The following is a 72089-nucleotide window of genomic DNA, read 5'->3' as shown; positions in this document are numbered from 1 at the left end:
GGTAAGCCCATAAAGGCCATAACCCACTATGAACAACCCAAGCCCATCACTTGGAGCCCAATACATAACCCAGCTGATGAAGTCCAGAACAGCTAGAATCCAACGTGACATAAAGAGCCAATGACATTCAGACATACGGCAGGTAAGGGACAAGCCACATCAGCAGACAAAGATCTACAAAGTTATTGCCACTGCACATCACCATTAATGCAGCCCATCACAGCATTTATTACGACAACACCTCTCCGTCGGAACAGCACCCCCTTATCCTGAACGAGGTAAGCTACAGCATAAACTTTCGGCCAAGATGGCAGGTCAGAAGGGACAGCGAAATGATGACCAAAGAATATAAGCAAATGTTGAAGACAAGAAGAAGGTTAAGTTTTCTATCTCCAATTCATATCCATACATTTCACTTATCTCTCTCTTTAACTTGCTCGTCGGAGGGTTCGCTGGGGGACTCCCCGTTCTCCATTGAACTCCTATGCAGGTTTTTAGGTGGGCTTGGCCATTCAGATAACGGTTGGAGAAGCGTGGACCAGTCCGATCCATTCCCTCTAGAACTCGTTGTATCATAATTGTGTTATCAATATCTATGCAAGAGAGCAAAATGAAAGGAAGAAAATAGATTTTCAGAATGTCCAAAATGCTGGAAAACTTCTAGTATTTATAGGCAAAAAAATGGCAGTTTGAATAGGTATAAAAATGAATGAATAGATCTGAATTTGAATGAATAGGAGCAGAACTATTTGAACAGATAATTGTTGGGTAGTTTCTATCTGTTGAAAACTGCTGGCAGTTTTAAATCTGTTATGGGAAGAATTGAATCTGTTCGGTGACAGTTTAATCTGTTGGCACAATTTTTGGACAAAAGATTTGAATTAATTTCATTTTGAAATTTAAATAATTTCCTACAAGAATTTGAGAAAAAATTCAAATAAATTTTGTCCACAAAATTTAAAATTAAAGTTAGAACCAACCCGACCCACAACCGACACGACTCGGTTCGGCCAGTGGGACGGCGGTGGTGCGCATGTGGTGGTTTGATCCAAGGTTTAATTGGTCCATAATTCCTCATTTCTACAAACTTGGGGTGCCTCTTGGGGACCAACCCAAGTGTTGCTACCTAGAACTTATATACACACATAAGTTCTCTTAAGTTTCTAATGTGGGACATGCCTTATAAGGAAACCCACATTTTATTCTTTTATTTGTCCATTCCATGAACCAGAAAATGACGTCAACTTCTCATTCACTTATAAATGGTTTTGACGAACCGTTTTCACCATGTGATTTGTCATACGGTAAGAAATACGTCATCTCTTGGAACCCACCCCAAGAGATGTTTAGGACCCACTCAAATTTGAGATCAAAGTTGGCCCAAAATAAACCTATAAAAACCAATTTTCCAACATAATTGACATTAAACATATACATACATACAAAATATATACATTTATACATATGTATATATAATATTACATGCATATATTATTATTTATAAATACATTATTTATAAATATAGATAAATACATATGTTTAATATTACATGTAGTTACTCACATCAAAAAGCTCAAGCAAAAATACGAAATGAATAGATATTCAAACATTTATTAAAATGCAAAAAAGGGATGAAAGAACTATACGCGCAAATATAAAACTTACCTTTTCTAAAATAAATGGTGCATTGGATTGCCCGATTATATGGAGTTTTATTTCCTTTCAAAAAGCTCCTTATACCGAACTGCTATATTGTTTAGGGTTTTCAAAGATCTTGGTTTTTTGATTTTATTTTATGAGATTGGGATTATTTGGTAAGGTTAAGAGAAAGGCAAATATATAAGATTGGTTAAGGGTTTCCATATTAATAAAATAGGGAGCTTTTTTGATAAATCCATTTTCTAAGAGTGTTATTCCATCCAACCCATATTCTTTTTGAGTATTCCATTAGGTCCAATTTGAGATAAGAAGACCAAAATACCCTTTTCATCTACTTATGTTCCATTTAGTTCACATTATTTTCTTATGTTTCAATAAGTTCTATGGGTGACATAATTACCAAAATACCCTTAATGTGAATGTTCACACCGTCAATATAAATGTTTATATCGTCAATGTGTAGGGGCCCAGCTCATGTCGATCCTCGTGGGTGCCCGAAAAAATTCGAGCCGGGCCGGGCCGGCCCACAAGCCAAAAAAAAGCCCAACCCAGCCCGTTGATAATATGAATATTCACATTGACAAGTTAACATGCACATTGGTAGGAGTGTAAAATCGGCCTGCGGCCCGTGGGCGGCCCGAAACCAGCCCGTCGCCCGAGGCGGGCCCGGGCCGGCCCATTCACAATATGAATATTCACATTGACATATTAACATTAACATTAACATTAACAAGAGTGTAAAATTGGCCCATGACCCGTGGGCAGCCCGAAACCCTGGCATGGGTCGGGGCGATCCCGGCCCGGCCCAGCCCGGCCCGTTGACAATGTGAATATTCACATTGACATGTTAGCATTTACATTGATAGGAGTGTAAAATTAGCCCGCGGCCTGTGGCCGACCCGAAACCTGCCTGCGGCTCGTGGGCTGCCCTGGGCGGGCCCGGTCCGACCCGTTGATAATGCAAATATTCACATTGACATGTTAACATTCACATTGATAAGAGTATAAAATTAGCCCGTGCCCCGTGGCTGCCCGAAACTAGCCCACGGCCTGTGGGGGCCCGGGGCGGGCCCGACCCGGCCTGTTGACAATGTGAATATTCACATTGACATATTAACATTCACATTGATAAGAGTGTAAAATTGACTCGCGTCCCATGGGCGGCTCGGGGCGAGCCTGGTCCGGCCCGTTGACAATGTGAATATTCACATTGACATATTAACATTCACATTGATAGGAATGTAAAATTGGCCCGTGGCCCATAGGCGGCCTGAAGCTCGCACGTTGCCCAGGGCGGTCCCCGCCCGGCTCGTTGACAATGTAAATATTCACATTAATATATTAACATTAACATTGATAAGAGTGTAAAATTAGCCCGTGACCCGTGGGCAGCCCGAAGATCCGCCTCGGGCCGACGCGGGCCCGGCCCATTGACAACGTGAATATTCACATTGACATGTTAACATTCACATTGATAAGAGTGTAACATTAGCCCGTGTCCCGTAGCTGCCCGAAACACGCCCACGGGCCGTGGGCGGCCCGAGGAGGGCTCGGCCCGGCCTGTTGACAATGCAAATATTCACATTGACATGCTAACATTCATATTAATAGGAGTGTAAAATTGACTCGTGTCCCATGGGCGGCCCGAAGCCCGTGGGCTGCCTGGGGTGGCTCGGGTTTGGGTCCGGGCCTACCCCGGGCCGCGGGCGAGCTTCGGGCAGCGAACAAGTTTTACACTCCTATCAATGTTAATGTTAACATGTCAATATGAATATTCACATTGTCACGGGTCGGGCCAAGCCCGCCTCGGGCTGTGATCGGGCAGCCCACGGGCTGCGGGCTAATTTTACACTCCTATCAATGTGAATGTTAACATGTCAATGCGAATATTCACATTGCCAACGGGGCGGGTCTGCCCTGGCCCGAGGTCGGTCTTCGGGCTGCCCACGGGTCACGGGTCAATTGTACACTCTTATCAATGTGAATGTTAACATGTCAATGTGAATATTCACATTATCAACAGGCCGGGCCGGGCCCGCCCCGGGCTGTGGACGGGTTTCGGGCAGCCACGGGGCGCGGGCTAATTTTACACTCCTATCAATGTGCATGTTAACATGTCAATGTGAATATTCACATTGTCACGGGTCGAGCCAAGCCCGCCTCGGGCTGCGGTCGGGCTTCGGGCCGCCCACGGGCTGCGGGCCAATTTTACACTCTTATCAATGTGAATGTTAACATGTCAATGTGAATATTCACATTGTCAACGGGCCGGGCCGGGCCCGTCCCAGGCAGCTGGCAGGCTTTTGGCCGTCCTTGGGCTGCGGGCCAATTTTATACTCTTATCAATGTGAATGTTAACATGTCAATGTGAATATTCACATTGTTAACGGGCTGGACTAGGCCCGCCCTGGGCCGCCCATGGACCGCGGGCGGGTTTCGCGCCGCCACGGGACGGGGGCCAATTTTATACTCCTATTAATGTGAATGTTAACATGTCAATGTGAATATTCACATTGTCAACGAGCCGGGCCGGGCTGAGTCGGGCCCGCCCTGGGCTGCTGTCTAGTTTTATATTCTTATCAATGTGAATGTTAACATATTAATGTGAACATTCACATTGTCAACAGGTCGGGCCGGGCCTGCCCACGGGCTGTGGGTGGGTTTCGGGCAGTTACGAGGCGCGGACTAATTTTACACTCCTATCAATATGAATATTAACATGTCAATGTGAATATTCACATTGTCAACGGGCCGGGCTGGGCCCGTCCCGGGCTGCGGGCGGGCTTTTGGCCGCCCATGGGCCGCGACCCAATTTTATACTCTTATCAATGTGAATGTTAACATGTTAATGTGAATATTCACATTATCAATGGGCCGAACCGGGCCCGCCTCGGGCCGCCCATGGGCCGCAGGCGGGTTTCACGCCGCCACGGGACGGGGACCAATTTTACGCTTCTATTAATGTGAATTTTAACATGTCAATGTGAATATTCACATTGTCAATGGGCCGGGCCCGCCCTGGCTCACGGGCGGGTTTCAGGCCGCCCACGGGCCAATTTACATTCCTACAAATGTGAATTTCAAAATATGAATTTTCACATCATTAAATTGCTAATCGTTGAAAAAATATTTATAAAGGTATCAAAATTAAATATAAGGGCATAAGTGTCCAAGAAAATAGTGTAAATCAAGAAAATGGACTTTATGGAATAAAACAATACATACGTGGGACTAAATGGGTTAAAAAATTCTTTCATGGACTTCTTGGGTTAAAACACTTCTAAATTGGACTTATCAATAAAAATCCCAATAAAATACATTTAAAAATTTGAATTCAAGGGATAATTAAAGGTTTTTTTATTTTTATTTCTTTTAAAGTTAGGTTAACCAATAGAAAGTTTTTATTTGTTTATTTAATAATACTTATATATATTTTTATTCAAATACATATTTTACACAATCAATGGGCTAGTCTATTGGCCAAAATCTTTACACATCACTAACAATCTCTCATGGGGCTTATTCTCAATATATTAATTTATATGTTGTATTTGGTATCATTGTAACTTACTAGGCTTCATTAATTAATAAAAAATATCAACAAAAGGGAAATTGTTAGAATTTTTTTTTTTTTTTGAAAAAACTATAAAAATGTAGGAGAATAAAAATAATTGCAATATAGATAGAACTTAAAAATATTAAATTACACTTTTGCCCTCAATAACTCTCTCCTCACTTCATCTTCTCTCTCTTTTTCCTCTTCCATCCCCTACCATTCCTAGTCGTTGCTGGTCCCACCTTTGTCTTTCCCATCCCTTCCCAATCCTTCCTTAACTTGCCACCATCAACCCTCATTCACCATCTATACCTCCTTCCGCTATAATTATAACAAAGATTAAAGTGATAAAGATGGAGAGAGATCACGAAGATCTAGGGCTCTAGAAAAGGGGTTGGGCTATCATGGTGGTTTGGGAGAGTTGAGAAGTCCTTGGGTACGGTGGGATAAGAGTAAATGATGAATGAAGAAGGTAGGTGGTAATGGCAGCAGCAATGGTGAGTAAGGAGACAGGGGGTGGTATAGAAAAATGGGTTTTGAGAAAGATGGGAAAGTGTAAGAAAGGGACTAGAGTAGGCAGATAAGGGCAATTATAGAGGTAAAGGTTGCTAGTAATGGTGGATGAGAGGTAAGCAACGATTGAGAGGTGGCTCAAAAATTGTAGGCAAGAGAAGAAAAGGAAAAGAGAGAAAATAGAGGAAAATAGATTGTCTAAGGGTAGAAATATAATAGGGATGAAAATATAACTTTAATCATATTTTTGTAATTAATTTATAAGTCATCATCTCGCAATTATTTTTAGTTTTCTACAATTTTTCAAAGCTTTCTACATGTTTCTATTTTCTGCAATTTATTTGAAAATTTTATGAAAACGTTCCTTGCTTTAAGAACAACATTAAATTGCTTCTTAAAGATCTTAAAAAAAAAACATAAATATGATTATTTATTTATTTATCAATTTTTTGCTAAAAGGAGTTTTTATTTGGTATATATTTTCAAAAATTATTTTTAAACAGATTTTCGATTGTCTTTATTGAAATTTTTAATAATGTAATCATTTTTTTTACTTTTTAAATATAATACATCTAAAAAATAATTAAATTTAATTAAAATATGGAAAAAAAAAATTAGAAAACACACGAAAACCTAAACAAAAATACACACAAATTTTTGTTTATTTTTAGTAATATTTTCTAATATTCTGACAAATTTATTTTACTTTTTAGTCCAACTTGTCTCCAGTTGGAGATGAAGACTAGACCCTCCTGTCTGCTCTGTGGGCTTACTTTTGGGTCCCACTTCGATATTCCGAATTGTTCACATTTTAAGGTTCATCGAGTACATTATCCTTATAAAAAATTAAGTCGATCAGATAACGACAACAAACATGTTTGAATCAATTTTGTATAAAAAAATCGAACGGTGAAAAAATAAACAATTCATATAAAAATGATTCGAACACGTAGTTGCAGTTATCCGATCGACTTGATTTTTTACAGGGATAATATACTCGACAAGCCTTAAAATGTGAACGGTTCAAATTATCGAAATAATGTCAAAAAGTAGAACCATGGACAGTGGCAGAGCCAGGAATTTAATATAGGGGGATACCCATTAATTGCAATCTCAAATTTTTTCTTCTCCAATCAATAACAATAACATAATAATAATTTTTCGAACTAATGTTAAACATTAAAAATTAATATCCATTACAAAAAGTTTTAAATTTTAAACTTTTACAACGAAACCCCGACGAGTTTTTATCTTTTGAAATCTTTCCATAATAGTATCATTATCAATGCCATCAAAAATATCTCTCTCAATGTAGACAATCAGGCTATCATTCATACATTCATCACCTATTGGGTTCCACAACCGATTCTTCACAATATTCATAGCTGAAAATACCTTCTCAACAGTAGCAGTTGCAACAGGTAAGATTAATGCTAAAGTCAAGAGTAAATACACCAATGGATATACTTTGTCTCTTCCAGTCTCTAATATTTTCTTAGCAAGATCGGTAATTCCATTCAACATTGAGAACTCACTACTGGATAGCATGTCGATAATATATGCATCAAGTTGATCATTAAGTACTATGAGCTCCATTGAAGAAAATGCTTTGGGATAAAATTTAGCAAGATGAATTAACTTTTTCCTGTCAAAGCTAGAGAACGAGTTAGATGGATTCAAACATGCCACACAAAGTAACAACTCAGTGTTCGACTCAGTGAAACGAGCATTTAGTTCTTGAATTTGCATATCCAAAACAGTGTAGAATAACTCAGCGCGATAGTAATGTAAGTTTGTAATTTCTTGAGCATTGCGCATTTTTCTCCCTCGAGCTACAAACATATCTTTCATTTGGGGAACATCAATTTCATGTTTTTTACAAAAAGAGAAAATATTATCAAGTAAAGATGTCCACCCACTCTCCCTCATCTTTTGGAGTCGTACTTTAGAAATTTAAACTAAATTCATGGCATTAACAATATCTTGATCTTTCCTTTGTAGTGCTTGTGATAACTCACTTGTAATAGCCAATATCGTTTTCATTAAATGAAGGTTGAATACAAACTCAAATGATTGAATTGAATCCAACAATATATTTGCTTCTGCTCGTTGTTCTGAATTTGAACCATCCTCCGAAATCATTTCAAGCACATCAATCACTGTTGAAAACATACTAGCTAAGCTGACTAAAGTACCATAGTGTGAACCCCAACGTATATCACCAGCATGTTTAAGATTAATTTCTTGATTTAAGCCTTGCCCACTAGATAGCTCTCCAGTATTAAGTGCCTCAGTAACTTTGCAGCTTGCTTCTCCCTAACAATATCTCGGCGTTTACATGATGCTCCAACAACATTCACCACATTAGAAACCAAAGTGAAAAGTAAAGCAATTTGATTATGATTCTTTGCCACGGCTACAAGTGCCAATTGCAATTAATGAGCAAAACAATGAACATAATATGTACAAGGATTCTCTTTCAGTATAGGTGTTTTAAAACCATTGAACTCACCTTGGATATTACTAGCCCCATCATATTATTAACCCTGCAATCTGAAAATACTCAATCTAAGTTTGGAGAATAAATTTTCCATAGCTTGTTTAAGCGAGAGAGCATTCGTATTAGCAACATGCTCAATACCCAAAAAACGTTCAATCACTTGGCCTTTTTTGTCAACATATCGTATTACAACTACCATTTGCTCCTTCATTGATATGTCACGGGCTTCATCAATCAAAATAGAAAAAAGTGCATCACCAAAATCTCTAATAATCACATTGATAGTTTCAAATGCAGCCACATTTACAATGTCTTTTTTAATATCAGGAGATGTCAACTTGAGATTTTGTGGAGCATTGCTCAATGCAACCATTTTGACATCTTCATTATGATCAGCAAGAAACTTGAGAAATTCAAGAAAATTCCCTTGGTTACTTGAATTTTCAAATTCATCATGCCCACGAAACGCAAGTCCTTGTCTTAGAAGAAATTGAACGCAATCAACTGATGAATTCAAATGGGTTCGATATTCAATTCGAGCTTAATCAGATTGTTTGAAAAAAATCATTTCAATATGTTGGTTTTGGTTTAACAAGTCTTGACAGTTACTCGAAGCTTGATTATGAGCACTATTGGGACCTCTAACATGAGTCTGAATTTTTTCTTTTTTCTTCTAATTTGAGAAACCCTCACCAACAAAAAAATCACCACCAGCTTGTGTAGACACTCTATTTTTGACCGTCCTCAAGACTTGGTTGTGCTTGCAGGTACATCCAGCCACAAGTTCGATTGCTCATCGAGTATTCAACTTTTGCGGTGGAACATCACAGGTTTGAGCTTTCCAAACCCTGTATCCTTTCTGCCCCATTCTTGGACCATATGTTGGTCCTTTCAGCATGCTTCTCATGGGGCACTGCCGGCCACTCTCTACCACTGCCGGCCATGCATTTATCACTGCCTGCCATTGATGAAGCCTGCCGGCCACCACTGATGGCCTGCAGAACACTTTGCCTTAGTAGATTTCACGCCAGATCTTTTGAGCCAGCTGGTTTTCACTCATCCCTCCTCCATAGGGATGAAGCCCCTTTCAAGCTTGTTTAACAAGATTTGCTTTGCATTCCTCTATATAAGGAGAGGCTCCTCCTCCCTTACAGAGGTTCAGCAATCTTTGAGAAGATATATCTCTCTCTCTATATTTCTCTCTCTCTTTCTATATATTGTGTTTGTTTGTGCCTTAAAGTGCATTTTCCTCTCACTTTTGCACTACAACACATAATGATACACCACCATCTTTGAGCTGAGGTTCTTGGGAGTGTTATTTGGGCTCTGAAAGTTGGTTTTTGGCCTCAGAGGTTGCTGGTTTCGAAGTTGTGCTTCAAGGGTGAGTATATTTCCCTTTTAAGCCTTTGTTTGTATCACATATTGGCCACCCTTGCATATTGTTTTAGGCCTTACTTTCGACTAGAAAAAGTTCTGTATTTAAGTGCTTTTCATGGTTGTTTAAGGCCTCTTTGGTGTTGAGGGTGTTCTACCATCTTGTGTTGTTTGGCCTTGTGTTGAACCATGTGTTAAGGTCTTTGAGTTAGTCTTTGTTTGGTCTTTTAGCCACTGAAATTCAGTGGATTTTTAGTGGGAGACTTGTGGTTTTTAGGCCTCAAATCAGAGGGGTGATCCCCTCTCTTCTTGTTTTGTTTGCTTGTATTATTTGCCTTTCAAATGAGCATGTATCTCTATACTCTTGAGGCATAGTGTGAGCTTGTTTTTGTGAGTTTTTAAGTCTGACATGACTCTGTTTTTGGCTGGTTTAGATGTCTCTTGCGTGGCTCATATACTTGTAGTGCAAATCTTGCTTACTAGCCTTGTATGCATGATGTTTTGGCTCATTATTCTAGCATATTTTGGCTATGCTCCAGCATGATTTTATTCATATTTTGGGCTGTTTTAGGACTGTTTTGGGCCACCATGGTCATATGACTCATGTTTTGCATGCTTGTAGTGCAAAGTTTTGACTAGCCTTAAGTTTTGAAGAATCTTGCATGCTTAACTTGAGGTATTTGCATGTTTTGACATCATCTAGAATGATATTTTAGAGCATAAAGTGTTTTTGCACTTCCATATTTTCCACTCTTTAAGTGCTCTTGAGAGTTATACCTTTTTGCCTTATTTGTGAGCCATTGCATGAGCTTCATTTTCTTGCCTTTCAAGCCATCATCTCAGTCCATTGTTTTGCTACTGTTTTGGCCTGCATAGGGTCTGTTCAGGGTTGGCTTGGCCATTTGAGCATTGTCTTGCTGTCACGACCCAAACCCGCCCCTATAGGTTTAGCACCGCAACCGGCCAGTAATCTGTGATTACCGAAGGCCTGCTTAACAGTCAAGACAGTAATACAGAGTACAGGGGTTGGCAGAAGCCAAAACAGTAAATAAAAGGTGTCCAATGAGCTGTGACATTCTGAATGCAAAAAGACTTTCCCGAACATATTCACATTCAAAACCAAAGCAGTTTATACATACATCATATACACAAACATTTAGGTTAGGGACCAAATCCCTACCATAACAGTACAGTGCAAGTCTTAACATTTATTACAGAACAGAGGCAAAAGGAGAAATCTAAAACACCCCAAAACAGCTTTGATTTGGCAGCACTTGGAACCTCGAAGTGAGGCACAATGGTTGGCTTTGACAAAACGAGAGCTTAGCTTGACGCTCCTTGCATCGGTCCGGTGCCTGGACACCTACATATATATAAACAGTGAGCTAAAGCCCAGTGAATAACAGTTATGTAAAGAGGTTAAGAATGAATGTCCTTTCAATTATTAAACAGTCATATCAGTCATTTAGAAACCATAGCAGTTATATGTGGTACATCCAATAGCAAAATAGTATAGTAGGTCTTAACAGACCGAACAGTCAGTTGATGGCCATCATAACAGTAACAGTAGTGGTTCCAAACTTAGGAACCGACAGAGATCTCTGTGACAGTAGCAGTAACAGTACAGTAACAGTAAGTTGCTAAAGATGCCACGAATACAATTTACAAATAGGACAAACATTCGTTCATCAAACAATAATGTTTCAGTAAACAGAACATTTGATTATTCAAAAAATATTCATAATTGAACATATCTTTACAATATTGTTACTCACAGAGCACTGGGCTACAGATAGGCTAGTGCGCGTCCTCGAATGCCAACCCTACAGTTACAGAACGAACACACACTAAGTTATACACTTGGGAATCAACAACTTAGTCCCTATCTTGGCTCGGTGTGGTTCTACATCAATAACCTCATTAAGATGCCTTAAACTAGACCTATGAATGCCTAAGATGAAATGAGGATGCAAAGATGTACTTTAAAACACTTTTCAAAATTTGCTGAAACAGGGGTCCACGCTCGAGCGTAGCTTTCTACGATCGAGCGGACATGCAGACAAAGTAGCTCCGCTCGAGCGTGACTTTCCCCGCTCGAGCAGACTGCAAACTCAGGCAAAAGTACTGGATGCATGCAATTCACGCTTGATGGGCACTCGACCCCCGCTGGAGCGTGAGACACAAGTCCTCGCTCGAGCATGCATTTCCTTGCTCGAGCAGACTGTAAACACATGAAAAGTACTAGATACACGCATTTCACGCTCGAGCGTTACTTTCCCCACTCGAGCGGGATGCATGTATTCAAATTGTACGCTCGAGCGTGAAGTCTTACGCTCGAGCGTGGGTCCAAAATCTGGAATTTCCAGATTGAACCTCCAAGCTCAAATTCAACATTTAAAGCATCAAATTTATTCTTTTGGGCCAATTTTCTGGAAAACACTTTAAAACTCATAATATGACATGTTTCAAAGATCAATTTGCAAAATCAAAGCCCAAAGGTAGTTCAATTAAACACAAATCCAAACAAAACTTCATGAACATAATGGATATATAACATGCAAGTGTTCACTTGAAATTAAAGCTTCAAATACTTGATCAAATGAGTCAATTCACTAAAAAACATGATGAATTCATGGACCATAGCTAGAATATAGACATGCATGTGAGGATTTCCATGAAATCAACTTCAAAACTCAACAATGTGTACATGCATGCATGATTTATCTACTCAAATCAACTCTTTAAACCAATTCTTGACTTAGATCACTAATGACTCATGAACCATGCAAGAACCAACTTGAATTCACAAACTAAAGGATAAATATCCTACCTTAGGTCCTCAATTTCGAGTCTAGAAGCTCAATTATGCAATCTACTCTTCAATTCTTCTAATTCTCCAAGCAATTCTTGTTGAACCAAAGCTCTCCTACTCTCCCTCTCTTGCTCACGGTTTTGGTCTCAAGAAGGATGATGAAATGATGTATGGAATGTACTAATGAAGTCCCAAACAAGTGTATAGGAAATGGCCACTCAATGGCAAAATTGTAATAAACTTGAACTAATGTAATTTAGCTTTATTTAATCTAATTTAATCACACCAAATCAAATTTAAATTAAATCTACCATAATAACACATAAATTCTAATTAACATAAAACACCAATCAATTTCAGATTCGGCCGCCGATAAGGCCTTCAATTCGCAATTCGAAATTAAAACACAAACAGATCATTTAGTAGTCAAACAGATAGAAATGCATTTACAGACAATACACTCATGCAATCAGATTAGGATTTTCTCCTAATCAATTACTTATCATATTCAGTCACAGTTTAGCAGTAATCAGAGGTGAGGGTTGTCACACTTGCATGCCTCTAGTGTAATACACTTTACTAGCTTTGATACTTAGGCCTTTCAACATGCATTACATGGGTTGTTTGTATGATTTCAAGTCATTTTGCATGTCATATCAGTGCTGGAACATATGCCATTGCATTCCATGTTTCATTCTTTCAATGCCTTTGGAGAGTTGTGTTTTGTGCCTTAAGCTTGGGCTAATATGCATGCATGTTTGTATAATCCTTTGAGCTTCTATCTTAGCATGTTTTGCCACTATTTTGGGCATGATGTAACTCTGTTTTGAGCTGGTTTAGATGTTTGAGCATTGTGATGCATGCTTATAGTATTATCCTCTTCACTAGCATTGGTATTCTTGGCCCCTTAATATGTTGTGCATGAGTGTTTGCACGTTAGAAGCTTGAATTTCATGTCAAGATCAGCATATTGTTTGCATGTCATGTTGCTTGCTTTGCATTGTGTTCAATCGAGTGTCGTATTGAACACGAGGAAGATCGGTTCATTTCATACTTGAAGTCATGAAATGAGCCAATCTCTCTTGGTCTCCATTCCCTTTGATTTCTCATGATAAGGAGATGGTCTGAGTGTCTTATTTGTCATGCATTTATTGAATTTGCACATGTTGGATCTTTGGCCATCATGCATCGATATGCGTGATTGATGGTCTTGGATTCAATTATGCCTCTCCTTGGATGTTTTGAGGCGATATGGAGTGGCATAGTGCATACATACCCTTGGGAGACCCTCCATTTTCTCTATTTTGTGCTTTGTTGCAGCTTGGTGTCACAGCACACCGGTGGCTGGCACCCTCCTATTGTTGGCCAGCAGCTCTTCATTTGTAGCCGGCAGTATACATTCTTGGTCGGCACGGGGGTCGGCAGAAGCTTCTCATGGCCGGCAGGCCACTGGTGCACTCCTCAGCACTGTTTTGGTGAGATCCAACAGTTAGTTCTCAAGGACACCCTGCAAACAGAGCCTCTAAAGAGCATTTAGAAAGCTTTTCGGGATGGGAATCGAGGGCATGCATCATTCCTTGTTCAAAGCAGAGCTGAGGCGGCTTGATTTAATGCTTTACTTATTAATTAGCATTCGGTGTTGTAACTTAATTAATTTGTTTGATTAGTTAAAGTTTTGTAATAATCAGTTGTAGCTAGTTACTCAATTTGGTTGTGTAATAATTAGTCTAATTAGATTATTAGATTAGTTGATTAGCTTAACATAGCTAGCTTAGCGTATTCATTCAGACCCTCCGTCGAGAGGGCGAATTTTGTAATAAGGGTGCGTGTGTGTGTGCATGTCTTTCAACCCCCATTTCTTTCTCCCTTTTACTTGCCGCTTTCGATGGTTAGTTTTAGGGCATGTTTTAATTAGCATACTTATGTTTGCATGTTTGCATCTATTCATCTGTCTTGCATGCACCGGGCTCAGCGTATCATACTAACTGCATTGTATTTCAATACCAAGTTGAATACATGTATCAATTGTTGCATTTCACAAGTCATTTTAGAATAGTCGAGCCTATTTCTAGTTGCATTTTGCATGTGTTGCATTAGCCATCTTAACATGAACTAGGATCATGCATTGATTTCTAACTAGTTCTCTGTTTTGGCTCGGAGTACACTGTAAGTGTTTATGCTTTAACATCTTGCATGAGTGTAAGTGTTGCCATGATAGCATGCTTGCCATGAGGCTAACTGCTTATGTGATATAACTGCCTGAATGCCTATGGGTGAAGGTTGGATTACTTGAATTGGAACAATTCATTAAAATGCGAGTTTTAAGCCCACTTGAGAGTGGCAAAATCATGTTTTCTAAGCTCACTTAAGGGTGGCAAATCCACGTCTTAGCCTACTTGTGAGTAGCACCTTCAAACCATTTTCAAACAAACAAGCATGAGATGTTTTGTTCCAATTTAGGTGATCTAGTCTATACTTGTGTGTTGTGCGCATCACATAGTAATTATAGGCTAATAACCGGAATAAGAACGCATGTGTTTTCAAAAACAAAATATCATGTTAGTAAAGGCCGATCTTTGATCGGGCAAACGGGGGTGCTCATTGCATGACCTTCCCCTCTCGTACCCAAGTTCCTGAGCCGAGGCAACTTTGGTGATGATGGACACGTGGCCTTAGGCACGAGTCAGGGTTTCCTAAATTTTTCAAAACAAAAAACATTTAGGTGACGACTCTGTATCTGGCAAAGCAGTCCATATTTGGCACTTCTTTATAAAAATCAGTTTTCCAAAACGATTTGCCGGATTTGGACTCTTTGGTGATTTATCGGTCTTGCATTGCACTCTGCGAGATTATATTTAGAAACGCGACATTGAGTCCGAACTGTAGCAGCCTAATGAACAAAACGGATTTCGCGCCTTCGCGCGCGGAGTTCGTAGCGTTCGGGCACGTCTACAACTTGATCTCCAATATCGGGTTTGAAAAGATAACAACATAAACAAAATGTTGCATCTTTTGCTACACTATACTCCAACCAATTAGGAAATTTACTAAACCAAGCCTGATTAAATCGCCGAAGTTTTTGTCCAAATGATTTTTGTGGAAAATTATAATCACAAGGTTGACAATGACCTTTTTGTAGATATGCCCTACGAATTCGGTCTCGATCATTAGCATTATAGTCTATAATCCGAGGCCGTAGTCCTGGATCTGCAGGAAGGTCTACTAAGTTGATTTCTATGTGACTTTGTTTTGCGGAAGAATAATTTTCATCTTTTTCTTGAGAAAGAGATGATTCCCATTTTGATTTTCTTTTGAAATATTTCTCCATAACTGTTTGAAAAAACTAAAAATCAAAATAAAAATTCATAATCAAAATCTCAAACCCCCCACAAATCAAAATCTTCAATTTTAATACAAATCAAAAAATTTAAATTAGCACAAATTACAACAAATCAAAATTTTTAATTTTAGCACAAATTATAACAAATCAAAATCCCTAATTTAAATATTAATCACTGCAAATTAATATTTTTAATTTTAGCACAAATCAAATCCCTAATTTTAGCACAAACAACAACAAATCAAAATCCCTAATTTTAATATAAATCACCACCAATTAAGATTCATAATTTTAGCATATCAAAATCTCTTATTTTAACATAAATAATAACAAATAAAAAATATTTACAAATCAAAACTTAACAAATAATTATAAATTAATAGTCATAATTTTTATTTAAAAGTTAAAAAAATAATAATAAAGTTACCTGTAAACAATGAAGAGAAGATACCAATGTTGTAGTGTGGTCCCAAATCTATGTTGTGTGATCCTAATTTAGTGAATCGCGAGTCGGTAAATTGCAAAACAACAAAGGGGGACAAAGAAAATATGAAGATGCTTCACAAGTACTGTGAATAAATAAAAAAAATAAAGAATTTCATACGCTTGTAGGGTTTTAGAGTTTTAACCTTGCTGTAATTGGAGTTGTGTGCACTCACTTAAAAAAAAGTTGTGTATCAATATTTGATTGGGATTGAGATTCCCAAAAATAAATAAATAAATAAATAAAAATACAAATGTGGGTGCGTCTAGCGTATGGTGTGTGTGTGTCAGTGGGTCAGTAGGTTTGAATGTGTGTGTGAAAGTGAAAGGCGGACCCCGCCTAAAATTTTATAAAAAAAAAAAAAAAAATTCCAAAAGTTAGGGGGGCACGTGACCCCCCTAGGCCCAAGCTACCTCTGCTCCTAACCACCGAGCATATTGGAGGGTCCAATTTTAATCTCCAACTCTAGAGACAAGTTGCACCCTTACTTTTTAGATTTTGAAATGATCTAAATAAGGTCCCGTTTGGGATGAGTGTTTGGGCTAAAATAGGTTATTTTAGTCAAATATGACAAAATGTTACATCTAACCCGTAATCATTTCATTTTTTTCTTACAAAAGTTAAAAAAATAAAAAAGTCTATCTCAATTGAGACTTTTTAGTCCTATACTAAAAAAACCAACTCTCATCCCAAACGAACCCTAAATATATTTTTTGAATTTTTACGAAAAGATGTGTAAAAAAATAAAGATATTATGTGATTTAAATAAGTACACTTATTTAATTTATACCAAATAGTATGAGGTGTATCTGAAAAATAAAAAATAAAAATATAAACAAATATTAAATAAAAACTCATCCAAAAATAATTTTAAAAAAATCAAACCAAATTTACCAATTTTTTAAAACAATAGCCCCATTTGGTAGAGCTGTGAGAAAGTGATTACAACTTATACCTTAATAACTTATAGCTTATAATTATGAACATAAGCTGATTTTTGACTTATAAATTAAGCTTCTCCTCCTCCACTCAAAGAATAAGTTGATTTTTAACTTACAAAAAGTTATAAATTATATTGTTAAACTGAACTAAATACATCAAAATAAATTAAATTAAGTTAAAAAGTAAAATAAACTGAAAATAAGTCGTACCAAACAGCGCCAACAGTAAATTGGCAGGTAAAAATTGGGAAAAATAAATTGCCGCCCATTCAAAAAGGTAGTTGGGAGCAAAAATACACGTGTCAGGATCCGGTGCAAGTTAACTAACATCCAACGGTTACTATTTGAAACAGTCCAAACAATTTGCGACACCTTTTGACTATACCTTCCCTCCACCGTTTGCTCTTTCCTACTTTTATCAAACACACTATTTATAGTTGTAACGTAATGGTTGTTGTTTGCTTACAAGTGAGTCAATGACCAAATTGTCCCTCTCCAGGGTTACCTTGCTTTTTTGGGATCATATCCCTTAATTCCTTCCCAAGTCCTCTTGTCACAATTTTACTCATATTCAAATGCTTGTAGTAATTATTGTTTAAATCCCCTCATCTCTTATTTAAATTGCAATACTAGTACAATAATCACATTTATATACTATTAAATTTTGATTACATTTATGATAGTATATATTTTACATACATAATAAGATGCTAGTGAATTATTAAATTATATTATAATAAAATGATCCTAATCGCTCCATAAACTTAAATTTTGAAAATCTGACCTTCTCATTAAGGAACAACTATATAAAGCACTAGATAGCTATGAGTTGTAAAATCCATTAAATCAATACAATAATACGACAAATAAAATGGTAAGAAAAATGTAATAATTGTACTATTATAGTTTACTTTTTAATATCAATAAAATGATTTTATTATCATTATTAGAAACATGTACTTACGATTTTTTAATCTCTCTAATAGCATATTTATTCAAACCTTCAAAATTTAGTATGTCAAATTTTTTTGAAAGTTTGAGTAACAAATTGACATATGTCAATTTGACATTTCTTGTAAGAAAACTTTCCATTCGACATGTCAAATTTATTATATTATTTTTCATATTAATAATTTTTAAGTTCCTTTATTTTACTAATTAAAATGAATTTATTTTTTAAAAATGTTTAATCCCATTTAAATATTGTTTTATTTCTAAAACAATGCTATAATTATAAAAATTGCTAAACAAAAGCTTTTGAAACGGTGAAATAATAGACATGACTGTGGCTTTCATTATTTGAACTTCAAAAGTTTATTTTGTCGTTACATTTTTTTTATTTGAAAAAAAAAAAAAAAAACAACAACAACAGAACATCAACTACATAACATGTCAATTTTGACATGGTGAACTTCCTACCAAAAGCCACATCATCATTTTGAAGTCTTGGGTGGATTAATCACTTGGGGTCATTTATTACCATTGGCAAAAATGATTTAGACCTCTAAAAGAAGAGCTCTAATAGAGCACTAATTTGTCTTTTTCTTCCCTCTTTTTTGTCTTTTACTTCATTATTTTTTATTTTTTTTTTATTGGTTGACAGCTCATTAGAGCTGTCCTTTTGCAGCTCTAATTAGAGCTCCGGAGCATGACCCTTACCATTGGTGTTCCAACAAGGATTTGCCACACCACGTGGAGACGCTCTAATTCTCCATTATGGTTAAATAATGTAGAAAAAAAAAAAAAAAAAAGTAGAAAACGTGAGAGATGTTAAATATTTTATTAATATTTTTACTAAATATTTTATATGAATGTGAGATTCACATTATATAAGTTTTATGTAGGTCTCACACTCACATTTGGTAAAAATATTAGTAAAACATTTAGGATCCATATCATTACTAAAAAAAAAAAAGATGCCTATTTAGTAAAAAAATGATATCTATTAATAATTGCGATGGTGCTACGTGCATTAATTAGTGTACTAATTAGTGTATCAATACTAGTTATAATATTATTATTGATCATACTCATTATATAAAGAATAATGTTATATGCACCAATTAGTATATGAACTAGCGTATCAATTGATGATGTGACATAATTTAAGAGATTTTTGACATTTGTAATGTGATTAATGAGTGAGGTCAATAATAATGTCATAACTAGTATTAGTACACTAGTTAGTATATTAATTGGTGTATGTAGTATCACTATTATACAAATTACAAATACTAAAAATATCTTAAATTATGTTATATCATCAATTGGTACACTAGTTAGTACATTAATTGATGCATATAACATTATTCTAATAATTGTGTACTACTTTTTTAATAAAAATATAAATTATTGGTTCCCATAAAATATGAGAGTTTAGTGTCAAGGTTCAAATCTCATAATTAAAAAAAATATATTACTTAGAAATTTAAAATATAAGTGAAGGAAAACCAAAAGGAAAATAAAATAGTAAGGAGTTTTAAAAAAAAAGGTTGAGTTACAATTTATCAATCAAATGACAAGCTAAATTTGACACACTCGCAAAAAAAAATTATTAGTGTTGCAAAAATTGTAGTCTAAACTAAAAAAAGAAAAAAAAGAAAAATAAGGGACCACACACAACTAGGGACTGTGGAATCAAAACTTGTATAAAGCTCAACCATTGAGTAAAATTGTGGTGATTCCATCGCCAACCATTCAAATTCTCCATTTGAAGTTTGACCTTCCACAATGGCAAATCATTGTCTAATCATCATCCCATTTGGACAAGAAGGTCCACCAACAAAGCATGATTTTATTTGCACATTATTAATATTTTCAATACATATTATTAATAGATTAAATTTATATTATAATAATATCCTCTAATGAAATGATCATTAAGGACAATATGAGTTGTATTTTATTTATTCAAAAATTTCATATTTAAAAAAACAAGATATTTTTCACACATCATTAATTCTATAGGATTTAGGGTTTTAACATATAAACATTGTATCTTCATTATTTTTAACGTTAATATACACTTATGTAGGGCTACAAACGAGTCGAACCGACCTTTTGAATATTCAAACTCGTTTATTAAGAATTAGTTGAAGTCAAGCTCGAGCCGAGCTCTAATTGAGCTTCAAAAATCAAGCTCGAACTTGGCTCATCAAATATTTGTTGAATTCGAGCTCGCTCAATTACATAAATGAGTTGAATTCGAGCTTGGGCTTGAGCTTGAAAAAAAATTAAATTAAAATTAATTTACTTATTAAGATAAAAAAATACAAAATTATGAGTAAAATATATAATAATACTTATATTAATAATAAATTTCATCAATCAAATATGTAAATTTACACAAACACTAAACATAAATAAAAAATAAAATAGATTATTGAAAATTTATTTAATATATTAATTAATTTATTTTTATATTCACGAGCTTTATCGAGTCAAGCTTTAAGGCTACTTGAGTTCGGCTCGATTAATAAATGAGTCTAAAAATTGAGCTCGAGCTCATTCATTTAGTAAACGAGTCGAGCTTAAACGAACCAAGCTCGAGCTGTTCATGAACAGTTCGATTCGTTTGCAACCCTACACTTATGATATCATTCATTTTCAATTAACTCATTTCATTATCTTTTCCATTATATTTATTTTTCAAACTTAAAACATTGTTGCCTTTGAAAATTTAGGGTTTAAAAACATTGAAATTAATGAAGATTTGCACACCATAAATGACACTTAGGTCATTGGTTTTGATATAAGCATTGAAAACATTGATTTGAATATTGAAAATGTTAGTTTATGAATTATATTTTAATTTTTTTTTTATATATCTTGTTCGTATGTTAGGAAGATGAGTTTATTCGTTGTGTTCGAATAATTATAGTTGAACTTTTACACAATACTCGATTATTTATATTTGAACAAAAAAATATTCAATGTTGATATATAAAAAATTAAATATTTTAAGTTAGTTTGGTTAAAATAAATTAAACTTTTATTCATTGTTCAAATATAAATTTGTGAACATATTAAGTTTGTTCAACTCTATATTCATGAACATGACTAATTTGATAAATTTAAAACGATGACAAGAGACAAGAGACGAGAGACGAGAGACGAGAGTTCAAGACTGACAATAAAGATCAATATTGGTGAAGATGGATGCCAAATGAAACACTTCGCCAGTGATCTAAAACGATGAGACGAGATACGATAATAGTTCAATACTAATTATGAAAATTAACACGAGCCAAGATGGCAGCTGAATGATACCTCTGCCGGCAATGGAGATTAAGGTTAACAAAGATGGTTTTTGTTTTGAAAATTGTGAAGTTTTTGTTGTATGTAGTAGTGAAGATGAAATTTTTTTTGTGTGTATTTGTATTCAAATAGTTAGTGGTGCATTAATATATGATTAGTAATGGAAATTTAAGATGTAAATTAAGATATTTTTAAATTTTAAAAATTATTTTATATGTATACTAAGTTCTGATTAGTAATGAAAATTTAAGATGTGAATTAAGATATTTTTAAATTTTAAAAATTATTTTATATGTATACTAAGTGATGGTATGTACTGAGAGTCTTAGAGGTGTGTAAATAGTGTCACCCACCAACAAATAGGAAGGTAGGATTGCAATGTCATCTGAATAAATGTTAGGGGCATTATGGTCTTTGAACATATGACCATTTCAAATTTGGTGACAGAGAAATCAAAATATGCTTTTATGTGCTGCAAAGAGGAGAGAGAAAATAAAAGGAAGAAGAAAAGCAAAAGCTGCATCGTCTTCACACGCTTTGGATTTTCTCTATTCATATTTCTCTCTCATGTGTCGAAGAGACCACCACCACCATCATTTCCTCTCTCTCTCTTTCTCTCTAAACCTCTGAACATTTTGAGGGTTTGAGCTTTGATTTCGCACTATCGACTCACTTTTATCTTTACAATATTTGAAGATCTTCGCCGATTCTTCATCATTTCCTCAAATTTTCACTTTTTCTGGTTGTATTGTCGGCAAATTTAATAGGGTTTTGCGATCTTGTTGCAGAGGTAGATCGATCGCAGAGGTGAGGTACTTCACCGTTTACTTGAACTTGAACGAGGTAACTACTTATTTTATTTTATTTTATTATTTCGTTTTCCGGAGTTTGTGGAAGATTTGCTATATTCGGAGGGCAGAATCTACAAGTAGATCGTGTTGAGATTTATCAGATTTTGTGTTTTTTGGTCTTTTTTTAGGCTAAAAATTCTCTTACTTGAAGAGCATTGCGAAGTGAGTTGAAGTCTGAGATAGGTTGAAGAAATTGAGACAATTTTACAGTGCTTGGACTCTGAAATTATAGGGCTTTGTGGGAATTTTGTGAAAGTTTTGGGTATAATTTCTGTTAAAGTGATTACTCGTTCAAAGTTGTGTGACTTGGGAGTTTAACATCATTGCCAGACATCTGTTGTGGATTGTTTCCAAATTGGGTTAGTTTTGGTGTTGATATTGTCGTTGGCGATTGATCAATGAACAGCACTACAGTCTGTTTCGCAAATTATGGTCCCCTCCATTAGGGTTGGCAGATAAGTCGTGGGTCCTTGTTAAAGTTTGATTTCTTTTTTTTGGGGAAAAAGGTTAGCTTTTTGATCTCCCTAATCTTTATCCTGTTGGGTCTGGTGAAGCTCATTCACGCAACCCCTTAGAGCATATGTCGCAGAAAATTCCGGTATCTCCTTCCCTCCAGGCAATAAAATCGTTGCCTGTGGACTTCAGATTTATGGGTTCACCAACCCCTCGTCCTTCTGAGAGCTTTGATGCTGTGAATCCAAGCAACAGTAACATGATCCCCAATGCCATTCCTGAAAACGGTGATGTAGCGCGTGAGGTTGTTGAGGGCAGCGAGGAAGTTAATAACAACATGGTTCCAGATAATGATGAATCACCTTATAGTAGATTTAATGTAACCGTTGAGGCCAGGCCATCTGTGGGAGATGAGGATCTGGATTTGGCAACTACTCCTTTACGACCGTTTGCCCCATTGCGTACTGAATCCAAGTGGAGTGACACCACCCCATATTCTGCAAAGAAGGTATTTTGTAGCTTCAAAGTTTGAGTTTTAATTAGGATGTCGAGCTCAGAATTTTCCTTTTTTGCCGTGAATGAATCTCACATACCCTTTGCATTGTGGATTAATCTATGTGCATTTTTCACTTCTTCAATGGCCTGTATGTAGTAATATCATCCTCACAAGTTCTTCTGATTATAACTTGTTTAAATTAGCATGCACGTGATGTTGCACAAAACTTGATATTTAAAATGTACCATCTACAAAGATTAAGGATAGATTGCAAGTTTTGGGCTTAAAGGCAGAAGAAAAAGGTTGTGGGATTTGTATAAGGGAAAAGGTTGGGATTTGCCCGATTTTAAGGGAGAAGGTGCTTAAATTTTAAGTGCTGGTGGAGTTTCTGCACAACAACTGTTTAAGGGTTTGTTGTTGCAAAAGATAAGTATTCAATTTGTGGAGCTAAGATAAGTAACTAGCATCTAAATTACCAATAATTTTTGTGAACTCCTGTACTTTAAGAGTTCTTAATTAAGTAAAAACTTAATTAGCAGAGGAGTATGGCTGTCATTGAAATTAAATTGATAAAAGGTTCTTTTCTATGTTTAACTCTTTGTTTTATATATATATACATATTTTTTGAGCATGTTATTTAGCTTTTCTTTTAAGTTTTATTGCTTATAAGGAATGCTCCATGGCAGGTGTTGGGGTACATGAAACTTTCTTTTTTTTTTTTTTAAATTTGGTATCCAAGTATGCAACTCAAAATACAAGTGATTTACAAGTTGTAGTTGGGATTTGTAACATTTAGATCAAAGAACCTTTAAAGTTTTATTCCAGGCATTGCCTCTCTTTTCTCTTTCGTGAGAAAGCTTGCTTCTTTTTTTTTTTTGTTTTAACAAAATTTTTTATGTGCTATCTGTTGAACCGATAGTCCAGGAATATCCAAGGGTGTTATTGATTTTAAACTTGCTATATTATCTTTTGTTACCAGTGGATACATCCCAAAACATAAGTTTCTTGTGAGTTGTGAGTTTACTTAGCTAAAAATACTCCTCATTTCTGTGTATATGCTAGTTTATGGATTGAGAAAATAATTTGTTCAATAGTTTGTAGCATGGTTCTATGTAATAGAAATCCTCAATAACATTAGATATTTTGTAATGGTAGAGTTCTAGTCACTTGGTTCTTCCCAAAAAAAAAAAAAAAACTGCTGCAAGTGAGGCCTGAGGGATTAAAAAATTGCAATAAAAATTAGGGATTCAGAAAATTAACTGATTTAATTAAAACAAGGGTTTCAAAATTACCTTCAGGTGAGTCCCTAAGGGAGAGAAAGAGATGATTGCTGCTGTTGACGGAGAGGAAGAGCGACGATCGGTGCTACATGTCCACAACAATTGACCTCTAACTCATTGCAGAATGCAATCGCTGGAGAAGGAGAGTCGTAGATGTCACCTGAGATTGAGAGCTTGAGCTTGAGGGTTTAGGACTTTACCCTCTCTTTGATGAGAATGACTGATTAAGATTGAGAGATTGAGGGTTTCATGAGAGTGACTGATTGAGACAGAGGTTGAAGGTTTGATGAGAGATTAAGATTGGAGAGCAGAATAAGGGATAAAAACTTTGAAAAGAGAGCTAGAGGGGGTCAGGGTTATGGAGAGAGGGAGGGAGGGATGGAAGGAGGAGGAGGAGGCTGAGACGAGACAACAGGCACACTGAGAGGTTAAGGGAGTGATTGTGTGAGGGGCTAGGTGAACCTAAACCGGCTGGTTCGGTCAGTTTCTGTTTGATATTAAGGTGGCTTGACATCAAACTGACAAAAAAAATTTCAAAAAAAATAAAGAAAAGAAAACGAAGAGACCGAACTGACAGGTTCAGTGACAAAAACTGACCGAGAATTGAATTTTCCAACCGGTTTGGTTCACTTGGTTAAACTTTCATCCCTATTGATGCTCTTTTTTAATAGCTTAAGCTTTTATAATGATATCCCATAAAAAAAAACCTTTTAAAAATAGAAATTTCGTTAACAAAATTCATCCATTTCCCCCCCTAAGTTTTGTCTACTAATTTTATAGTATATGGTTTATGAGCATGTTGTACATATTATTTCCCATTGCTGCGTGAAATTAAACAAATATCTAAAATTTTAAAAAATAAATATCCCAAGGGTGGAAAATTATTGAGCTTCATATAACCTTTTTGGGAGTGCTTGGGGTCTGTGACAATAGTTTTCTGTCTAATTTGCTTTATCTGGGGCCATATCTTTTATTACTACTAGCCTCCCATGACTATAAAAATTTTCAGAATATCACTAAAACAAAGTTAAACCTTGAGTTCCATAGAATTTTGCTTGAGAAGCTATAAAATTTTATGAACTACTGGTGTGTGGTCATGTTTATGCCATTATGTGTATGGGTATCATTAGATGAAAAAAACAAAGTGTAAAATAGGAATACTGTTATTTGTTTTGAATTGTATTAGTAAGTTCAGTTTTATTTTGAATTTGTAGATCTAATTTGCAGATAATTACCTCGAAGCAGAGCTTATTGGAATTTGGAAGTTGGGAATTTTGTAACTTGTCAACAACAGAAATAATTTCATAGATTTTGTTCCCTTTTGTTTGTTTGTTTGTTTTTGTTTTTTTGTTTTTTTGTTTTTGTTTTGTGGTGACAGTTGCAGTGATTTTGCATGGGAACTGCAAAATATTGCAATAGCATTTGATATTTTACACCATAATATGTAGGCCGTATCCAAACTGTTGATGGTTGAAGCTAACGTAGTCAATCTACTATGTATTGATTTTTTTTTACCTACTTGTTAAAATTCACTTTTTCAGAAGCTTCAATCTTGGATTCAACTTTCTAATGGGAACTGGGAGCTGGGGAAGGTACTATCAACTTCAGGGACTGAATCTGTTGTATCACTATCTGAGGGAAAAGTAAGCAAACATATTAAATCTTGAATGTCTATTCTTTGTTAGGCAATTCAATTGATCATTTTATTGCTTTTAAATTTTAGGTTTTGAAGGTAAATTCTGAAAGTCTGTTACCTGCGAATCCTGATATTCTGGATGGTGTAGATGATCTGATGCAACTAAGTTATCTTAATGAACCTTCAGTATTGTACAATCTTCAGTATAGATACAATCAGGATGTTATTTATGTAAGTGTCTATTGTTATGTTGAGTTGTATTCTAAATTTGCTCCTCAATTGTCTGGTTTGTCTGATATCTTTGTGTGTTACTTAATTCTGTGTCCATTCTAGACAAAAGCAGGACCTGTGTTGGTTGCCATTAATCCCTTCAAGAAAGTCCCTTTGTATGGAGATAATTATATTGAAGCATATAAGCGCAAATCTATTGAGAGCCCACATGTGTATGCAATCACAGATACAGCCATTCGGGAAATGAGACGAGGTGGTCTAAGTTTGTTTTTGTTTTCTAGATAACTTTGGATTTTTGGTTTCTTAACACCTAAGCCTTGTTTGGTAATCAATCACCATGAGTTTGTGAAACTCTTACAATGTTTCTTCTTTTTTCTTTCAGATGAAGTAAATCAATCTATCATCATAAGGTCAGTTGAACATTGCTAACTTGATTGTATAATTTTACAGTATGTTTTTCTATGTTTTACATTTTAGTCTACTAGTCATTTTTCTGATGATGCAGTGTTTTGTATAATTAAAGAATCACATTGCTTGGATACTAAAGTAATGTGAATCCCAAGGGGTTGGCCTAGTAAGTGCAACTTGGGATCTAGGGGTGTGCTCCGTCTAGGTCTCAGGTGTAACTTCCATTAGGAGCAATTTGCTTCTTGGGACCACGCCTGCGGGTTCTGCCTAAGATTTGCCTGATCCATGTGGAGGGGGCGCTTTGCTTGGGTCCTGGAATTAGTTGATGTGCGCGTAAGTTGGTCCGGACACTTGGTCATAAAAAAAAAGAAAGACGTGCAGTGTAAAAGCATTAGGGAACCCTCACCTTAATAGCTTAAGCTTTTGGGATAATTGGTGGTATTAGAGCTGGAGTACCAGGGATGGGTAGGGTGCATGTCCTTGGCCTGTATGCCACAGGTACTGCTGAATGAGCATGCTGGGCGTGAGGGAAGGTGTGAAGCAAAGTCTCACATTGACTGGATACTAAAGTAATGCATAGTATAAAAGCGTGAGGGCACCCTCACCTCGATAGTTAGCTTTTGGGGTTGAGTTATACCAAGACTGTTTAATAGTTACTTATCAGAAAAAATACATTCGTTGTCAGAAAAATGAAGCCAGCAACTTTACCAATCACAACCTTATTTAGTTGTTTATTTACTTGTATATTTTGCATGAAGTGGTGGCATGCTTGAACAGCCCAGGCTTTTGTCCTTGCAGCCAGCACTGTGCCTTAGGAGGGATTTTATCTTGTACAGGCAATCAAGGGATTTTATCTTGTACAGGCAATCAATAAAGAAAATTTTCTGCACAAAATACCTGGAGGTCTTATGTCATGTTGCTGAAAGTGCTCTTTCACATTATCATTACTTGATATAATGGCATGACATGCTCCTTGATTTGACTTGTGTGGAATTTTGGGGGAGTTGTCTATTTCTTTGAAAATAGTTTCCCACATCAGCTGATGCTGGAGTGTCCTGCATAGGAATCTGGTTGTATCGTTCTTCCTCTTCCCAAAACCATGCCTGGTTTTAAATTTTGATTATTTTATCTTCTGTAAAGTTGGCTTCTTCATCTTCTTCAACTTGGTCAATTTCTGATTTGAAAACACCTGATATCATTTGATTTATATTTTTGGAAGCATACCTTCAAAACTTGGTTGGAAACATTTGTTTAATATATGATACGGCATCAAGTCATGATGAAAACTATTACACATTTTATGATGCTTTTTCGTTGTTTATAAACAGGGATTATACAATGGTGAAATTTCTGTGAGGGGTAATTAGTGAGGACTTGTTGTATTAAGTGCTTGATTGTTCTAAATTATATCCACTGCATGCCTTGGTTATACACACTCTATTTATGTGTCCAGTGGTGAAAGTGGAGCAGGAAAGACTGAGACGGCAAAGATAGCAATGCAATATTTGGCTGCACTTGGAGGTGGTAGTGGAATAGAATATGAAATATTGAAAACAAATCCGATTTTAGAGGCCTTTGGTAATGCAAAAACATCAAGAAATGACAACTCAAGTCGATTTGTAAGATCCCTTTTTTTTTTTTTTGCTTAGGCATTTAAGTTGTTCCTTGGGTTAATATATGTTTACATTGATAAATTATTACCACTCTTTGAAAATGAATTTTATATTTGTTGCCCTTTTCCCTTGCAAGTAATAATAATCTCAACGAACTTGTCACAGGGAAAGCTGATTGAAATTCACTTCAGTGAAACTGGAAAAATATCGGGTGCCATGATTCAAACTTGTAAGATAGCTTCTTGCGTTGTGGTCCTTAGTATTTTTTTTTCACTATTGCTTCCATTCAATGACCAACTGACATAATTTTGTTTTTTTTTTTGTTCTCTCCTGGTGACGTATTTCTTATTTTGTATAGTTTTACTTGAGAAGGTATGTCTATATTGCCCTCATTTTTTATTTTGGTCTAATTGATTTTAATCATACAGTTTACTAATCCAACTTGTTCGATGAACAGTCTAGAGTAGTCCAATGTGCGGAAGGGGAAAGGTCATATCATATATTTTATCAACTTTGTGCTGGAGCTCCACTTGCCCTTGGAGGTACAATCGTTCATCGCTGTTGTTTTTGTGACATGTTTATTGCATGTTATGGGTAGCTATAAATTATGTTCAGATTTTCCACTTGGTATCTATATGCTAAAGCATGGACACAGATATAGATGTGGACACGAACACGGACACGGAACAAGCAATTTCAAAAAATGGAGACACAGACATGGCGAGGACACGACAGTAAAATATGTTTTCATCTATTTTTATTTGTTATCTAGATTAATATTACATCCACAAACAATCAATATTAACAAAAACTAACTCTAATTTTTTTTTTTAATTTTAAAAAAGCACTTTTAAATTAACACTTATAGTTTATATATATTTTTTATAGATTATCTATTAAGTATTTAAATCTAAGAAAAAAATAATAAACATTCAATATTCATCAAAAGTACTAAATAAAATGGGAGAAAAGATAACTTGGCATGTCCCCGAAGTGTCCTCTGAAAATAAATTAATTAAATAAGAGTACATGGCAGGTGGTGCGTCCCATACGTGTTCCCAAAGTATCCGCGTGTCCCCGAAGTGTCCATGTGTCTGACACAGATACGACACTTGTTTTGAAGTGTCGGTGCTTCATAGTCTATATGTAAACTTGCATTTTTCCCCACTGTCTTATTGAATTTTCCATGTGCTGTATTCATATCATACTATCTTAAGCATCCAGTTACTGCATATACTGTTACAGTCATTAATTTTATATTCCCCATGCTAACAAAGCACGCAAACAAATGGTTAGCGGGCCAAGTCCATTGTTAGGAAAATACTGTCTATTGTATAGACGAATTAAACAGCCAGAAAGGAGTGATTTGATCTTTGTTAGGGTGATGAAAGAAATAGAGGAAGTTCAATGGAAACATGGGTAGAGGCGATAAGGAAGGATATAATTGATTGAGGATATGATTTTTAATAGAGCCTACTCGAGAAATAGACCAATGTAGCTGACCCCAATCAATTATGGCAAATGTTTGTTGAGTTGGGTATGCCTTTGCACTCTACACTTTTTCCTAAAAATTCCACATCCCATTTCAAGAGAGTATAGATTAAAACGTTTATATTCATACTCAAAATGGTTATCAATGTAATTAAATCCTCCTGTCCTGAAGAGACGCAAACCCTGTCAATAGGAGCCTTACAAAGTCTGTACTGCTATGCCTTCTAATAATTCCATAGCGCCTACAAAATTCAGAAAATTGTCCAAAGTAGGGTAACCTGTCCCATCATCCAACTATATCGACAGTTCAGAATTTATCTTCAACTGACCAACAAAAATGACCACTCCCTTATCATCTTTTTTACTTTCTGGATGTGGTGAGAAAAAGAGGGGTGAGTAGAAGATCAGACTGGGAGGTGGAATATGTCTTCATGTCTCTTGTTTATGGATAGAGAAGGAAATAAAAGAGGAGAAGAAAGAATGAGACAGGGAGGGCTAAGAAGTGACTTCCAAGCCTCTTAATCTTTGGAGAAGGCCAATAGATTTTAGAGGGATAAGAAGAGGGAAGTGCAAAAGAGAGGAAGGGGCACAAGGCGAGACAGAGAAAGAGGTTGGAACTCCTCATATATTCATTGTTGATCCTTGTTGAAGGGTGTATCTGGTTTTCCACCAAAAGGCCTATTTATAGTCATTTCAGAAGAACACAAAGATCAAGATGCCTTTAAAATTAATTCTGCCAACATCGAAAATTACAATAACCCAATTTCTATACCTAGAAGACTAAACCTCCAAAAAATTCTGATATAAGAAAATGTACCATGATTTCAGGAAAAAAAATAAAGTTGAAAAACTAATAATTAGAATAAATCAATTGCATAATCTTCCAATTGCTTTAATGTCAAATAAGTTTTAAATGTTTATTCACAGCTGAGTCCACCTCAACCAAGGATACATCTTCTTAAAATGCATTAGTATTTGGTATAGGAGCTTTCCTGGGAAGTGTTTATATACAGTTGCTCTTCATCAATTGACATCAGAGACGAGTCCTATCCATTTCTTGAATTTTGCTAATCAGTCTCTCCATTTTTTTTTATTTGAATTGTAATTTTTTTTTCCTGTCCTTTAAAAATGTTTGTTTAGAACTTTTTGAGCCATGCATGCGATGAGTGCATGAGACGAGCAACATTAAGTTGCAAGGTGATATAAATTCTTTGTTAGCCAGGTGGTTGTCATGGAAAAAAAGGGTTAAACAGGACGATTAGTGTTATTGATTCCAGAGTTGAAGCTTTAGAAACTATAGTTCAATCCTATATCTGTCCATCATTGTCAAGAGAGTATTGTATGCTAAGCAGAGAAATGATACTTTGCCCTCTTTATTTCAAAATACAGGATTGACACAACTTCTAGCTTCTTTTACTAATTATAGAAAAGTACTGCATATGTTGCGCCTATAAAGTGCTCATCCTTGTTCATAAAACCAACGCCAATTACTCATCACAAAAGAAAAAAGAAAAAGGAATCAATGCAAAATTCCACCAGCACATCTGAATATTCTTTACGTTCTGAACTTCTGTTTGAAGGATCATGCGGATTGAAAAACTGTACTGGTTTGTGTCAGATTTGTGCATATTTTCATGACAAGGTCATATGTTAGCTTAGTTTTTCAACCTTTATATTTTACTCTATGTTACACCTTTTGCCCATTTTTGTTATTTATTTATTATTCTTTTACAATTTGTTGCTTTGTAACACAGAGAAGTTGAATTTGAAAAGTGCAAATGAATATAAATACTTGAGGCAAAGCAATTGCTATTCAATTTCTGGGCTTGATGATGCTGAACAGTTTCGCATTGTAATGGTATTTTCTTGTTCTTGTTCTTCTTCTTATTATTATGAGCACAGTTATAACCATCAATGCTTTTAGAGTCTTATTTTTCCCTTTCCCCTTCAAGTTTAGAAATAGGGGTTGATTTATATATGAACGTCATTGTGTCTTTTTTCACTCTTCAGGAAGCTCTGGATATTGTTCATGTTAGCAAAGAGGATCAAGAAAGTGTATTTAAAATGCTCACTGCAGTTTTGTGGTTGGGGAATGTCTCCTTTATAGTGATTGATAATGAAAACCATGTTGAACCTGTGGCGGATGAAGGTAACAATCTTTCTAAAAGGATAAAGTTTAACAGTTGCATAGTTGTTTTGTTCATTTGATTTATTATTATTTATTTTGCTTCTAGCTGGTTTATTGGCTGTAGGTAGTAACACTCCTAAATTGCTGGGCAAATGATCAGTGAACTGTTTCTGCTCACTGATCAGGTTGAATTTGAATGAACAATCCTATTTATTGCAGTTTGGACATAGTAATCCATACTAGCCCTCCTTGAGCCTGTTGCTCTTGAGTATGACCCCAGGGACTTCGGTTCAAGGGTTCAAATGCTTGTGACGGATTGCTGAACATGGACATGGCAATCCTTGTTGCAGTGAAGAGGTTTTGAAACCCCTTTAGAAAATATTGCATTGCTGATGGTACTTCATGAATGCCATCCGCTGTCCTTATAATCAAATCAAAAATTCATATGAGCTTGTTTTTAAGCAAGCTCATAGGATTTTGGAAGAGGGAGAGGAACTATTAATAGATTAGATTGATTATTCATATTAGCTGATTTCTCCTTATTTCTCTCACTTCAATCCATTGTCTTGATGATAGCATGGGTGGATTAATAAATTCTTCCCCGGGGGTGGGGAGAGTGATATTTATAGATGTATTACACACACACATAGAGGGGGAGAGAGATCTTGAACCATGTATTGAAGAAAACAAATATTGTTTAAAATAAAAAAGATCTATACAAATTCATTGATAGAATTCTGTAGACAAAATAAAAAATATTACAATTGTTACCCCCAAAACTCACGGGGATCTAGATATATGTGGAGTGAAAATATTTCTGAATACTCTCTTGATAAGTAAATGTTTATTAAGAAAGCGCCAAAACGGGTGCAACCTCTGTAAAAAAGAGATAAAAGAGCTTTGCACATAGCAAAAATGCTCAACACAAAAATTGAGCTCTCCTAAAAATCTGTTAAAGCAAAAGAGGATTCACAAATAAATCCTTTACACTCCTGCACCTCCTACAATCAAGGCACGCGAGGAGCCCAACTAATTGTCATAACCAAGGATTGCTAGGCATTATTAAGGTTCTAAGACATGGCCAAGTGCCTAATTTGTAGTCCCAACTCCTAAGCACGTGGAAATGTGTCTGCCGGGTCTGATCAGTCATCTGTTAGACCTACTGGATGTCCGATATGGTAGATCCGGAGAACATACATTTTAGCTATGCAACATGGAACATCCGCTATTGCGTTCGGAAGTCTGAAATGGGAGATCCAGAGAGTTGGGTTCCCTGGTTTGTTGTGACAATACATTTTAGGTGCATCTAAAAATTTAAAAGTTTTTACTAACATATGAATAAATGTACTAAAAACAAAAAATTTGAAAATTTGAAAAACAAAAATCAAAAACTGTATTTTAGCTTAAAAATCATACAATTTTTTTAGTCGAGGGGGTAGAGTGATAGTTGAGGGGGTAGAGTGATATTGAGTTATAGTTTAAGGAGGTAAAGTTTAATTTACCCCTATAGTTGAAAGGGCGATTCTGTCATTAAGGTCCAAATTGAAAAAAATTAATAGATGAGGGAGGTTAAGTGTTACAATTTTTAGTTCAAGGGAGTAAAGTGACTTGAGGCAATAGCTGAAGGGGGTAAAATGTAATTTGCCCAAAAAGTAATTGTAAATTAGTACTCTTCTCTATCCATCACTTATTCTGTCTGTTTTTCCTCTTTTGGTAAGCCACCAATGTAAAAATCATGTAAATGAGTTCTACTTATCAATCTAATGCACTACAGTCATGAAGAGCACATAATATGTTTTATAATATATACATGTTTATTTTCATTGCTTCTTGAACTTTCTATGAATTCTCCTAAGTTCGGGTTTTTCAAATTTCAGGTCTAACCACTGTTGCTAATTTGATTGAGTGTACTGTTGCTGAATTAAAGCTAGCTTTATCAACTCGCAAAATGAGAGTTGGGAATGATACTATTGTTCAAAAGCTAACTCAATCTCAGGTAAATTATTTTATTGGGCAACATAACATATTTTAGATTGTACATTGTAGTCAATCTATGAATGGCATTGTAGTATCAATGAACTAGATGCTTTTGGCGGGTTCTTCACATATTAAGCCCTCATAAATTATTTTTTCAACTGAAATTAGAGGCTTTTTCTTTGTTTTTATTTTTTTACTAAGATCAGATACATGGTTTGACTATCTTATTTTGGATAATTTGAAGTGGATCTATTGAGTGCATGTATCATAGGTTTGTGGAGTTAGGAATCACTGTTTCATGAGGTTTATGAGGCTTGTGCCTAGGGGTGTAATCGAGCCGAGCCGAGTCGAGTTTATCATTGTTCGAGCTCTGCTCGATTTATTTTAAAGATGTTCGAGCTCGGCTCGAGCTCGAAGCGAGCTCAAATATATCAGCTCGAGCTCGGCTCACATAAAATTTTTCTAACTCGAGCTCGGCTCGTTATGGCTCGTTGGCCAAGTGAAACTCTTGGAACACTTGAAACAAGACTTCAAGCCAGCCTACTACTACACATAACATAAATAGATATCAATTTGCCTTGAACAACATTGTGTAAACGATGTGGGACAGATTGTTTGAAACATGATACAGCAAAACGACGCCGTTTTGTTGCTGTGAGGAATTGCACAAAAGAGTCCCACATCGGTCCATGACAAAAGTATGCTCAAAGGTGAATGCTTATAAAAGTCCCATGTGGTGGCCCATTGCTTCTCCAGTCAACTAAAGCTGAAACAAATGATTCCAAAGTTGAAGTTACAATATATATATATATATATATGGACACATATATAATAGAAAAAAAATTGTAAGTTTAATATTTTATTAATTATATTTATATTTATTTATATATTATATAAATATATACATATTGTATAATATATATATGTTTGAGCTCGCGAGCCTATCAAACTGAGTATTATTGAGCTCGGGCTCGGCTCGTTTGTTAAACGAGCTTAAAATTTAAGTTCGAGCTCGGCTCGTTTATTAATTGAGCCGAGTTTGAACGAGCCGAACTCGAGCTTGTTCATGAACGGCTCGGTTCGTTTACAGCCCTACTTGTGCCTTCATGATGTTCTCATGGTGGGACTTATTGGAAATTCCTTCAGGACCAACTTTTGGGTTCAAAATTTTGAAACTTTTATAGGAAATTTGAAGTCACATATTCAATGCATGGATTTCACTTTTTTTTTTTTTGGATTTGTTCTTTCATCATTGTCTTGCCTTATATTTTGTTTTTTTTTTGGTTTTAGTACTCGATACCTGCCTTTTTGAAAAATGACGAAATAAAAGCTTAATGTCACGACCTTGGTTATTTCCAAGCATTCCGTGCGGCGCTTAGACGCTTACAAGCCTTACTAGTGAGACTAAGTTAGCTTGACTCACAAGTTTGCAAGAAAGAGAAGGAGAAGACAGAGAGTTTAAGAGAATGCCTTTGTATTCACTTTAAGAGAAATTGTACAATTCTTGGATGGTTTGGAGCAAATAAGCTCCTCTCCTATTTATAGGCACATTTGGAACATTCTTGAATACACAAGAAAGAGGTATGTAGAAGCTTCCCATGGAAGCCTTCTTACAAGCTACAAGAAGATTCTAGAATGCCTTCTAGAAATATTTATACAAATATCTACAAGTCTAATTACATGTATAAGTGTGTATGTACTTGAATTATCTAGGGGCTTCTAGAATTCTCCATGATCTCACATGTGCTAGAGTTTGCTAGGAAGTTCTAGATTCTTCCATTGGCTCCATTCTTCCAAGCTCCCATTTGGTAGGATTTTTGCCATGGAGAATTTAGCAGGATGTGACATTAAGCACCGCATCATTTAGCCATGTGTAATGGTTTTGTTTGGCACCTCACAAGTATAGATACAGAATGTGCCTCAAAATGATAGATTTTAGCCATGAACTCAGTATATTTGTTTTTATTGTTTATTTATTATTATACATACACACACATATATTTATATATTTTATGATGGGATGGTTGAATTCATACTTTTGCAGAAGCTCCTTAGGAGACATCATTAATTTGTTCATATAGTAACATTGATATTGCAAGTTGAGTGAAGTGTGCCTGTTCAAGATACTGTCAATACTTAACTCATGTCATGATTTGGAAATTGGTAAATTGGGCATTTATCTTTGAGCCCTGCCCCATGGCCTAATGTTGGGAGCATAAAAACTACCACACCGAGACAGAGACTGCACATGTTTTGTGTATCAAGTGTGACATGTTGATCTTGCATTGGCCTGTGACCTTTGGTTGAGAGCATATGAGATTCATATTTTATATACACGATGTTGAGTTCATATTACTACACTACAATACATGCTATCTTCTATAAATTTATTTTAATGATAAATGTGCATTTAAAGGTGTTACTTCTATCAAGTACTTTTTTTTCCCTCTCATATTAAATTATTAAATGACATTGTCCAATTGGCAAGGCTTATGCCTCATATAAGTTTTGCAACTTCTTTCTCTTCTTCATCTAATAAAGTTGTAATAGGTTGCATTGGATCTATTTATGGCTACTTCTGGAAAGGAATTCATAGTGGAAGCTACATATTTTTAAAATCTTCTTTCCATTCATATGATATGTAATACAGAGGATTGCCCTTAAATTTTGTCAAGTTCCAGAAGTTTTTACAGTTATTTTTATCTGTTAAAGTTTGTAAGAACCGACTCAAATGTGATGATCTTTCAATTCTGCCTTCCATTTTTCAGGCCATTGACACAAGAGATGCTTTAGCAAAATCAATATATTCTTGTTTGTTTGACTGGCTGGTCGAGCAAATTAACAAGTCTCTTGCAGTGGGCAAACGTCGTACTGGAAGATCCATCAGTATTCTTGATATATATGGCTTTGAATCATTTGATGTATGTTCCTGTGCTTTACTGTGTTTATCTTTACGTTTCTTTTATAATGATATAAGCAACGATGCTACATAACCCCGTTTTATTTTTTTATTTTTTTCAGAGTAATAGTTTTGAGCAATTTTGCATAAATTATGCAAATGAGAGATTGCAGCAACACTTCAATCGTCACTTATTTAAGTTAGAGCAGGAGGTAACTGTTCTAATTTTTTCTCAAGACTGTGTTTTAAGTACCTGGAAAATCAATGTTGAAAAATTCTGAGTGTCCCAGATGGCACCCCAAAAAAATAAGAAAAAGAAAAAAGAAAAGGAAAAGGGATTCTGTGTGTTATGATTTCTTCTCTCAAGTTTCAGATAGAAATTCTGGTAATAATTAGGCTTAAAAAGCACAGGCAGTCTTCGGTTGAGTAAACCAGAACTTTATCCAAAGTTGGAACCCACTTTCAGTTCTAGCTCATTACCCTGGTTTTATACATCTGTTAAATAGTTAACTTGCATAAATTTTGGAGTGACCTTTGAAGAGTATTAAGTAAATAAAACAAATTGGTCAATTTAGCGTGGAAAACAAGGCTTGTTAGAATGTGTCCCACATCGCCTGGAGTTGCCCCTTCTGTGCTGGTTATAAGGCTCTAGTTTCCCTCTCATTAATACCTGGGTTTTAAAGAGAAGTGTGGGCTGCGCTTTTCAATTTGGTATTAGAGCTTAGTTGGGCCTGTGATTGGTGTGCCGCCTGTCTGGCTACTGTATGTTGTGGTCCAGGAAGGTGTGTTGAAATGTGTCCCACATTGCCTGGAGTTGCCCCATACAAGACTCCAGTTTCCCTCTCCTTAATACCTGGGTTTTAAGGAGAAATGTGGGCTGGGCTTTTCAATTAGGTTGTGTACTTCTTGCCCTTTCGAGACCCTGCTTTTGCATGAGGGGTCACCATTTTTTTTTGTGTATTCTGAGTACTGAAATATTAGTGCTTATGCTGAATGAAGCCTTGTGGATGGGACAGGAGGATTTGTTGTATTGTATCCAGTAAATTTCATGCGACTCAAAATTTTAAACTCAATAATTTGCACAACAGTTACCACAAAAGAAGGATCAATTAGAGTTCGCACTGGAACAATATAATCACTTAGGCTCACATTCATGACCTTATGATGAAATAAGTGGGCAATGACAATTGCACTTTTCTAACATCTTTGACTCGTATATGTATGTGTGTAAAAAAGCAACTTGTCAATTTCAGTATACATGTACACCCATATATATAAAAAGAGGCTGCAAAATGCATTCAACAGGTTGACAGATAGATGCTCATCTTGAAGATCAAAAGTTTTCATCAATTTGAAGTGTTTTTGACTAAGGTTAAGTAAATGTCAGAGTGGTGAGCAAAATTTTCAGCTCCAGCGCTCATCTTGGTTCTTACACATGCAAACTGGGTATAGATAGAACACTGGAAAAATTTTTTTGTTAGTATTAAGTCAATTTATTTGTCTTGATTGTATAGAATACATTATTTAGGGTAAATTACACTAACCTCCCCTGAAGTTTGGAAAAAAAATAGAGTAAGCCTCACAGTTTTGAAATAATTACACCTACCTTCCATAAGGTTTTAATTGACAGACAGGTGCTTACCTTAACCTATACTGATTTTTGAATAATAAAACTTCAGGGGAAAAAAAATGATTACCGGACACCTGAAATTATGAATATTGTTTTTTGTTGTATCCATAAAAAAAAAAAAAAGCCATTACATTTTGTGGCGCGTGGGAACCCCAACTATTGTCAATGATTCATACTTCAATGATAACCCCAGTGAGTTCGTGTTCAAATTTTCAGGAACATCAATGGGGTTCAGCATTGATATGGGAATGTTAAAAATGTTACTTTCCATTGGATCTTAGAATACTGGTCTCTTTTTGTTTACAATGGACAGAAAGTCCATTTTAGTGATGGTCAAATCTATTGAGTAGTTATCCTGTAACTCTTTTCGATTGACAATTGAAATTTCTGTGTTAGGAATATATCCAAGATGGCATTGATTGGGCCAGAGTTGATTTTGAAGACAACCAAGACTGTTTGAATCTTTTTGAAAAGGTATAGAGATCATTGATGCATTGGCTTCAATGTGCTAATTATGATGTGTAGTGTTTGTAGTGTTTTGTTTCTTGTGTTTTTAACGTTGTTAGTATAAGATGATATTGTCCTCTGTGCCTTATCAAAATCCAAAAGAACCATGAAGATCTAATATTGATTTTTTTATGTGCTGTATAAATTGAAACATTATCCCCCCTCATGTTATGAATAGTTACGTGGTACGATGTTGAAAGTCTGTATCAGATGTTACAATTCATATGATGGAGTACCAAATGTTCTGCATAAAATTTTTAATGCTAGTTTGCATCGTGTATCAGTTTCTTTGTGCTCTCTCTCTCTCTCTCTCTCCTTGACTCAAAGATATATTATTTACATGAAATTGGGCTGGAGGATTGGTAGGTAATGAAAATAAAGTTTCCGGTGCTTTTGTTAAAAGGTTTAAACCTATTGTTATTTACTGTCTGTCTGTCACATTTATTATGTATATACATATTAAGTAATGCCCTTTGATCTCTTTCTTGGATGCAGAAACCATTGGGGTTATTGTCTCTGTTAGATGAAGAGTCTACCTTCCCAAATGGTACAGATTTGACGTTTGCCAACAAGCTTAAGCAGCATCTAAATTCCAATTCTTGTTTTAGGGGAGAACGGGGCAAAGCTTTTAGTGTTTCCCATTATGCTGGCGAGGTATTTATTTACCGTAGCAAATCCTGCATTGTTATTCCTTTTGTTGTTACAATCCAAATGCTTGCCAAGTAGATATGAAAACTCTTATCAAGTTTTAGCAGAAGATAAACTACCGCACCAAATCTGACCAAAGTTGATTTATCTAAGTTCTCTTGAGTTTGGAGATGTACTATAGGTGATGGGCCATTAATTCTTTTAGTTGTATCACCTTTTCACTTCGGTCAGATGAATGAAGTAATAGTTCCACTTGCTCCTTGCAGGTTATGTATGACACAAGTGGGTTTCTGGAGAAGAATCGTGATTTATTACACTTGGATACCATTCAACTATTATCCTCTTGCAAATGCCACCTTCCTCAGGTATTTGCATCGTCTTTGCTTGCTCAATCTGAGAAGCCTGTTGTTGGTGCACTATATAAATCAGGTGGAGCAGACTCCCAAAAGTTAAGTGTTGCAGCAAAATTTAAGGTACATTCACTTTCTGGAGTTTTGTTTGTCCCAAAGACTGATCATGGAATTTCACATTGTCGCCATTTATGCTAATTAGAATAGCATGAATGTCTGAGAGGCATTGTGTGACATTTGGGGCACTTAAATTTTATTTCTTCTTTTATTTTTTTGCTTTCTAATTAGCATTGAAGTAGCAAAACAAAGAAAAGGGTGTCTGGGCCATTTACATGGATAGTAATTTTCTTTAAAAACCCATTCTATCAAATTAAAAAGGCACAACGTGACTTATTCAAGGACATAAAATTTTTAAATACAAGATAGCGAATCAGAAATGTCACTAATAGTAATGAGAGTATTAGTAGCATGGACACTTCTAGGGAGGACCTGTTTCCATTTTGACGACAGTTTTCAGAGTCTCTAATAAGACCTATGTGGTGAATCTCTTAGCATGACTAAGGTTTGACTTTCTTGGGAATGCAACCCACCACCCCAAATACATTTTGAAACATTTCTAAGAGGCGTACATTATATATGGCATTTGTGGGATTTCGTCTTTCATATTTTGCATTTGTAAGTAGAATTTTTAGATATTTATTTACATCAGATATTTTTCTTACATTATATGCATCAAAAGTATATGAATAGTAATATGATTTGGTGTCCTTACTGTGTGCATGTCCTAGTTTCTTAGGAATTGTTGTGTTAGCATATTTGTGATGTTGTGTTTGTCCCATGTGTGTGCTACATTGATGAGAGAAAAACAGATAGTATTCCTAAGCTGTACTATAGTGGGTACCAATCCTGCATGGCTAAGACTTTTGGTTTCAACTCTTGTTAAGAATGCTTCAAGAATCAAAAGCGGTGTTAACTCAAAGGCATCATAAACCATAAAAGAAACTTTTTGGACAAAAGCTTAAGCAGTGGCAAGAATGGATTTGAACTTCTTAGGTGAACTTCAATCATATTGAAAGCGATATTTTACTGAAGTTTAAAATAGTAGTGACTGATGAACCACTTATGGGGTGTATTGTTAATTAAGATCATGTACAAATTGATTACAGAGGTTTGGCCCATGTTTCTATGACTAGTCTTATTTATGATCCAGATGTAGATTCCAAAATGTAGGAATATTTCTTTATAGAATGTGAAATATGAATATTTTTCTGTGTACATAAGAGTTGGAGGTTACATATGTTGTAGCCTTGAAATAAATAATCATAAAATATGTCTTAAATTTGGGGTGACTCTTGGTTTTTCATATGCACATGGGTTTGTGTCTGATACAAATGATGGATTAGTATAACATGATATTACATTATCATTTCTGAGAATACTTGACCCTCATGGTTTGTGGTTTATCACATGATATTGTATAAAATTTTCTTTTCAGGATGAGTTGGCTTCTTTAATTTGATTCATGTTTGCTGATATTTAGGGCCAATTGTTCCAATTAATGCAACGTTTAGAGAGTACAACACCACATTTCATTCGTTGTATCAAACCCAACAACGTTCAATCTCCTGGAATGTATGAACAAGAACTTGTGCTGCAGCAGCTAAGATGCTGTGGGGTCCTAGAAGTTGTTCGAATATCAAGATCTGGCTTTCCTACCAGGATGACTCATCAAAAGTTTGCCAGAAGGTAAAGAAATATGGTGTCATTTTATTTAATTTTTTTAGTTCTATTGACATGCTAAAAATTGTGTAATAAATTCTCAAGCATCTGATTTTTCTTGTCTCAATGATCCTTTTATTTTTATTTTTATAATGCCCTCTTTTCATGTATCGTGCATTAGGTATGGTTTTCTTTTACTGGACAATGTTGCATCGCAAGACCCACTAAGTGTTTCAGTTGCAATTCTTCATCAGTTCAATATTTTGCCTGAGATGTATCAAGTTGGCTACACAAAATTGTTTTTCCGCACTGGCCAGGTAAGATGTACACTTTCAATTGACTCTGCAATCTAGTTTATTCAATAAAGATGCAAATATTTAGATAATCCTACTAAGGCCTTCATCCTAACAGGGTAAAAGTTGAAAATTTTCTGTGCATGTGGACGGGTTTTCCCACATTGAGTAAAAACAGCTTGAGTTGAGCTGCCTTTTTGCATAACTAAAGTCAGTAGTAGCTTGATGATAAAATAGATATCACACCTTCAAAAATATCCAAATGGATACATTGCAAAATATTGGTATTTGCTTTGGAAGACCATAGAAAAATATATAAATATCAAAGTAAAAAATCAATGAAAAAGGATATATTTAGGTCTTGAACGTACAGATATATTGCAATTTTCATGGATATGTCATCTATTACTGGGGCTAAAGCTAGAGGTTTAAATATCTAGGCAGTTCACCCCTTCCTGCCTCTCAGTGTGGCGAGACCAACATTTGGTGATGATCTTTTGGTACATGAGTTGGCCAAACATGTGTTATGGGAAAAGGTTATAAACCTATCTCAAAAAAGGGAGGGCCGCACGTTTGAGCTTTTGCCCATCTACAGATGCTATACAACAAATGTAGTAAATTTCCTTGATGGAAAGGAAAGAACTTCCGTGGGTGATGTGTTTTAACACATGCATCGGATCTAGTTGAATTGAAATACCTGACTATTTTCATTTGGATTTTGGCAGCATGAGGTAGTTCAAGTGAAAGGATTTTACATAATTTTTACGTTTAGGCCTTTGTATTAGGTATATGTTGACTAGGGCTGCAAACGAGCTGAGCTGAGCCGTGCATTGCTGAGCTCAAGCTTGGCTTGGCTCGCCTCGTTAATATTAATGAAACTCGAGCTCGGCTCGGTAAGATTTTTTTTAATTTATTTAAATAAAAATATTGTTTATATTATTTAATATATAAATAATATATTTACTATATAATTTAAATGGAGATAAACGAGCCGAGCTTATTTGAGCTCGAGCTCTACTTGTTTACTAAATGAGTCTATTATTCGAGCTGAGTCGAGCCGAGCCTGTTCGTGAACAATTCGGTTCATTTGCAGTCCTAATGTTGACTTGTGATAAAAGCTTGTAGAAACTGTTAACTGTTGTTCCAAATACTTCGTTGCTTGGGCATTACACATTTTTGCTGATTCTGTTGAGTATTTTAATCTTTTTTATTTTATAATTACAACTGTTTGTAGTATTACGTAACTGATACCCTTGTAGACTGCTTTCTGGACTAATGTGAAATTGGAAGATAGACCCTAACAAGCCTTTCCACAAATAGTTTAATCTTGGTCAGGGAAACTCGTCAATTTTATAGCGAAATCATCTGTTTTACAAAAGAAATGGAAGAAGAGGGAAGCCCCAACACCTAAACATGGTAGTGGTAATAAGAAAACATGATGTCTACATATGACATGGATAGAGGTGGCAAAAAGCCAGCCCACACACTAACTATTCTGTATAGTTTAATGAGTGTTTATACTTTATGGGCTGAATTGTGAATTCTCTAATTTTTACAAATCTTATGCTTGGACAAAATATCAGAAATTCAATTTTAGAAACAAAGTCATTCATTTTATTCATCATCAATCTTTGTGTGACATTGACCATCTATACAGATTGGTGTGCTGGAGGATACAAGAAACTGTACTCTCCATGGTATCTTACGCGTTCAAAGCTGTTTTAGAGGTCACCAAGCTCGCCGTTACCTCAAGGAACTGAAGAGGGGAATTGCCACCCTTCAATCATGTATGTCAACGTTCGCCTATAGTCTGAATTTTTTTAAATACCTTTTACGAGGTAGCCTAATTTATCATAAATGGACCTACGATATCGATTTTTGAAAATCTGTTCTTACAGTTGTCCGAGGTAAGAAAACTAGGAAAGAATATGCAGTCCTGCTACAGAAGCATAGAGCTGCTGTGATCATACAAAAGCAAGTGAAAAGCAGGATTGACAGAAAAAGATTTGTAGATGTTTGTGATGCATCAATTCGAATACAATCAGGTAATTTGTCAGTACCTTTGGTGTACGCCTAATACCTTTAAAGAGAGTCCTGCTTAGTCACCAACATGATATATGAATTCACAGAAAAGCTGGCAATGCACTCTGGGTTTGAGCAGGTTGTAGTCTTATTAAAAAATAAGAAAGATTATAAAAAAGCAATTAGTGATATTAATTTTCTGAAGAATAGTTTGGAAATTTATAAGTTGTATTTTCAAAATGAATAACTGCATTGGGGGTGATCAGTTTTGAGACAGTTGCTGAAACCCCCTACAGTGGGCAAACTCCAGTCTGATATTGCCTTCCTAAGGTAATTTATTTATGCAGCTGCACAGTTTGTTTGTTTCATGTTCCTGACCTGCTATTTTGCAGTTATTCGGGGCTGGTTAGTTAGAAGATGCTCAGGAGACATAGCATTACTGCAATTTGGTGGCAGAAAGGTACTCGTTGACTCTGCCTTGGCTTTTACTACCTATGCAATGATTACATTCTTTCATTTTTTATGCTTGTTTTAAAGACACTGAATATTTACTGAAGTTCTTTTTTTAATGAGGAAGTTTGATTTCTTCTTGAAGATTTTCAATGGGAGACAAATAGTGTTTCCCACCATGTGTGGGACTTATCCGTCGTATCATGTTTGTGTCCCATTTTTTGAGGATCATCTGTGCACTTAGATTTACTCTTATTGTATGCATTATGGTTAATTTTGTTATTAAAGTATGATATGATGGGGCAGAGGTCATAGAGAACACCTCTCTGTTGTCGTTGCACTTGCTTTTCTTCTTTCTTTCAAATCTGTATATTGATGGACCCAAAAGGCAAAAGCAACTTCGTGCAAGCACAGACGTCATTTTTATCCATTTGCTTGCCACAATAATGGCTTATTCATGAGAGGCGATGTGTGAGGGAGAGTACTGAAATATGTTACGCTTTAAATATTTACAAGAAAATGAATCATGGTGGGCTCATTATAGTTTTTGTTGTTATTATGTGAATTGTTCTCTTTCCATTTCCCCTTGTATTTTTTGCGTATGAGGTAACTATGATGAGTCGTGCAGGGTAATGAGTCAGATGAGGTGTTGGTGAAGTCATCGTTCCTTGCTGAGCTACAACGCCGAGTTCTTAAAGCCGAGGCAGCTCTAAGAGAGAAAGAAGAGGAGAACGACATCCTCCACCAACGGCTCCAACAGTATGAGAATCGATGGTCCGAATACGAGTTGAAAATGAAGTCCATGGAAGAAGTCTGGCAGAAACAAATGAGATCGCTCCAGTCCAGCCTTTCCATTGCGAAGAAGAGCCTTGCGATTGAGGATTCCGAGAGAAATTCTGACGCATCAGTCAACCTCAACGATGACAGCTGGGAGACTGGAAGCAACTTCAGGGGTCCTGAGAACAATGGGCTGAGACCGATGAGTGCGGGCCTGAGTGTGATAAGTCGGTTGGCTGAAGAATTTGAACAGAGGAGTCAAGTGTTCGGTGATGATGCTAAGTTCTTGGTGGAGGTAAAGTCGGGTCAGGTCGAGGCAAATTTGAACCCGGATCGTGAGCTTCGGAGATTGAAACAGATGTTTGAAGCGTGGAAGAAGGATTATGGGACAAGACTAAGGGAAACAAAGGTAATTCTGAACAAGCTTGGAAGTGAAGAAGGGGTTAGTGATAAGGCTAGAAAGAAGTGGTGGGGAAGAAGGAATAGCTCGCGGATAAATTAAAATCAGTAGTACATCCATACTTTTTACTGAGGTTGCAACTGTGTCATTGTATGCCTCTTTCGTGGCTTTCGATTTTGCATTAAGTTCCAAGAATTGATGTGTACCACGATAGATGAGTGGGTGCACATTGAAGAATCCTAGCGATTCAAATATGTATATCATTTTTTATTTTTATTTTTATTTTTTTTAAAAAAAAATTGTGTTGTGTGAGCTCGGGGTGGGATGAGCAGTTTTGTGACTCTTCCTGGCTAGTAAGGCTGGTCCGGTTTGTAAAAGATTTCAATCTATTTGTGTAGAAAATCAAGATATATATAGTTGGTCAATGATATCATTTGTTTTGAACTGAAAAGGCAAAAGATTCAATCTAAACCCAATTGTTTTGTTTGTTTTGTTCACGGATTGAATCTTTATTTTGATTTTTTGGTTGAAGGTAATTTTTTCTTTTTAAAACTAGTCATGTCTACAAGTTTAAAGTTTAATATAGGAAGAGTAGATAAAGTCGGATTCAGAAGAATTGGCCAAGTTTTACCAAAAATATTTATTTTTTATTTTATTGAAAATAATTTGTATTCTAAAAAATGAACAGTTGTGTTGTGTGAGCAAACACAAAACAAACTAGTAGCTCAGAACTGCCAGAGGAGAGGAAGGGAGGTAGAGTTTCATATTATTCTGTATTTGTTGTTTTGGGGACTCTTTTTCCCATATCCGTCAGAGTAGGTTAAATATATAAATTATATTTTGAAATCTTTATAAAAGAAAAAGTATGGTAAGCATTAATAAATTCTTCAAAATAATATAATTCTTGACCTGCTACAAAGATACTTATATGTAAGCGTCACGTGCAATTAAGGTCACAATTTTTTAATCACTTAGTATTTTTATATTTTTTTATTTTCATAGTATATTTTTTTATTATAATTTCTATATTTTTATTGATTTGCAATTTCACTTTGGTTTGTGGGCATGACACAATTTTGGTATTTGTACAAAAATTACATAATAGATATAAAATTATTTTGATAAAAAAATAAAAAAACAAAAAAAATAAAAAAAAAAGAGAGAAAAATGGAAAACTAGTGGACTTGCATTGGACAACTTTACATACAGAAGAAGTCCCCAATGTAGGAAGTAGAAGAACCACAACCCGACACCAAACTCATTGATTCATTCATCATTCTCCCAATCTTCTTCTTCTTCTTCTTCTTCTAGTTTGCTCTTCTGCAAGTGATCTGAGTGATTGAATAACAATATAATGTCTACTAGCTCTCGTATTTCGCAGCACATACGAGTGTGTAATCAGAACCACCTAGGGTTGGGTTTTTGCTACTCTAGAAATGTTCACCTTTCATCTTCTTTGATGCTCAGACCTCCCTCCTCCGTTGCCCCTCTTTCTGATAAACGATCAAATTCTTCTTCTTCTTCTTCTTCTTCTTCTTCTTCTTCTTCTTCAAACATCGATTTCGGCCTCCCTCTTTCTGCTTCTCTTCAACCCAAATCGCCTACCGCCGGAATTCCTGTGCTCTCTGACTGTTTCAGGTTCGTTTCTTTCCTTTTTTATTATCTTTTTCTTCTTATTTCTATTCTATATGAAAATTGCAATTACCATCTGTTTGTTTGTTGAGAAAACTGTGGAAAATAAATCATTATTAATTTCTAAAGTTTAGTTTGATACATAAATTGCATCTTTTTATTCATTGTCTTTGCATTGGATTGGATTGAATTGAACAGAAGAAATAAAAAATAAAAAATAAAAAGAAGAGATTTTGAATAAACTTTTAGCAGTATGAGGCTCAATACAATGTTTGAGAGCATCAATTCATGCAAGTGTTTGTGTTTGAAAAAATACAAATTTTTTGTTTTTGGAATTGTTCTTTCAAGATTCCCATAGCGTTTTCAATTTTTATTTCATCTTTTAGTTGTTATTCTACTATACTATATGCTCTTTCGAAAGCTTTCACACTCACTGGACCAGTGAGTGTAACCCCAAAAATATGGAAATTATATTCAGTTACTTTTATCCTGCTTTTGTCAATGATCCCTATTCTTATCAGTGTGTCTGATTCTTCTTTCCTTGTGCAAAGCCAACATGAAGATGATCGCGAGCCTCCACCTGAAGGATTGGCCTCCGTGGCAGGTTTTCTCTTTACTGATTATTTATTTTTCCTTATTGTCCCCTGATTTATGTATATAATGGATGCATGCACCTCATTGAAATCATAAACTCTTCTTTATTTTCTTTCTTGATAAAGAATGTTTCTTGCTTGCTTGTCTTTGATTACTGAAGAATGAACAAGAGACACTGTGGGGATCACGTTTTGGGTGTAGGCTTGTGGGCTAGCCCAATCTCTGCTCACGGGTTCAAGGGAAGTCTAGACCCAGCATAAGTGTGGCCTCGAGGCATCAGGCTGACTTAAGGGTACGTCAGTTGTTATTGGGTGTTTTTTGGCTCGCTTTGAGATGGCACTCGAATGGGCTCTGGAGTCCACACTTGATGGGCTAAAATGGAGAAACACCCAAAAACACAAGAGCAAGTGTGATTCGACACATCTAGAATCTAGCTAACGGAGGCATTGGTTTTAGGTGGAACATGTTGGCTGGTCCAATGTGCTAAGATAATTAAAAATGGTTGATATGTGAACTGAAGAAGATGGGCTTACTGCTAGAGAAGACAATGTTTAGAATAGAGAGTGGAATGCATTACGAAAGCTACGTGGGGGTTCAAAAGTTAAGCATTTGAGACCTGTAAAAAAATATGCCTTGGAGCTAGGAAGCATGGATACAGATATGAGATACGGATACAATACAATACGATACGGATATGGCGATACGACAAAACTTTAAAAAATAGGATACGAATACGGTTAGGATACATTTGTGAAAAATATATTTTTTAAAAATTATTAGTTATAAATTACACATAAATTGAAGAATGTTGAGAAATCTCAATGTAATTTATAATGCAAAATACTAACATTTAAGATTTAGGTATTAATTTAAGCTAGTAGCTTGTTTATCTTTTAAATAGGTCTTGCAAATATTTCATTTATGTAAATATAATAGAACAATCCACAATTTGTCTCTATGTTTTTTCCTTTGGCATTAGTAAAAATGTTGTATTCTAGTTTACCTGCTTATTTATTTATTGATATTTAATTTTACTATTGTTATATTCTTTTGTTAATCCTTACTTTCTATATAGTTATAGGAGGCGTGCATGAGACAATTATGATACATCAATTTAACAAATTATATTATTTAACTTACTATGTTCTTCTTATTAAAGAACTAAACAAACTATTCGAAAAATATTCTTATATTTATTCTTGTAACTATATTATATTATAATACTATGCAAAAAATGCTACAATTCTAATTTCGTAAAACAAGTAATACGTGACTTGGAGTATTCGATACTTCAAAATTAGCTATTCAATACTCCAAAATTAATTAAGAAGTATCCGATATTTTTAAGAAGTATCCAATATGTATCCGCAAGTATCCAAGTAGTATAAGTATCTAATACAGATACATCACCCTATTTGAAGTATCTGTGCTTCATAGCCTTGGAGGCTAGTTCAGAGTAGTAAACTGCTGCTAAAATGTTATGGGATAAGTGTTCTATAGGAAAACAACTTAGTTCCCTTTGCTTGGCTTCAAAATAGTAAGGTAAGCTCTCTACTTGTAGAAAGGAGAAGCCAAGTATGTTGTGACAGGTGTTTTGGGGTATGAAATGCTCAGAAGGACAGGAAAATGTGTAGGAAAAATGTTGGTTTTAGTAGTTTTTGCTACGTTAGTTTAGTTTTGGAGTGGCTTTGTGTTGACGTCAACATTGTTGTACTATGGTTGAAAACAAATTGAAAGGGGGTCATCTGATAAGATCTCAACAAAATAGGTTTCAGGCGTGCCCAAGTGTGTGCATCTACTGGTCATAGGAGGACAACTAACCTTTGTCCTTCATGCTTACTATCGAAGGATGCACACAAGAAGGATCTTTGGGGAACTCTCATCTCATGTCTTATTGACCACTTCTCCCAAGAGCTCCCTTAGCTAAAGTGAGTTGACCACTAGTCAAACTATCATAAGATCTCATAGGTTAGGTTTGAGTAGAAGTTGGCTGCTGGAGAATGTGCTAGAATGGATCTGGCTGGGCCAAATTGCACTTGGGTTGTATCAAAATGATCTCCTAAGGTTCGGGCAATCTGTGTCAGACCAAGAAAGGTCCTGGGTGTTATTGTAGAGACTTAACCCACGTGGTAAACTGTTCTGCTATTGCTGAATAGCCAAATCACATGGGATTTTGGGCATTATTCCAGATGTTGAACAATCAACAAAGTGGGGGCTTTCTAGGCTTAAAATGAAGAATGAAGTTAAAACATTTAAAAGAAAAGGGTCTACCTTCACCATTTGTTTTATATGCAAAATTCCTCAATTTTTAAAATTTGTTTCTGCTATCTTTTGGTGCTTTGAAATTAGCTTTCCAACCATATAAAGGTGTCTTGATTCAATTTAAAATGAAAATGTTATGAGTATATTACAAAATTTACTTCATCTTGACATATTGATGGTGAAATAGTCATAACTCAAAAGGTATTGGGGATCTGGAAACCAAACCAATTGGAGTTCAAAGTAGACTCTTAAAGCTTTTTGGAAGTGTGCGTTGTGAAATTCGGATAAGCTCTTTGTGTGGTCCTGAAGTTCAGACTCAAATTCAGTTAAGTATAGCGGAATGTTGTACTATGGTTGAAAGCTGATTGAAAAGGGATCATCCGATAAGATTTCAACAAATAGGTATGAGGCTTGTCCAAGTGTGCATCTACTGGTCAATATGAGGATAACTAGCTCTTTGTGGATACACACAAGAATCCTTTGGGTACTTTCATGTTTTCTCAACCTCTTCTCCCAAGGGCTCCCTTAGCTAAAGTGAGCTGGCCACTTGTCAAACTATCATAAGACGTCATAGATTAGGTTTGAGCTGAAGTTGGTTGCTGGATAATTTCATTGGCATCCTTCTTATTGACTTAAATAAGTTGGGGGATCAATCAACAATCAACTCTTGTAACGTATTTTCCTCTTTCATCTTGCCGTTCATGCATTTAAAAAAAATTATAATTTCAAGCTTGCATTATTTGGTTCAATTTTTTTATTGAATCTCTCTCTCTCTCTCTCTCTATCTATCTATATATATATATATATGAAGGTTTCTAATTTTACAACCTGTTCAAAGAAATTGTTTTGCAGTTTTGCATGAATAATTTTAAATTGGAATGTGGAGTGGAAAGGGGATTATACTAATTTTTCTGTCATTCTGTAATAAGGGAAAAGATAAATGTACACCTTTTTTTTGTGTGTTTGGACTAGTTTGTAGCTCTCTTTTGTTTCTTTACTACAAAATCAATTCTTATCCAATTTGAGTGGACAATACTTTTGTAGAATACTTCATAGAAATTTCTTTATCTGGCAATAGCAATTGCATTTTTTTGGTTGCGTGTATTGTTATAGGTTTTATTAGTGTATTTTTTTTCTCCACCTGGGTTCTTTATAAATTTTTTTGGTACATCAGAGATTGTAGCTAGGGGAGTGAGATTCAAACCCTGGACTCCGATTCTGGTCAGTTCTCTGTAAATTATTATTATATAAGAAAACATTTATTTATTTATTTTGTCTAATATTTTGGGACTTATATGCCTTATTATCTACAGTCTGTCAGTCACTTGATTGTTATTCCTTGGCAATTTTATTCCGCTGTAAGGCTTTCTCTCTCTCTCTTTTTTTTTTTTTGGATAGATAAGTATGCGGACTTTATTGAGAAAGCATCAAGATGATGCAAAGAATACAAAAATCCCCAAGAGGGTAAAATACACTCTCTAACCTATATCCAAAAACTCTAAAAAACTAAACATATCCGGATTAGTTTTCATCTCTAACCAACTATACAAAACAACCAGAAAGCGACTCTCAATCTAACTAACATTGCGTTGAATATCTTGAAATGTGCATCTATTACATTCCAACCAAACTAACCACATCAAACAAAAAGGGACCAAATTCCACACATGCCGCTGTCGACGCCTAACCCAAGCCCCGCGCCAGCTCCACAACATGTCCACCACCCGCCTCGGCTGAACCTAGACACTCCCAAAAAGAGAGAAAACAAAGGCCCACACATGGGGACACCACCGGACAATGCAAGAACAAATGATCCACAGACTCTGCATCATAACACATACAACACCGATTCACTAGATTGTGACCCTGCCGCATCAAGTTGTCAATCAAGAGATTTCAACTCAAAGCTGCCATCCACATAAAGAAAACCACCTTAGATGGAACTCTTGGCACCCAAACACTCCTCCAAGGAAAATCCCGCCTTACCTCCCCCATCAAGCTCCAATAGAATGACGAGACTGAAAAACACCCTTTAGCCCCAATAGTCCAGCACAAAACATCCTCTCCCACCCCATTCACCCCCAATCCATACAAGTAACCCCATAACTCCACCAGCTGATCAACCTCCCAGTCTTGAACGGGTCGCTGTAGCGTAATGTCCCAAACCACCCCCTCCCCACCCCACCCCACCCCACCCCACCCCACCCCGCCTTTGAAATAGGATGCCACCATAGCCTCCTGATCCCTCACAATACTAAAGATCTAAGGAAAGCGAGCCTCCAATGAATGCACTCCACACCATCAATTCTTTTAAAAACGCACCCTCACCCCATCACTGACCCAAAAACCCACCCTACCCCAAAACTTACTTCTTCCCAACCAGATCCCTTTCCATAACCCACAACCATACAAACCCAGCACCGCTTCTGACCCCCATTCCCCCGAGTTATCCCATACTTCACAGCCATCACCTTCCTACACAACCGCTCGGGCTCACCAACCCCCCTGCCACTTTCAATTGACAAATCTGCCCTCAATCCTCCAAGTGATACCTAAAATCAGCACCCCTACTACCCCATAAAAAATTCCTTTGTAACTTCTCAATCCGCCGCGCCACAGACACCAGATTAACATGCACTGACATAAAGTATGTCGGGATATTGCTTAGCACGCTCTTGATCAAAGTCAACCTTCCCTTTTGCGACAGATATTGCCTCTTCCAACCTGCGAACCATTGTTGAATCCGCTCCACAACCCCGTCCCATACCCCTATAGTCTTAAACGCCCCCAACGGCAAACCCAAATAAGTCACCGGCAAGATGGACACCTTATAGCCTAAGACCGCTGCTATCACTGGCAACCCCTCCACTTGACCCACTGGAATCAACTCAGACTTTTCCAAATTCACCCAAAGACCTGAGACAACCTCGAAGCACAACAAAACACATCTCAAGTAACCTAACTGTTCCGCCACCGCCCCATAGAAGATTAGTGCATCATCGGCATACAACAAATGGGAAACACTCAGATGTGCTCCTGTAGGGTACTCCACCACAAAACCTTCTAGCAAACCTTCAAGACTTGCTCTTTCCAACAATCTGCTCAAGGCCTCCATCACTAAAATAAACGAAAGTGGCGACAAAGGGTCTCCTTGACGAAGACCTCAATATGTTCGAAAAAACCCTGTTGGAGTACCATTAACCATAATCGACAACCGCACAGTAGAAATACAAAACTGAATCCAGCTACACCAAGTCTTCCCAAAATCCATACGATCCAAAGTATACAATAAAAACTCCCACCTCACATTATCATAGGCATTCTCTATATCCAACTTACAAATCACACCCGGTTGCCCCTGCTTGATCAGGGAATCCACACATTCATTAGCCATCAAGACTGCATCTAAAATCTGCCGACCCCTTACAAAAGCATTTTGAGAGTCAGACACGATTGTCTGCAAAACCCCGCGAAGTCTATTTGCCAACACCTTAGCCAACAGTTTATAAACACTCCCAAGCAGACTGATTGGCCGAAAGTCCCTAATGTCCTCAGCCCCTCCTTTCTTCGGAATCAAAACCAAAAAAGTCGCATTAAGATTTTTCTCAAACTGCCCAGTCCCGAGAAAAGCCTCCAGTGCTGCCATCATGCCTGCCTTAACCACACTCCAACAGTGCTGATAGAAAGCCATAGTAAAACCATCGGGACCGGGAGCCTTATCCCCACTCATGGCCTGCAAAGCTCGAAATACCTCCTCCTCCGTAATGACTTGCTCCAAGGCCACCCTATCCTTGACTGAAATCATATCAAAATGAACCCCTTCTAGCCCTGGCCGCCACTCCCCTTCTTGCGAATGAAACAAATTCTTATAGAAATCCATAATCCTTTCCTTGATCTCCTCTTCATTTACTAGGTCATGCCCATTCATCCGCATTTGACTAATATGATTCATCCGACGATGGGCATTAGCCATTCGATGGAAGAATTTTGTGTTACGATCCCCATCCTTCAACCACAAACACCTAGACCTTTGTCTAAAACTCACCTCCTCTAAGCGTGAAATACGGACATAATCTTGTCTAGCCGCCTCCTTTCTAGCAACATCATCCATTGATAAGCCTCCTTCAGCCTCTAACTCATCTAAGGAAGATAGTAAGAACACCACCGCTTGTCTCTGACCCTCTAGTTGGCCAAAAACCTCCCTATTCCAGCTTTTCAGATCCCTTTTAAGTAATTTCAACTTCTGCGCCAACATACAACTAGGCGACCCTGTAACTGCATAAGAGTTCCACCGCCCCCGAACCATCTCTAAGAAAGCTTCTGAATGCAACCACATGTTCTCAAAACGGAAAGGCACTGGGCCACTGTGGAGCCCCCCACTATCGAGTAAAAGAGGCCAATGATCAGACACCGGATGAGACAACCGAATTTGAACAACATCCAAAAAATGTTCCTCCCAATCGTTGGAGATCAAAAATCGATCAATCCGAGACAAACTCTGCCCAGTCGACTAAGTTAATCGCCCTCCCTGAAGCTTCATGTCAATTAACTGCATTTCATCAATAAAAGAACAGAACCTTTGCATGGAGCCTCACTCTCGGGAACTCCCCACCCTCTCAGTTGGCCACCTCATCATGTTAAAGTCACTCTCCACACACCAAGGCACTGACCAACGAAATGCCACCGCCTCTAACTCTGAAAAGAACTCCCGCGATCCACACTGGGCCATACACCCCCGTGAACACTCATTGGAACTGATCCGCCACACACCGAAATAGAGAAGACACTGAAAAGCTACCCGACTCCTTTTCTTTCTTCACAACCACCCTCGGGTACCAACAGATTAGAACACCTCCTGCCGTGCCCACTGCCAGCAAATGTAACTACTCTACAAATCGGCCTCCCTAAATTTCTCGCACCACCTCTAACCCCAACACCTCCATCTTTGTCTCTTGTAAGCATGCCACATTAGCTTTCGTACTTCGCAAGATTGCCTTCATTGCTACCCTTTTATCCCTATCATTCAATCCCCGCACATTCCATGACAATTTTTAACTTCATTTTAATAACAAAGGAACCCCCCGACGTCTACGTAAGTCACGATTAGCCCTTGCCCCACCCTGTTCATAATTGATTGAACACACTAAATTCCTTAACTCCCGTTCCCCTTTATGACTAGTCTCTGCCACTGTACCAATTGGGTTACTAGGAGACCTTTTTTGCCACGACGCCTCCATGGTAGAAAATAACCGTAAGGCTTCCTCTTCATGCCCTTCGAATGATAGACCTAATAACCGACTAACCTCAGTTATATGTTCCAACACCCAATTTGATATATCCTCTACTGCAAGTATTCCATTCCTTCCAAAGACATTACTGTCTTTAAACTGCACCTGTGTTGGACCTATCAGTCCCTCCTGGTTGCCCCTGTCCATAGCCAGAGGCTGCAGTACCAGCTCAATTCATTATGACCCTCTGTATCGGCCTCAGCCATGGCTCCATATACCAGAACATCATCCTGGTCAAACCTGACTCGCCTCTCCCCATCTCCAGCATTGGCGACCTCATCTCGAAAAGATAGTCCATTAGCCTCCTACGCCCTCCACACCTCATCGTCCAGATGGCCCACTGTCCTTACCTCCACGCTTGACGTCGCAGCTACCTAATTTGGGCCCATTGTCAGACCGACTCTGCCAAGACCTTCGATAGAGTGCACTAACCTCTCAGATGACCCATTTCCAAGAGTTGCCAATAAGCCGTTTGTCGGCGATGGCCCCGGCTCCGTTCGCGCCGACATATCTACCGTTGTGGTCGACTTCGGCCAGGACTCCCCCACACTAGTGCGTAAAGATTCGAGAATCCGATTCACTGGGGGATCTGTCTCCTGACCCGCCAATTGCAAAATGGACCCAGACAGAGGAAGCCTCAGCCCATGTCCAGGGTCATGACCCAATTCATTATGGGCCTTTAACCCTAAAGAAGTAGAGCCCAACATCTCAACATCCTCTACGGGCCTTTTGTCTTCCCTACCATAGGCTCTCTCTTTAATGCCTTGGCCCACTGGGCACAGTTCCAAACCTTGCTTGCCTTGGGCCTCCCAGCCCCGATACCTCCTCACCCCTGTAGAAGGCAAGGCTCGTTGAGCCAGCCGTTGAATGCCCTCAAATCTTGAAAAATCTGGTGTACTCCCAAATCTTCGCCAATTCCGACGATCACGCCTCCAATCTCGACCTTCCTTCTCCTGCCGCAGTTCTCCCCTCATTCCATTTGACAACATCTCAACATCCACCGTTGACCCTTCCTCCAGCCAGATAGGGATTGAAAATGATGAATTTTCCCAGCGCACCAGTACCTTAGATAGGATGTGGCCACCAGTTGACCCGCAAGTGGACCACCCCAAGGTCCACCGACAATTCGTCCACCTCCACAAAACTGCCGCATCGGTCGCCAATGGTACGGTATGTCTTCTCGCTGCGGAGATGTATGGGTAGGCCCACCACCCTCACCCAGACATTGGGCCTCTATTCCGACACTGTTGTCATCTGTCACAAGATTGCTGGTGACCACCCTACTAGATTCAAGTCACATCCTGCAATCTCCCACTGTCGTCGCATAACTGTTTCGGCGTGTCGACATCACAAACAGGTAATCTTGGCTCCCTATTGGTCGAATTTCCACTTCCCCGACCTCCTTCCACCACCGCCTTACCTAATCTGTCATGGCTAAAAAGCTAACCCCTTTACCCCCCCTGAAACCCACCCTACCCACTAACGCCCTGTTCAGTAAACTAAACCACCCTTCCTCCGCCACACCCTACACCACGTCAACTCCACTGTTTGGGCTACGAGTCGCCCCAATCGTTGGAAAACCCCTTTTCACAGCCAAGACCTCCTTACCCCCATTAACCCCACCATCCTTTGGCACACGGCCAGCCCCTATATCGAATCCTTCAATAACTAGCGCTACCCCTTCCCACCCATTCCCAAACTCTGACAAAGAAAGGTAAACCTGATTCCTTTTGCCGTCCACCGTCACCAGTATCTGCACCGACGAGCCGCCATTCTCTTCCTCGCGAATCCAGGTTGCCACACTCCATCTTTTCCCTTCTAGGCGACCCAAGAAATAGCGATCGACCATACGGGACGCTGTCCGCAGCTTCGTACCTATCCATTGTACTTCATACCCCGTCAGCACCACCTCCCGCTGTAGTCCTTCCCCATGCCCCACAATGGACAATTGATGATGGCCTCTCAGATCCCCAGCCACTTCCTCAAATTCAAAGGACCGTCCTCTAAGGAAAAGGATTCGCCGACGTGGTCCATTAGCCGCCTTCACCGGAAACATCCCAGGTATCTAACACAACCCGCCGGAAATTTCCTTCGTAAGGAAAGTCTTAGAGAGAGATTATATTAGTTTATGTAGAGCTTCTAGTTGTCCCTTTTTTTTTTTTGGTCTCATGTAACAGGAGGCTTCTGTATTGTTTTATTTAATTTATTCCTCCATTTAATAGATGTTGGAATGATTTTGTGTGCACTGGTTTACCCATTTCTTACTTATGCCAACCTTGAAGTGTTCGTTGTGGTTGGGTTTAGTTTGCTTTTAAATATCAGGGGATTGTTGGCACCATAAGTATTTTGTATGTCATAAATGTTTAGTTATTTATTTTTTAATGCTATAATAATTTGAATGGATTGAGTACGGAAAGGATTGCTTTTAATTATTTGCAAATGGTAACAAGTGTCCCCAGTGCATTATTTTATATTGGAATTTGTGTAAAAAGTTCTTTGGAAATGGTGAAAAAAATTGAAATTTTTTTTCAATGAAGTGTTTTGAAATTAGTGAAAAGTGTTATGTTTCTCATTTTTGTCCTTTTCTTGTGCCCTAGGACACTTGCTAGCAAGACCCTTGGTTATTAATTTGTATTCTTTTATTTTAAACATGTCATTTATGATTTCTTGGTCATACTTTACCAGGAGGGATAGTAGCTTTGGGAAAGTTTGATGCCCTACACATTGGTCATCGAGAACTTGCAATCCAAGCGGCAAAGATTGGAGTTCCATTTCTTTTATCATTTGTTGGAATGGCAGAAGTACTTGGTTGGGAACCTAGGTGTGGATATTTTCGTATATATTCTCTCTCTCTCTCTCTCTCTCTCTCTCTATATATATATATATATATATTTTATAAAATGTGAATAGATTTAGGAAGCAAAGAGGAGAGTACGGTGCTAGGGGAAACCTCCACAGTAGGTGCAAAAGAACAGGAAAGCACAAGAAAACATTACAAAAGCTACTTGGGTAGCTTTCAATCTGCTATGAAGATGAAGGTGTAATGTAAACTACTAGTTTGGCTGGGCCAATTTCCCCCTTGTCCAATTCAGAGATCAGCTAGATATGAAATCTTCATGCAGAATTGTCTAATTTCCAAATCCAAGTCATGGAAATTGATGCAATCTTCTTCAATTATCACTTGATAGGAAGCATTGGATCCTATATGGTGTTCAGAATCCTCATTTAGATATAAGCTATCCATTAGATGCCATATTAGTCCCAATTGGGATGAATAATCTTTTAGGGAGAGTTATTGGTAAATTGAAGCAACCTATAAGACGAGCAAGAAAGAGTAAAATTCAAGGAAGTGGCTAAAATCAGAAATTTCAATAATTTCAAGGTGGAGCCTGTAAACCATCCATATTCAATTTAGTAGTTTTAGTAGAGTCTTGTTTATGCTTAATTTGCTTCAGTCAATTTCAGTTATGGTTTAGTAAGTTCTAAGAGCTAGTTGTGTATAGTAGTTTCAAAATATTTTGGACATGTGTTGTAGGGTTTGTTCATGGTGTGTTTCAAGTAAAGGCTTCATATTAGGAAGTGTTTTAAAGTTATGAAAAAGAGTTTCATATAGAGAGGGTTATAGATGCAATTGGATTGGCGGAGGACTGGATGTTCTACTACCATTGCAATGTAGTGGATTCAGAACTTTATTATTATTATTTATATAACTATGATTCAGAAAATAATTCTTCCCGCCCAACCCTACAATTGTGGAAAAGGGAAATTAATCACCCAGTAGCATGGTGTCTAAGAAATATCCATAAGTGGGACCCTCTTCATTCATTCATGTAGGATATTTGTAGTGAGTGCAAGAGAAGATATCCTTTGGCCCTAGACTTCATTTCTACACTAGATTTTGCTTGATTTCCGATAAATATTGTTAGACGCGTGGCCTAGCCTTCATCTATAAGTATTGACTGCTATGACCCGGCCCAACAACCGGCCTCATGAGTTTGTGTCCCCTTCAGCTCCAACCCAAAAGTGCCTCCAAGTTAGAAGTGTCCTGCACTATCTTATAAGTCCATATGGACATCGTCTGCAATCGATGTGGGATGCAACATTCCCGCCTTGGCTCTCATACCATGTTAGATGCATGGCCCAGTCTCCACTTTAAAGTATTTTCTACTATGACCCAGCCCAACAGCTGGCCTCTTGGTTTTTCCCTTTGGGCACCAACCCAAAAGGCTCCTCCAGGTTAGAAGTGTCCTACTGCATCTTATAAATTCATCATATTGACATCGTCCGCAAACTAATGTGGGATGCCCGACAAATATAAAAATAGAACTTTTGAAGGAAAACTCCTTGAATAATTACTCTTTAAAACTTTCCAAAGCTGTATAAAATCTTGTAAATCATTAATCAGTTAGGTTTGAAGTCAGACTCAATGACTTCTTGGGCTGATTATAACCATTTAAAACAGCTGGCATGATGCTGGAATGGATCTTCATCACCGTAGCCCTTTGCTTATGATATTCCATTTCAAAAATAACAGGTGGTTGGGGATGTTAAAGAAACTTGATATCAATTTCTCTGTGCAGGGCTCCCATAGTTGCCAAATTTGACCGGAAGCGGGTTCTTTCCTCCTGGGCTCCATACTGTGGTAACATGATTCCTACAGAGTACCAGGTCGAATTTTCAAAAGTTCGCCACCTCACCCCATGTCAGTTTGTTGAGAAGTTATCAAAGGAATTTGGAGTACGTGGCGTTGTGGCAGGTGACATTATTTCAAGTCCCAGAGTGTTTATATCTTCTAACGACTTTACTTGAATGATTGAACTAAATGACTTTTATGTGGTAGGTGAAAACTACCAGTTTGGATACAAAGCTGCTGGTGATGCATCAGAGCTGGTAAAGCTATGCGATAAGTATGGTATGTCAGCATATATTATAAATTCTGTCATGGATCAGAACCATGACTCCAGAAATATAGGCTCTGGTGATTCAAAGGAGCAAGGGCAAGTCTCGTCTACTCGCGTTCGTCATGCTCTTGCCAATGGAGACATGAAATATGTCTCGGAGCTTTTGGGTCGCCACCATCGTCTTATGTTGTTGGTGAAAGATCAGGAATGGTTAATCAGCAATCAACGTATCGTGTCAGCTCGAAAATCTTGTTTGTTAAATCTTCCACCAACGGATGGCCTATACGAGCGCTGTTTGCTTTTCGTAGGCAGTGAAAATGTAGTGCCATGTAGAGTAACCATTGATGCAACCCATATTCATTTGGAATTGGATGAGGTAGGTACATGTATTAGCATTATTTCTCATGAATTTAGGTTCTTGGGTATTGACTTTGGAGTCTCTTAATTTTCTCGTTGGTTTTAAAAATAGGCTATATTATTGGAGAAGCAAGGGGGGTGATTTGTAATCAATTACTAAGCTAGTACATTTTTTGCATTGTCTAGTCTATTCTATTCTGTCAATTGAAAGAAAGTAAAGTTGATTTATTGATCAGTACGCTACACATGGCTCTAACATTATGGTTTGAAATATCAAAAATGTCTTGCATTGTGTCCTATTTTGCGAAAATCTTATATACAGTTAATTCTTCTCAAATAGATAAATTGAGCATAATTCTAGCGGTTGTATCTTTATATTTTTAAAGAGAGATTTAAAATTTAAGCTTATAAAAAAGTGTCGAATGTCCAATTGTAATAATTTTTAATTTACTAATTTGCTAACATCACCCACTGTTACTATATATATATATATATATAAAGTTTAACATATTTGCGGCATTAAGGCATCTCTAACGAAAATGTTATATGGATGGTTTGAGTTTGATGCAATGGTACATACCCACCCGAGATAATAATTGTTTAATGGGGTTGCTAGAATCCCATTGTTAGGTATGATATCATTATGTAAATGAAATAACATTGTACATGTATATGTAATTACGAAACGATTAAGGTGCACATTTTTAAAGGTTGTGTACCGTATATATTTTATAATTATAAAAAAAAATAGTATAATTTTATTTTTTTTAGTCATAACTAAGTGCAAAAAAGTCATAAACAAATATCTTAAAATAATATTATAATTAAAAAAGAAAATTGATCATAATTAAAGAAGAAAATAGCATAATTAAATGTGCATATGGTGTAGGGTGTGTGTAATATAATTTTTCATGTAATTAACTATAAACGTATGTGTATATATATATTTTGCTGAAATATACTTTTGGAAAATTCTATTCACACACCACAATTTATCTCAGTAAATACCATTTACTCTGTTCACACTATACACAAATTGAACATATTGACTTTGTCTTAATACACACCACTAATTTTTATATAATACCATATTATCCTTATCTTCCCTAATAAACTCAAAACCCTAATCCTAACCCTAACCACTCACCATTGCCGGCTACTACTCCCTTCAGTCATCGCCCCTCTTCATCCCTATTCCCTTCTCGCTTTTGCCTTCTCTCGTTACTACCCATACTTTCTCTAGCCTTTATCATCTTTTTTCTTTTAAACAAATGATGTTAAACCCTAGATTGCGATTTCTAACAGCGTCGATTGCGATTTGTAGCGATAAGAAGGTGAGTTGCAGCGGTAGGCTGAGTTGCAGTGATGGCTGAAAGAGCAACGTGAGTTGTTGACGAAGAAGAAAAGAGACATGAAGAATGAGAGAGAGAGAGAGAGAGATGCGAAGAAGAAGAAAATGAGAGAAGAGATGAGCTATGATGGGGGTTGGAGAGGTAACAGTCGACGGAGTTGGGGGTTGAAGAGACTATGATTAGCGGAGTTAGAGACTGAGGAGGCGACATTGCCAAAGTCAGAAATAGGCAATAAGACCATCTCCAACGTTGCATCAGATTAAGCATCAAATTCAAATTTGATGAAAAAAGTCACTTTTTCTCTCTCCAGTGGTTTCACCAAATTCATATCAAATTGAGAACGGAACAAAACTTTCATCAAACTGAGGATAAGCGTGAGATTTCACCATTTCACTGTGCTGTAACGTTGGGGGTAGGCCAATCGGTCAACCGACTGGCTGGACGTTCGGCTGGTTGACCCACCGGTCGGCCAGAGCATGCGCACTTGCCTCAATCTGTTGGCCTGTGAACTGGTTCAAATAGGTAGGTTACTTTTGTGGACTAGGAATAAATTAAAGGTTGATATAAATTTAAATTCCCATGAAAGTGCAACATGAAAAAGTTACATCCTATATACATATAAATTTTGAATTGAGAAATAGCCGTTCTACATCAGCAATTCCAATAACTTACCGTTGGGTTGACAAAGTATTTTGAGAACTTACCGTTGTTGTTGTGCTCTATAAAATATACCAATCTTTTAATTTCATTATATCATTACAATTTTTATTTTCTTTGTGGGCTTCAATTTGGTAATGTCATTACAATTTCTATTTTGTTTGTGAGCTTCAGTGTGTATTCTCTGTTTTTCAGCTTAAATTTCTTTGTGACCTACAGTTTGATAATAGCATTACAATTTGTTGAAGTTATAGACATGCTATGAATTTTTATAGTTCTGTGTCATTATAATTTTTCTTTGTGAGCTTCAGTTTATATTATCTGATTGTGAGGTTCAGTGTATATCATTACAATATATTTCACTGTTTAAGTTAGATATTTTATCCTACTTGTACGGGAAAGAAATAAACCTTCTCGTATAATCCTGTTGATTAAGTCTGCGCTCCTTCGTATGACGTCGCTTTACTCCCTGAAAACACAAACGTGAGCTAGCCGGCGGGTGTGTGACGGATACCTCCGATGCCTAAGTCAGCAAAATAGACAAATAGACAAAAAGCTCTGTGTATTCGGGAATCAAAGTTGTGTTACCTCTCCATGGGTGATGTTGTGAGCTTTTATAGGTTTCGCGTGGCACAGTCCTAGTAGGATTCTTATTCCTCCATGCAGAGTCCTCCTAGGAATCACATTCCTAAAAGATAATGCTTATTCTTCAACACCCTCCTCACTGCTTAAACCATGTGAGATGGTTTTATCTCGGCGGTATGACAAAACGACCGTGCTATATCAGCCATGCTAAACTGGCTAAAATGACCGAGCTTTACTTAGCTCAGTCCTCCCCTCCACTGTACATATATCGACTTCTCTGGCTAAGACCGTGCTGACCATACTGAGCCTGGACCGAGCTAACCCGTAGCAAGGTCCTGAGAAAAGCTCAGCATACCTTGGTTCAGAAGGGTATGATCGAGCTAACTGTTACGCTCTGAGTATGGTGACCGAGCTAACTGCAGAGCTCTCTAGGACCGGGCTAACTACAGAGTTCTTTTGGACCAAGCTACCTTCTAGGCCCTTTTACTCGGCCTCTCTTACAATGACCCACAGATCGGCCCATTTACCCAGCTCGGCCCAATTTACTTATAAATGACCCTCTCAATTGCCCCTTAATCCCATCTGCGCAGCATGATAGGGATTATCTTTTTCTAGCCGAGCTAAAAAACAAGCCTTTCCACCGAGCTAATATGCCGCCGGGCTACCGATCGGTACGGTTACAAAACGTCTCTTCAGTCGTACTGAAACTGAATCACTTCCCATTCCTAGGACACATGGCGAACTGTCATTTGCTTGGCGTAGCTGTCACGCCATCTTCGTATTTTGCAAAAGTTTGAACAGTCTCGCCATTTTGCTTCATTTTCCACAAAACAAACCCTACTTTTTTGAATCATTCGCTTGCACTATTCACCTTCTATCTCTCTCGTTTTGAGCCTTCATTCTTCCTCATCATTTTATCTGTGAAGCTTTGCATCTTTGGCTAATGCCTCTGCTGTTTCACTCTCAGATCATTCACTTTACAGTAGTAAGTAACTGAATCTTTGCTCATTTTCTTACTTTTTGGTAGCATGTAGCATTATACTCATATGTTTTTTCAAAACACACCACTTTAGTTTCCACTTTTCTGGAAAGAAACTCGTACTAGAACCATTATATTCATGAATAATCTGAAGAACAACGCGTTTGATCCAAAATTATACTTCAACCGAACTAGGATGTTGTTTGTAGTAGGTGTGAACCCAGCAAAACTAAACAACCGAACTAACACTCATTTGTAGTTTCAATAAGTCCAAAATACCTTGTGCTTTGCCTAGCCGAGTTAGCGAATTAGATTAGGTTTGCACACCACCGCACTAGAAAGCCACCATTACCGACCGAGCTAAAACTTGATGCTAAACCAGCTTCCTTAGTACCAACCGTACTAAGGATGCTACCCCAAAGGCTCAACCGGGCTAAAAAGCCCCTTGCTCAAACCGAGCTAAAAATTGATAGCATCTTGCGTAGCCGAGCTAGGACTTCATTTATCTTGCCCTTGTTTTTTGTAGCACGGTCGAGCGATCTATGCTTAACACCTTTGTTTTTCACTTTGCAGACTTAGGTTGCCCAGGTACTCCTTTGAGCGCTCAACCGAGCTACTCAGCATCATACTTCGACCGAGCTAATACTCCTGTTTAATTCATTTATAACTTAAACCGCAAATGGAAAAGTATAGGTTCTTAGTTAACTCACCAGGTGCCATGGCTGAATTTCAAAAGGATTATAACATCCCTGATGATGTCCGTCTCACCTTAGCCGACCTGGATATCATACCATGGGGAAAACACGGCTTCGTTCCCTTTACCCTTCTGTCCATAGTAGAAACCGGACTAAGATTCCTTATACAACCTCTTCTCTGTGAATTCCTTAAGCAGACCAACTTTTGCCCAACCCAACTTTCCACCAATTATTACCGTATAATAAATGGTATTGCCGAGCTAAACCGCCGGGCTGGCCTTAATCTCGGTTTAGCCGAGCTCTTCCATCAATATTCTATAGGCTCCGCTGAAGATGGATGGGTCTATTATTTAAGAATAAGACGCCGGCGTGAAAAGATAATAAAGGATACCCCGGATAAAGACGTGAACGATGATGATTTCCTCTGGGTATCTAGAAATTTTGAGGACCAACAAGCCCAGATCCCTGGCAACAGAATAAATTGAAACAAGGGTGTAGCTGGTAGAGTTACCTCGGCTTCATTCTATGCCTTTTTTTACTTCGGTTTTCTCATCTAAAACTGCACTAACTGTTGTCTTCCTTCATGTAGATTTAAACTTTCTCAAGTCCCAATACAACTACCCCAATTTGAACGTTCTTCGCGCCGCGCTGCGATATCCAAACCGAAGTTGGACTGAGCTACTGGATTTTGAGCCGACCTATCGATATAGCGGTAAACGAAAGACCAAGGTAACTGACTTTTTGTTGGAAGCCTCTCCTGAACCGGACCCAAACTTGCCCCAAATCAGATTGATCCCTCTAACCGCTGAGCAAGAGATGGCTAAGAAACGAGCTGTAAGGGCACTCCTGATCGAAACAAACCAGCCCGAGGTACCACCATTCGGTCAAACTCAGGAAACCGTGGTGGCCCTTCCATCCCAGCAACCCGCATCATCACGTCCCAACAAGCGTGCTCGGACTTCCACAACCGAGCCACACCTTGTTGATGAAGAAGATCTCATCCTTCCGCCAAGCCCTCCACCGAACCCACAACCGGAGCGTTCCGACCGAGCTAGCTCTTCCAAGTGGGCTCCCAAGATCACTTTTCAGAACCGTGCTATACGAGACACTGATTCAGTGGTCACTGAAAAAGACCACCTAATGGCATTCAATCTGGCCAAGAGCGTTTGCCTTCCACCCGACATGGAGCACCATGACCACCTAACCGAGCTGAAGGCCCTTCGCTCGTCCACAAAATCCATGGTGCTAGTAAGTAGCTCCCTTGCTTATCTTTCAAATTCTTACAACTTTTTGCTCGGTCGTACTTAAAAAGTTTCTTTCCATCCTTTTGCAGGCCATATAGAAAAACCACATCGCTCACAAGTGAGTGTTGGAACTTCGAAAAACCACTAGGCAGGCCATGGCAGAGGCCAACGAAAAGACCGCCGAGCTAGAACAGGCCAGGAAGCAGATAGCTGAGCTACAAACCAAGAATGGTCGTCTGACCGGTCTTGTTAGCTCAGCTGAAGCAGACAAGCAAAAGGCTGCGGCTGTGATAAAAGATAAATACCTTCGCTAGCTAGCCAAGCTTGAAGGAAAAAAGAATGCCGAAATAACAAAGCTCGAGAAGAAACTGGAGGATGCGGAGGACCACGGTTTCAAAGACGGCGAAGCCCTGTACATCAAGCAGTGTGAAGCTGCGAAGGACCCATTCTTTAAATGCGGGTAGAGGGGGGCTGTGGCGCAGCTCGGTCATGGACCTGAGACCGAGGTCTTCAATCCTCCTCCATATTTCATATCGAGCTCACTGGCGGAGTATGCTGCTACCGTTCAGCAACAATTTCGGGAGAAGGAGGATGAGGATGAGACTCCAGAAGACAACACTCAACCCGGTCGCCAGTCTACCTCCCCCACTGCAGAGGTCTCCATCCCACCTTTGCCTGCTGATGCGGTGCTTTCGACCGAGCCTAACCAAGGGGTGCTTGCCACATCCGAGCTATCCCTGGGTGAAGACCGGATTGTTCTTGATGCTGACTTAGATGATCTTTTTGCTTGATTCTGTACTTTTCTTCTTTTTGCTTTTGGACAAAAAATTGTAACCGGGCTGAGGCCCCTCCTATGTACTTGATTTGAATCTTCAATGAAAACCTCTTTTGTTTTTCAACTGTTATTTCGGTTTATTCTTATGCTTGCCTTTACTTTTCAAAAGTATTCTGAATGTAGTATAACACTTTCCAGCCGAGGTAAATATCTCGATTTTAGCTTTGCAATCTGACTGGCCATACCTGCCAACGTCTTTAGCCTTGATCCTTATCTCGACTAAAGAACAATAAGCGTTGGTTTTTTCAGCCAACCACTCTTTAGCCTAGATCCTTACTTTGGTGGAAGAGTACTAAATGTTGGTTTTTCCAGCCAACTTCTTCAGCCTAGATCCTTACTTTGGCTAAAGAACAATAAGCGTTGGTTTTCTCAGTCAACCACTCTTCAGCCTAGATCCTTATTTCGGCTGAGGGGTTGTAAATGTTGATTTTTCCAGCCAACTTCTGTAGCCTAGATCCTTATCTCGGCTGAAGAACAATAAGTGTTGGTTTTCCCAGCCAACCACTCTTCAGCTTAGATCCTTATTTCGGCTGAGGAGTCCTAAGTGTTGGTTTTTCTAGCCAACCTCGAAGTTAGTTTTTCCTGCCAACCTAGAGAAAAGTGTTTGGTTATTCCGACCAAACGTCCTGCAACCTAGATCCTTATCCTGGGCTTAGGAGGGGTGTTGGTTTTTCCAGCCAACCTCTAAGTTGGTTTTTTCTGCCAACCTAGAGAAAAGTGTTTGGTTATTCCGATCAAATGTGCTGCAGCCTGGATCCTTAACCTGGGCTTAGGAGGGGTGTTGGTTTTTCCAGCCAACCTCTAAGTTGATTTTTCCTGCCAACCTAAAGTAAAGTGTTTGGTTATTCCGACCAAACGTCCTACAGCCTTTATCCTGGGCTTAGGAGGGGTGTTGGTTACTCCGGCCAACTATGCTTTCAATGCCCCTAGCTTACTAAAGCAAAATCTTTTACAGAATGAAACAACTATGCTGAAAAGAAGCTACTTGTTTTATTGAGAAAGAAAAAAAAAAGAAAAAGAAAATTACAAATACTTAAAAGAAAAGCTAAAAATAAAATAGTTTGAGATTGACAGTGTTCCATGGCCTGGGAATGGCTTTGCTGTCCTCATCATCCAAGTGGTATGCCCCTTTTCCTGCTAATCCGACCACTTTGTAAGGTCCTTCCCAATTGGGCCCCAACTGCCATCTCCGGGTACCACGGCGTTTCCCATTACTTTGCGTAGTACCCAATCTCCAATCTTGAATTGCCTTGCGTGTATTGTCTTGTTATACTTTCTGGACAACTCTTGCTAGTATGAAGCAATGTGAACTAGTGCTCTTTCTCTTCTTTCTTCTGCAAGGTTGACCTCCAATGCTATGGCTTCTCTATTTAAGTCTGGATCAAAATTTTCACTTCTGATGGTGGGGAGGCCAACTTCCAGTGGTATTACTGCTTCCATGCCATAGGCCAAGGAAAATGGTGTTTCGCCAGTTGACCGCCGTGGTGTGGTGCGGTAAGCCCATAAAACATGGGGGAGCTCCTCCGCCCACTTGCCTTTTGCTTTCTCTAACCTTTTCTTTAGTCCATCCAAGACGACTTTGTTTGATGCTTCCGCCTGGCCATTCACTTGGGGGTATGCTGGTGTAGAATTGTAGAACTCTATCTTGTACTCTTCACAAAAGTCTCTAAAAATTTTGCCGTCGAACTGAGTGCTGTTGTCAGATATCAGAGCTTTCGGTATGCCAAACCGAGTGATGATATTTTGCTAGACGAACTTCTTTACATCTTTCTCTTTTATTGATGCTAGTGCTTCTGCCTCCACCCACTTTGTAAAGTAGTCTGTTGCTGCAAGAACGAACTTTCTGTTGCCGGGTGCTGTTGGAAGTGGTCCTACTATGTCCAAGCCCCACATTGCAAAGGGCCATGGACTAGTTAAAGGTAGAAGCTCTCTGGCTGGTTGATGTATTTGGTGTGCAAACTTCTGGCATTTATCGCACTTCTTGACATACTTCTCAGAATCTGCTTGCATGTATGGCCACCAATATTTTTGCGAAATGGCTCTATAGGCTAATGATCTTCCTCATTGGTGGCTTCCGCATACGCCTTCGTGTACCTCGAACAAGAACGCTTTAACTTTGCTGGGATGGACACACTTTAGGTAAGGTCCTGTGAAGGATTTCTTATACAAGGCCATTGATGGGGAGAGCCAAAATCGCTGCGACTTTGCTCTTATTTTGTTGGTCTCTTTCTTCTCTTCCGGTAGGACGCCGTCTTTTAAGAATGCTATGATGGGATCCATCCATGAAGGGCCTAGTTCGACGCAGCATACTTCTTCTACTTTCGGTTCTTCAATGCTTGATCTTGGTAAATAGTCAATCAGTAATGGATGTGGGACGGATGTATCTGCCATTGAAGCAAAGCCTGCTAGTTCATCTGCTCTACTATTTTCTTCCCTGCCGATCTGCTCTATCCGCACTACTTCAAATTTCTTGATCTCTTTTCTGACTAAATCTTGGTACTTAGCCATCCTGTCATCTTTTGCCTCGTAGTCTCCTGAAATTTGGTTTACCACCAGCTGTGAGTCACTGTAAACTATTACCTCGGTTGCCTTCATGTAGAATGCTGATTTCAGTCATGCTAAAAGTGCTTCATACTCCGCTTCGTTGTTTGATGCTGGGAAGCCAAGATTGACTAATTGTTCCACCACTAGGCCATCTGGTGAGATGAGGACTATGCCTAGCCCTGCACTGTGCCTGTTGGACGCTTCATCCACGAAGAGCTTCCACATTTCTCCAATGAACATTTTCCAACAAGTGGAGGGATCAGATGATGCCTTCGGATCAAGAGTGTTGCTGGTGTTTTCTTTAAGGTTCATGCTTGTTGTTTGCCCCTCACTATCTGTTTGTACCAAGTTTTTATTTGTTGGTGAGTCTTGGCTTGGTGTAGCATGGTTTGTTTCTTCCTCCCTTACTTTTCTCTGGTCTGCCTTAGGGTTTGACTGGGTATCCTACACCAGGGGTTGCGCTATTCCGGCGTCAACCTCCAACCCTAGTTCGGTTATATCAGTCAGGTCGACTGGGCAAATCTGATGACTTCCAGGTGTGAATTCTGCGACAAAGTCTGCCAAGGCTTGGGCTTTTATTGCGGTTTCTAGGTTGGAACTTGATGTCGAACTGTCCCAATTCGACTTCCCATTTCAAGACTCGTCCAGAAAAGGTTCGTCCTCTCAAACAAAGCTTTTAATGGAAAGGCTGTGAGGACGATTATTGTATGGGCGTGGAAGTAATGCGACAATTTCCTTGATGCCATCATCAAGGCTAAGGCCAATTTTTCCAATGATAAGTACCTGGTTTCCGCGCCCAGCAATGTCTTGTTGACATAAAAGATGGGCAAATGTTAGATTCCTTCCGCTCGAACCAATACTGCGCTGATTGCGTGTTATGAAACTGCCAGGTACAAAAATAGTTATTCTCCAGGTATTGGGGTTACTAGCAGTGGTGGAGAGGACATGTATTCTTTTAAACTTTCTAGGGCACGGTCGCATTCTTCATCCACTCAAACTTGGCCTTTAATGCTTGAAAAAATGGTTGACATCTGTCTGACGACCGACTTATGAACCGGTTTAGCGTAGCTGCCATACCGGTGAGATGCTGTACTTCTTTTATTGAGTTGGGTCTCTCTAGTTCCTGAATTGCTTTGATTTGAGAGGGGTCTGCTTCTATACCTCGGTTGGTCACCAGGAAGCCTAGGAACTTGCCAGATCCTACGCCGAACGCACACTTGGATGCATTAAGGCATAGTTTGTGCTTCTTCAGGATCTGGAACATCTCACCTAGGTCCCTGAGATGGTCATTCTTATTATTGCTCTTGACCACCATGTCATCGATGTAGGCCTCCATCGTTTTACCTAACCATGGTTCGAATATCTTGGTGACCATCCGTTGGAATATTGCCCCTGCGGTCTTAAGGCCAAAGGGCATGACCTTGTAACAATATAGTCCTCTTGGCGTCGTAAAAGATGTAACCTCCTGGTCTGGCTCATACATTGCGATCTGATGGTGCCTTCTGTACGCATCGAGAAAGCTAAGACGGTTGTGTCCTACCGTCAGATCTACCAGTTAGTCTATCCGTGGTAGAGGAAAGCTATCCTTTGGACATGCCTTGTTGACTGTTTTGTAGTCCACACAGACACGCCATTTTTCATTCTTTTTAGGTACCACTACCGTATTGGAGATCCATCTGGGGTAGTGCACCTCTCTGATAGTTCCTGCTTCTAGCAGGTTTTCTACTTCTTCCGCCACTATCTTGGTATGGTGGAGTGCCGATCTGCGAGGGCGCTGTATAACTGGTCTGGCAGTTGGGCAGACGTTCAATTGGTGACAGATGAAGCTTGGGTCAATGCCAGGCATGTCATACGGCGTCCAAGCAAACACTTCGATGTTAGAAGTCAATAATTTCATGACCTCTATTCTCTCAGTGCTGGACATAGATGAGCCAAGCAAAAAGAACTTATCCGGGTTCTTTTCATATATTCTTACCTGTACCAAATCTTCTACTACCTTCTGTTCCGCGGCTTTGCCAACATCTGCAAACAATTCATTGCTCTTAGGTTCTTCCACCATCTGAACAAACCCTTTGGCAGCTCGGCTACCATTTACTATGACGAAGCATTGCTTGGACATAATTTGGTCTCCATAGACCTCTTCAATTATCCCGGCTTCGTTGGCGAATCGCATTACTTAATGGTAGGTTGATGCTACTGCTCTCATGGCATGCAGCCATGTCCTTCCCAAGATTATGTTGTAAGTGGAGGGCACTTTCAATACCCAGAATTCCACTTGTTTAGTCATGCTTCCTGCTTTGACTGGGAGGATTATCCTGCCGACTGGCCATTCCGGCATTGAGTTGAACCTGATCAGGGGAGATATGGCGGGTGCCAAGTCTTTGTCCTTCAATTTCAACTGTTTGAAAGTTTCGTAGTACATTATCTCACATGAGCTTCCTTGGTCAATCAAAATTCGCTTGACGTCGT

The 72089-nt window shown here is 37.8% G+C and overlaps 4 protein-coding genes across 4 annotated transcripts; 2 read left to right on the top strand and 2 right to left on the bottom strand.

The window, feature by feature from the left end:
- Positions 1-6943: 6943 nt before the first annotated feature.
- Positions 6944-7546, bottom strand: LOC145803302 (uncharacterized). Its single transcript, XM_082896582.1, has one exon. It carries the CDS (start codon positions 7544-7546, stop codon positions 6944-6946), a length of 603 nt encoding a protein of 200 aa, XP_082752708.1.
- A 135-nt stretch (positions 7547-7681) lies between these two features.
- Positions 7682-8601, bottom strand: LOC145803301 (uncharacterized). Its single transcript, XM_082896581.1, has 3 exons — positions 8274-8601; positions 7989-8144; positions 7682-7887 (listed from the first exon to the last, which is right to left on the bottom strand). Exons 1-3 carry the CDS (start codon positions 8599-8601, stop codon positions 7682-7684), a joined length of 690 nt encoding a protein of 229 aa, XP_082752707.1.
- A 13311-nt stretch (positions 8602-21912) lies between these two features.
- LOC114307938 (myosin-1) lies at positions 21913-46146 on the top strand. Its single transcript, XM_082893526.1, has 24 exons — positions 21913-22279; positions 22416-23248; positions 26058-26159; positions 26240-26383; positions 26486-26636; positions 26766-26793; positions 28245-28410; positions 28570-28633; positions 28763-28776; positions 28862-28946; positions 31650-31753; positions 31906-32044; positions 33901-34019; positions 36769-36921; positions 37022-37111; positions 38926-39003; positions 39532-39690; positions 39951-40157; positions 41575-41780; positions 41935-42070; positions 43704-43833; positions 43945-44091; positions 44461-44528; positions 45147-46146. Exons 2-24 carry the CDS (start codon positions 22868-22870, stop codon positions 45795-45797), a joined length of 3522 nt encoding a protein of 1173 aa, XP_082749652.1. The 5' UTR covers positions 21913-22279; positions 22416-22867; the 3' UTR covers positions 45798-46146.
- A 55-nt stretch (positions 46147-46201) lies between these two features.
- LOC145801833 (FAD synthetase 2, chloroplastic-like) lies at positions 46202-60967 on the top strand. Its single transcript, XM_082893525.1, has 5 exons — positions 46202-47333; positions 47879-47931; positions 58157-58292; positions 60052-60227; positions 60312-60967. Exons 1-5 carry the CDS (start codon positions 47050-47052, stop codon positions 60815-60817), a joined length of 1155 nt encoding a protein of 384 aa, XP_082749651.1. The 5' UTR covers positions 46202-47049; the 3' UTR covers positions 60818-60967.
- The last annotated feature ends 11122 nt before the right edge of the window (positions 60968-72089 follow it).

This window comes from Camellia sinensis, chromosome 11 (genome assembly GCF_055761805.1).
Source record: "Camellia sinensis isolate YWXY chromosome 11, ASM5576180v1, whole genome shotgun sequence".
NCBI lineage: Eukaryota > Viridiplantae > Streptophyta > Magnoliopsida > Ericales > Theaceae > Camellia > Camellia sinensis.
The sequence above is the reverse complement of the archived record's forward strand: the minus strand, read 5'-3'. Positions and strand labels throughout refer to the sequence as shown.

What these genes read in the sequence shown, in the direction of transcription:
- LOC145803302 (XM_082896582.1), bottom strand. Translation starts at nt 7,546, where the DNA reads ATGCGCAATGCTCAAGAAATTACAAACTTACATTACTATCGCGCTGAG.
- LOC145803301 (XM_082896581.1), bottom strand. Translation starts at nt 8,601, where the DNA reads ATGGTTGCATTGAGCAATGCTCCACAAAATCTCAAGTTGACATCTCCT. An exon ending in GAGTATTTTCAGATTGCAGG is followed by an intron (nt 8,145 to 8,273) that starts GTTAATAATATG and finishes TGGCACTTGTAG; the next exon opens with CCGTGGCAAAGAATCATAAT. An exon ending in ACTGGAGAGCTATCTAGTGG is followed by an intron (nt 7,888 to 7,988) that starts GCAAGGCTTAAA and finishes TGTTTTCAACAG; the next exon opens with TGATTGATGTGCTTGAAATG.
- LOC114307938 (XM_082893526.1), top strand. Translation starts at nt 22,868, where the DNA reads ATGTCGCAGAAAATTCCGGTATCTCCTTCCCTCCAGGCAATAAAATCG. An exon ending in TATCACTATCTGAGGGAAAA is followed by an intron (nt 26,160 to 26,239) that starts GTAAGCAAACAT and finishes TTTAAATTTTAG; the next exon opens with GTTTTGAAGGTAAATTCTGA. An exon ending in ATCAATTCGAATACAATCAG is followed by an intron (nt 44,092 to 44,460) that starts GTAATTTGTCAG and finishes GCTATTTTGCAG; the next exon opens with TTATTCGGGGCTGGTTAGTT.
- LOC145801833 (XM_082893525.1), top strand. Translation starts at nt 47,050, where the DNA reads ATGTCTACTAGCTCTCGTATTTCGCAGCACATACGAGTGTGTAATCAG. An exon ending in AGGATTGGCCTCCGTGGCAG is followed by an intron (nt 47,932 to 58,156) that starts GTTTTCTCTTTA and finishes ATACTTTACCAG; the next exon opens with GAGGGATAGTAGCTTTGGGA. An exon ending in AGTACGTGGCGTTGTGGCAG is followed by an intron (nt 60,228 to 60,311) that starts GTGACATTATTT and finishes TTTATGTGGTAG; the next exon opens with GTGAAAACTACCAGTTTGGA.